The following is a 72,089-nucleotide window of genomic DNA, read 5'->3' as shown; positions in this document are numbered from 1 at the left end:
TTTAGAATATCTGAAACTACTTAACACACAAATCACGGCATCGAATGGTAATAAATGGTAATAAAAATAAATAATTTTAAAGCATAGGAAACATGTATTTCACATATATCACGTAATAAGGAAGGAAAAGTAAAACCATGCAATTTACATGAATAAGTGGGTGAAGGATTAATAAATCTCTTGAATTGAGCACAATATATATCATAAAATATGGGTTTATCAAAACTCTACCGTTGAAAATACATAAGAACAAGGTCTAGGCATGGCCGAATGGCCAGCCTCCCCAAATGGCTTATGAATTCGAAAATAGGGAAAAAGACCCCTAGTACAATAGTAAAAAGTTCTATTTATACTAAACTAGTTACTAGGGTTACAGAATTAAGTAAATGATGCAGAAATTCACTTCCGGGCCCACTTGGTGTGTACTTGGGCTGAGCATTGAGATTTCATGTGTAGAGGTCTTCCTTGGAGTTAAACGCCAGTTTGTAACTTGTTTCTGGCGTTTAACTCTGCTTTGCAACTTGTTTCTGGCGTTTAACGCGAGAATAAGGCAGAAAACTGGCGTTAAACACCAGTTTGCGTCGTCTAAACTCGGGAAAAGTATGGATTATTATATATTGCTGGAAAGTCCTGGATGTCTACTTTCCAACGCAATTAAGAGCGCGCCAATTGGGTTTCTGTAGCTCCAAAAAATCCACTTCGAGTGCAGGGAGGTCAGAATCCAACAGCATCTGCAGTCCTTCTTCAGCCTCTGAATCAGATTTTTGCTCAAGTCCCTCAATTTCAGCCAGAAATTACCTGAAATCACAGAAAAACACACAAACTCATAGTAAAATCTAGAAATATGATTTTTATTTATAAACTAATTAAAATATACTAAAAACTAACTAATCATACTAAAAACTATGTAAGAACAATGCCAAAAAGCGTATAAATTATCCGCTCATCACAACACCAAACTTAAATTGTTGCTTGTCCCCCAAGCAACTGAAAATCAAATAGGATAAAAAGAAGAGAATATACTATAAACTCCAAAATATCAATGAAACTTAGCTCCAATTAAATGAGCGGGACTAGTAGCTTTTTGCCTTTGAACAGTTTTGGCATCTCACTTTATCCCTTGAAGTTCAGAATGATTGGCATCTATAGGAACTCAGAATTTAGATAGTGTTATTGATTCTCCTAGTTCAGTATGTTGATTCTTGAACACAGCTACTTTATGAGTCTTGACCGTGGCCCTAAGCACTTTATTTTCCAGTATTACCACCGGATACATAAATGCCACAGACACATAACTGGGTGAACCTTTTCAGATTGTGACTCAGCTTTGCTAGAGTCCCCAATTAGAGGTGTCCAGGGTTCTTAAGCACACTCCTTTTTCTTGCTTTGGATCACGACTTTAACCGTTCAGTCTCAAGCTTTTAACTTGACACCTTCACGCCACAAGCACATGGTTAGGGACAGCTTGGTTTAGCCGCTTAGGCCAGAATTTTATTCCTTTTGGGCCCTCCTATCCACTGATACTCAAAGCCTTGGATCCTTTTTATTACCCTTGCCTTTTGGTTTTAAGGGCTATTGGTTTTTTCTGCTTGCTTTTTCTTTTTCTTTATTATTATTTTTTTCGCCAATTTTTTTCTTTCTTTTTTTTTCGCATTTTTTTTGCAAGCTTTGTTCTTCACTACTTTTTCTTGCTTCAAGAATCAATTTTATGATTTTTCAGATTATCAAATAACATTTCTCCTTTTTCATTATTCTTCAAGAGCCAACAATTTTAACATTCATAAACAACAAATTCAAAAGACATATGCATTGTTCAAGCATTCATTCAGAAAACAAAAAGTATTGTCACCACATCAAAATAATTAAACTAATTTCAAGGATGAATTCGAAATTCATGTACTTCTTGTTCTTTTGTAATTAAAATATTTTTCATTTAAGAAAGGTGATGGATTCATAGAACATTCATAGCTTTAAGACATAGATACTAGACACTAATGATCATGTAATAAGACACAAACATAGATAAACATAAAGCATAATTTTCGAAAAACAAAAAAATAAGAACAAGAAAATTAAAGAACGGGTCCACCTTAGTGATGGCAGCTAGTTCTTCCTCTTGAAGATCCAATGGTGTTCTTGAGCTCCTTTATGTCTCTTCCTTGTTTTTGTTGCTCCTCCCTCATAGCTCTTTGATCTTCTCTAATCTCATGGAGAATGATGGAGTGCTCTCGGTGTTCCATCCTTAGTTGTCCCATGTTGGAACTTAATTCTCCTAGGGAGGTGTTGATTTTCTCCCAATAGTTTTGTGGAGGGAAGTGCATCCCTTGAGGCATCTCAGGAATTTCATGGTGAGGAATTTTCTCATGCTCTTGTTGAGGTCCATGATCTCTTGTTTGATCCATCCTTCTCTTGGTGATGGGCTTGTCCTCATCAATGAGGATGTCTCCCTCTATGTCAATTCAAGCCGAATTGCAGAGGTGGCAAATAAGGTGAGGAAAGGCTAACCTTGCCAAAGTGGAGGACTTGTCAGCCACCTTGTAGAGTTCTTGAGGTATAATCTCATGAACTTCCACTTCCTCCCTAATCATGATACTATGGATCATGATGGCCCGATATACAGTAACTTCAGACCGGTTTCTAGTAGGAAAATTGAGCGTTGGATGAACTCCAACAATCCTCTAGCTACAGGCTTAAGGTCTGGTCTTCTCAATTGAACCAGCTTGCCTCTTGAGTCAACTTTCCATTGAGCTCCTTCCACACATATGTCCATGAGGACTTGGTCCAACCTTTGATCAAAGTTGACCCTTCTAGTGTAGGGGCGTGCATTTTCTTGCATCATTGGCAAGTTGAATGCTAACCTTATATTTTCCAGACTGAAATCTAAGTATTTCCCCTGAACCATTGTAAGTCAGTTCTTTGGGTTTGGGTTCATACTTTGATCATGGTTCCTAGTGATCCATGCGTTTGCATAGAACTCTTGAACCATTAAGATTCTGACTTGTTGAATAGGATTAGAGAGAACTTCCCATCCTTTTCTTCTAATCTCTTGTCGGATCTCCGGATACTCACTCTTTTTGAGCTTAAAAGGGACCTCAGGGATCACCTTCTTCTTGGCCACAACTTCATAGAAGTGGTCTTGATGGACCTTTGAGATGAATCTCTCCATCTCCCATGACTCAGAGGTGGAAGCAATTGCCTTTCCTTTCATCTTTCTTGAGGTTTCTCTGGCCTTAGGTGCCATTGATGGTTATGGAAAAATAAAAATTAATGCTTTTACCACACCAAATTTAAAAGGTTTGCTCATCCTCGAGCAAAAGAAGAAAGAAAGTAGTAGAAGAAGAAGAAAATAGAGGAGATGGAGTGAGAGAGTGTGTTCGGCCAAGGGGGAGAAGTAGTGGTTGTGATGTGTGAAAATGGAGTAGTGTTGAGGGGTTTATATAGGGGTGGGGGAGGTTAGGTTTCGGCTATTAGGGTTGGGTTTGGGAGGGAAAAGAATTTGAATTTAGAGGTAGGTGGGGTTTATGGGGAAGAGGTAATAAAGTGATTGGTGAAGGGTATTTGGGGAAGAGGTAATAAGGTGATTGGTGAAGGGTATTTGGGGAAGAGTGTTATGAGAAGGTGTGAAGAGGAGAGAAGAAGAGGTGGGGTAGGTGGGAATCCTGCGGGATCCACAGATCCTGAGGAGTCAAGGACTTAGCATCCCTGCTCCAAGTGGGCGTGCAAAACGCCCTTAGAATGCATGTCTGGCGTTAAACGCCAGCTTGCTACTTGTTTCTGGCGTTTAACGCCAGTTTTTCTCCCATTCTTGGCGTTAAACGCCAATTCCATGCTCTGTTCTGGCATTAAACGCCAGTCTGGTGCTTGTTTCTGGCATTTAACGCCATCTTGATGCTTCTTTCTGGCGTTAAACGCCAGTTTGATGCTTCTTACTGGCGTTTAAATGCCAGTAAGCTCTTCCTCCAGGGTGAGCTGTTTTTAATGTTGTTTTTTATTCTGTTTTTGATTTTTCAGTAGTTTTGTGACTTCACATGATCATCAACCTAAAGAAAACATAAAATAGCAATGGAAAATAAATAGATATAATTAAATAACATTGGGTTGCCTCCCAACAAGCGCTTCTTTAATGTCAATAGCTTGACAGTGAGCTCTCATGGAGCCTCACAGAAAATCAGAGAAATGTTGGGGCCTCTTAGCACCAAACTTAGAGTTTGGTTGTGGCTTCCCAACACCAAACTTAGAGTTTGAATGTGGGAGTTTTGTTTGACTCTGTATTGAGAGAAGCTTTTCATGCTTCCTCTCCATGGTTACAGAAGGAGAACCTTGAGTCTTAAATACAAGGTAGCCCTCATTCAACTGAAGGACCAACTCTCCTCTGTCAACATCAATCACAGCTTTTGTTGTGGCTAGGAAGGGTCTATCAAGGATGATGGATTCATCCTCATCCTTCCCAGTGTCTAGGATTATGAAATCAGCAAGGATGTAAAGGCCTTCAACCTTTACTAACACGTCCTCTACTAGTCCATAAGCCTGTTTCATGGATTTGTCTGCCATCTCTAGTGAGATTCTTGCAGCTTATACCTCAAAGATTCCCAGTTTCTCCATTACAGAGAGGGGCATGAGGTTTATCCATGACCCAAGGTCACATAGAGCCTTCTCAAAGGTCATGGTCCTATGGTACAAGGTATGAAGAATTTTTCGGGATCCGGTTTCTTCTGAGGTAATGTTTGCCTCATTAATGAACTCGGTTCATTGGTGAACAAGGGGGGTTCATCCTCCCAAGTCTCAGTACCAAATAACTTGGCATTCAGCTTTATGATTGCTCCTAGATATTTAGCAACATGCTCTTCAATGGTATCTTCATCCTCTTCAGAGGAAGAATATTCATCAGATTCCTTTGGTTCCTCATAGGGGAACTCCTTTATGAATGGCAGAAGGAGGTTCAATGGAATCTCTAGGGTCTCTGTATGAGCCTCAGATTCCTTTGGTTCCTCATAGGGGAACTCCTTTCTATCTAGAGGGCATCCCAAGAGGTCTTCCTCCCTGGGATTCACGTCCTCTTCCTCCTCTGGGCATTCGGCCACACCAAGTAAGGTTATAGCCTTGCACTCTCTCTTGGGATTTTCTTCTATATTGCTTGGGAGAGTACTGGGAGGAGTTTCAGTAATCTTCTTACTCAGCTGACCCACCTGTGCCTCCAAATTTCTAATGGATGACCTTGTTTCATTCATGAAACTTAGTGTGGTCTTGGATAGATCAGAGACTATGTTTGCCAGGCCAGAATGGCTCTGTTCAGAATTCTCTGTCTGTTGCTGAGAAGATGATGGAAAAGGCTTGCTATTGCTAAACCTATTTCTTCCACCATTATTATTGAAACCTTGTTGAGGCTTCTGTTGATCCTTCCATGAGAGATTAGGATGATTTCTCCATGAAGGATTATAGGTGTTTCCATAGGGTTCTCCCATGTAATTCACCTTTGCTATTGCAGGGTTCTTAGGGTCATAAGCTTCTTCTTCAGAAGATGCCTCTTTAGTATTGTTGGATGTAGCTTGCAATCCATTCAGACTCTGAGAAATCATATTGACTTGCTGAGTCAATATTTTGTTCTGAGCCAATATGGCATTCAGAGTATCAATTTCAAGAACTCCCTTCTTCTGAGGCATCCCATTGTTCACAGGATTCCTCTCAGAGGTGTACATGAACTGGTTATTTGCAACCATTTCAATGAGTTCCTGAGCTTCCACAGGGGTTTTCACGTGAAGAGATCCTCCTGCAGAATGGTCCAATGACATTTTTGACAACTCAGACAGACCATCATAGAATATACTTATGATGCTCCATTCTGGAAGCATGTCAGTAGGGCACCTTTTGATCAGTTGCTTATATCTTTCCCAAGCTTCATAGAGAGACTCTCCTTCCTTTTTGTCTGAAGGTTTGGATTTCCACTCTAAGCTTGCTCATCTTTTGAGGAGGAAAGAATTTGGCCAGGAAAGCATTGACCAGCTTATCCCAAGAGTTCAGGCTATCCTTAGGTTGTGAATCCAACCATGTTCTAGCTCTGTCTCTTACAGCAAAAAGGGAAAAGCATAAGCCTGTAGACCTCGGATCAACTCCATTGGTCTTGACAATGTCACAGATTTGCAAGAATTCAGCTAAAAACTGATGAGGATCTTCCATTGGAAGTCCATGAAACTTGCAATTCTACTGCATTAGAGAAACTAATTGAGGCTTAAGCTCAAAATTGTTTGCTCCAATTGCAGGAATTGAGATGCTTCTTCCATAGAAGTTAGAAGAAGGTGCAATAAAGTCACCAAGCATCTTCCTTACATCTCCACCATTGTTATTAGGTTCGGCCATGTCTCCTTCTTTTTCGAAAATTTCTGTCAGATCCTCTCCAGAGGGTTGTGCTTTAGCTTCCCTTAGCTTCCTCTTCAGAGTCCTTTCAGGTTCTGGGTCAGCTTCAACAAGAATGTTCTTATCCTTGTTCCTGCTCATATGAAAAAGAAGAGAACAAAAAAGAAAATATGGAATCCTCTATGTCACAGTATAGAGATTCCTTATGTGAGTATAAGAGGAGAAGAATAGAATGAGGAGAAGAGAAAAACTCGAACACAGAGAAGAGGAGAGGGTTCGAATTTTAAGTGGAAGAGGAGTGTTAGTAAATAAATAAATAAATAGAAAGAGATGAGAGGGGGAAGAATTAGAAAATTAAATAAAATGAAATCAAAATATTTTTGTTTTTATTTTGACTATTAATTAGAATTCGAAATTTAAGAAGGAAAATAAAATTAAATTAAAATTTAAAACAATTAGTTAATGAAAAGAAATTTTTTTTTGAAAAAGAAGTTAGTGATTTTCGAAAATAAGAGAGAGAAAAGTAGTTAGGTGGTTTTAAAAAAAGATATGATTGAAATAGTAAATTTTTAAAATCAAACAAAAAGTTAAGTGGTTAATTGAAAAAGATTTGAAAATCAAATTTGAAAGGGTGAGAAGTTATAAAAGATTTTGAAATTGATTTTGAAAAATATATTATTGAAATTGAAAAAGATATGATTGAAATTTAATTTGAAAAAGATTTAAAAAGAAAATTAAAAAGATTTGATTTTTTGAAAATTAAAGTTGATTACTTGACTAACAAGAAACTAAAAGATAGGATTTTAAAATTGAAAGAATGAACCTTTCTTAATAGGCAAGTAACAACTTGAGATTTTTGAATCAAAATATTAAAAGTTAGCAATGAATTCGAAAATATGAAACAAAAATAAGAAAAAGATTTTTGAAAATCATTTTGAATTTTTGAAAATATGAAAGAAAAATGAAAAAGATTTGATTTTAAAAAATTTTTTGAAAAGATAGAATTTTTAAATTGAAAATTTGACTTGACTCATAAGAAACTACTAAATTTTAAAAAGTTTTGAAAAAGTCAACTCAAATTTTCGAAAATTTATGAGAGAATAAGGGAAAGATTTTTTTTTTTATTTTTGAATTTTTAATGAGGAGAGATAAAAACATAAAAAAAGACACAAGACATAAAAATTATGAATCAAAACAAGAAAAATATGCAAGAATACTTTGAATGTCAAGATGAACACCAAGAACACTTTGAATGTCAAGATGAATATCAAGAACATGTTTTTGAAAATTTTCAAGAAAAGAAAAACATGCAAGACACCAAACTTAAAAATTTTTAATGTTGAGACACTAACAAATTGAAAATGCATATGAGAAACAAGAAAAGATGCACAACAAGAAAATGCAAAGATCAAAACAAAGAAGATCACGAAGAACATATGATGAATTTCCGAAAATTTTAATGAAAAATTAAAAAGATGCAATTGACACCAAACTTAAAAATTGACACTAGACTCAAGCAAGAAACATCAAATTTTGGTTTTTATGATTTTATTAAATTATTTTTTTTGAAAATTAATTGGAAAAAGAAAAATAAGAATTTCAAAATTTCTAATGAGAATTCCAGGAATCATGCAATGTTAGTCTAAAGCTCCAGTCCAGGAATTAGACATGGCTTACTAGCCAGCCAAGCTTTTAGCATACAAATCAGGCATATAACAGCTGATCAGATGGGAGTCCACGGACTCTTGTGATGATAAGTTGAAATCTCAGTCCAAAGGATTAGACATGGCTTCACAGCCAGCCAGACTTCAACAGATCATCGTGAAACTCTAGAATTCATTCTTAAAAATTCTGAAGCCATAGAATAATTTTTTTTTTAAATTTTTCGAAAATAAAAAGAATAAAAATAAAAACTTAAAATTAAAATAAAATTACCTAATCTGAGCAACAAGATGAACCGTCAGTTGTCCAAACTCGAACAATCCCCGACAACGGCGCCAAAAACTTGGTGCACGAAATTGTGATTGTTCATTCCTTGGTAACGGCGCCAAAAACTTAGTGCGCACGTTCATAATCTTAATTCTTTTTCACAACTTCGCACAACTAACCAGCAAGTGCACTGGGTCGTCCAAGTAATAAACCTTACGTGAGTAAGGGTCGATCCCACGGAGATTGTCGGCTTGAAGCAAGCTATGGTCACCTTGTAAATCTCAGTCAGGCGGATTCAAATGGTTATAGAGTTTTAATAGTTAAAAGATATATAAAACGTAAAATAAAGATAGAGATACTTATGTAATTCATTGGTGAGAATTTCAGATAAGCGTATGGAGATGCTTTTGTTCCTTCTGAACCTCTGCTTTCCTACTGTCTTCATCCAATCATTCCTACTCCTTTCCATGGCAAGTTGTATGTTGGGCATCACCGTTGTCAATGGCTACATCCCATCCTCTCAGTGAAAATGGTCCAAATGCGCTGTCACCACACGGCTAATCATCTGTCGGTTCTCGATCATGTTGGAATAGGATCCATTGATCTTTTTGCGTCTGTCACTACGCCCAACACTCGTGAGTTTGAAGCTCGTCACAGTCATTCCTTTCCAGATCCTACTCGGAATACCACAGACAAGGTTTAGACTTTCTGAATCTCAAGAATGGCCGGCAATAATTCTAGCTTATACCACGAAGACTCCGATCTTTCGGAATGGAGGCTAAGAGATACGCATTCAAGCTTGTTTTCATGTAGAACGGAAGTGGTTGTCAGGCATGCGTTCATAAGTAAGAATGGTGATGAGCGTCACATAATCATCACATTCATCATGTTCTTGTGTGCGAATGAATATCTTAAAGAAGAAATAGGCTTGAGTTGAATAGAAAAACAATAGTACTTTGCATTAATTCATGAGAAACAGCAGAGCTCCACACCTTAATCTATGGTGTGTAGAAACTCTACCGTTGAAAATACATAAGAACAAGGTCTAGGCATGGCCGAATGGCCAGCCTCCCCAAATGGCATATGAATTCGAAAATAGGGAAAAAGACCCCTAGTACAATAGTAAAAAGTTCTATTTATACTAAACTAGTTACTAGGGTTACAGAATTAAGTAAATGATGCAGAAATTCACTTCCGGGCCCACTTGGTGTGTGCTTGGGCTGAGCATTGAGCTTTCATGTGTAGAGGTCTTCCTTGGAGTTAAACGCCAGTTTGTAACTTGTTTTTGGCGTTTAACGCCAGAATAGGGCAGAAAACTGGCGTTAAACGCCAGTTTCCGTCATCTAAACTCGGGCAAAGTATGGACTATTATATATTTCTGGAAAGCCCTGGATGTCTACTTTCCAACGCAATTAAGAGCGCGGCAATTAGGTTTCTGTAACTCCAAAAAATCTACTTCGAGTGCAGGGAGGTCAGAATCCAACAGCATCTGCAGTCCTTCTTCAGCCTCTGAATCAGATTTTTGCTTAAGTCCCTCAATTTCAGCCAGAAATTACCTGAAATCACAGAAAAACACAAAAACTCATAGTAAAGTCCAGAAATATGATTTTTATTTAAAAACTAATAAAAATATACCAAAAACTAACTAAATCATACTAAAAACTATGTAAGAACAATGCCAAAAAGCGTATAAATTATCCGCTCATCAGGCGTCAGTGCTCTAGTGACAGAAAATAAAAAAGGACTAATGTGGTGTATTTTTTCGAATCTAAAAAACTAATTTAATACAATTAAGATCTTAAAGACTAAATCAGTGCAACTCGCCGTTAATATTGTGCGAACTTGAAACATGATAATAATAAGGGATAAGTACTTTTTTCGTCCCCAAGGTCTGGGGTCGAAATCAAAATCGTCCCCGACCTTTTTTTCTTATTAAAATCATCCTCAACCTTCAAAAACGCTTTAAAATCATCCTTTTTCGAATTTTTGGAGCAAAATACCCTCATCATCATCATTCTCCTCTTCACCTTCCTCACCCCACCACCTCCACTACCACCAACATTACCACCACAACCACCACCAATGCCAACACCAACACCAATACCACCACCACCACCAACACAAACACCACCACCAACACCAACACCAAGAACACCAAACAACAGCAACAACACCATACCACCATCAACACCACCACCACCACCACCACCACCACCATCAAGCCCCTCACCGTAACCCCCCACCCCTCACCCCACTCTCTCACCCCCTCACTGTAACCCCCCACCCCCTCACCATAACCCCCACCCCCTTCCTCATGCTCGTCTCTTCATGGTTATCATCATCATCATCAACAACAAAAAATTTCATCAAAAATCCAGAAATTCAAATTTCAGCAACAATAAATTTCATCAACAACAACAAATTTTATCAAAAATCCAGTTCACAGAAGAAGAAAAAGAAAAAGAAAAAGAAGAAGCGGTGGTGCGGTGCGGTGCGGTGCGGCAGGGTGGCGGTGCGGTGGTGCAGCGATATGGAGAAGAAGAAGAAGAAGAAGAAGAAGAAGAAGAAGAAGAAGAAGAAGAAGAAGAAGAAGAAGATGGTCGTGCGGTGGTGCAGTGATACGGTGCGGTGCGGCAGGACGGCAAAGTAGCAGGGCAGGGCGGCGGTCCCCCTTCTCTCCCCCCTCCTTCCTCCCCTCCCCCCTTTTTCTCGCGGCCTCCCCCCTCCCCCATTTCTTTCTCTCCCCAGTCCCCACCCCTTTTCTTCTTTTTTTATTTATTTTATTTTATAATTTTTTAATAATGAAGGGTAATTTGGTAAAAAAATAAAATTGAAGTAAAAAAGGACGATTTTATAACGTTTTGTAACGTTGATGATGATTTTAATAAGAAAAAAAGGTTGGGGACGATTTTGATTTCGACCCCAGACCTTGGGAACGAAAAAAGTACTTATCCCTAATAATAATAATAACGTGACAATCTCAACATCTCAATCGTAAGATAACTTTACTAAAATTTTTGTATGATCAAATAAGCATTTTAAAATAGTTAATTAGGCTCATTTTAATATTTACACTAATATAAATTAATTAACTAAAATAAATCTAATTAACCAATTTAAAATATTTATTTGAGCTTACTAAAGTCTTAGTTAAAAATATGTAAAATATGTAAAATGTATAAATATATACAGATAATTAGTTGATGTTGATGGAATATGTTTTACCAATCCGTGAAATGAAGAAATTTGGAAATGGGTCAACCTGATCCGCTTTTTCTAATAAAGAAGACAAGAGGAGAAAATGAAAGGAAATGATTTAGCTTGCTTTGGTTAGTTGAGACTTGAAAAGTCCAAATAAAAAACGAGAAGGCATTGAAGGAATAATATTCAACGATGAATCAAAAGATTAGAATATTCAAAAGCAAGCTAAATCCATATATAATTCTATATTTCTAAAACCATAATCAAAGATCAACCAATTTCTTCTGATTGAAATTAAAATATATCATCTCCCAATTGAGAAATTGTCTTACAATAGAATAAAAAGAATGTGGCCAAAGCACAACTATAAATTTATAATACAAAAATTAACGTAAAAATCGGAACAAATTGTTGAAAAGAAAACCATAGAATAAAATGATGTAAATTAAAAAATTTTCACCTTTCAAATATCCCAAAATCACAATCCACCTTCATAATCTTGGGTAGGGTGGAACTTTTGAGGAACTTTTTATTTCAACAAAATTCTTAATTATTTTTTGTCCTGTATACAGAAAAGTAGCTAGACACAGGGACGGAGGGAGACGAGACCCCCTAAAATTTAAAAAAAAATTATATTTATATATGAGATATATGTTTGAAGAAATAAAAAATATTAAATAATTTAGTAGTTTTATTTATATTTTTTTATTATGTGATGAATTTATGTGTTAATTATTTAACTCATTATATTTTTTGCTTAACCAATTTAATATTATACCTTTAAGTATTTGTATATTTCAAATTAGCTTTTATATAATAATTTATATATCTGTTTAAAAAAATTCATTTGTTTTTTTATATTAACATATTAATATTTATATTATTATATACAATATTAATGATGACTTACGTAGTTATATTTTAGTAATCATATTATATACTTTAGATATTCTTTTCTTATAAAAAATACTCATTTTTTTCTAAATTTATGTTGTTTAAAAAAATATAAAAAAATATCTTATATCTTATATTCTATAAAGATATTATATCTTTCAAATAATTAATAATTTATAATTTATTTTTAAATTTTTTAAAATTTTTAAAAGAATTAATTTTAATTAATAAAATATGTGATAATTTTTAATTAAATACACTATAAATTATTAATATTTTACAATTTTATAATATACTATTGATATTATTATTTTTTTTATGTAATTGTCATATTAAAAATAAAATTATAAAATATATATACATAATTTTTTTGAAAAACCAACTCATAAAAAATAATTATATATTAATTATTTTTATAAAATAAAAATATAATAAAAAATAATAAAAAAGTTCATCTACCCTCCGTATTAAAATTTCTCTATCCGTCCTAACTAAACAGCAAGCACCTTTCATTAAATCCAATAATCCATGACTCCATCTATCTTTTATTCTCGTTTCATGTGGTAAAATCACATTCACAACACCTATGGTATTGAATCTGAATTTTGGCCCATATACCATTGAAATCATTATCAATGTTACCATAAGGCAAAGTAATTAAATAAATACTCCACATATAACATGTAAGCTAAGATTTACACGGATCTACATTAATATATTCAAACATGATTGGCTTAGAATAATACAAAAGAAACATGATTTATTAATTATTGGTCTATTACACTGAACATGACCTTAAATTGACACGTAAACAACCACCACCTTTGGAAAGATGCTATCATTTTTCATACACAAGACCAAAATAAATTACGTGTTATTGTCAGCAAGTTAATATAGTAATTTGCAAAATCTAGCACGTTTTCTTGAGACTCGTTTTTTACTAAATTATTATTATGTGGAAAAATGAGCTATTGCTATATTTCAAATTCTCATGAGACTCTTATTTCGGCCTCATTCGGCCTGTCAATAAATTTATGGTAGTTGATACTCTCTAGCAGTCTCTTTCCTTGAAGTAGATGAACCCCAAAGTCTACAAATTTGCGTGCAAATACTCGAGTTGATGTGCCTAAAATAATCCTAGTTATCTAACTCGGATTGGACCGATGTTTCGAGTAAAAAAATTAGCGAGTCAGATTTCAAGCTAGTCCAATCGAAGTCCAAGACTGTTTCTGCTGTCAAAGCTGTTAAACCCGATAAAAATCAGTTGAACCCGAATAAAATCGATCCTTGCTGAACCTGACAACTGTGCATCTATCATGCACTTGGGATATTATTGTTGGAGTTCGAAACGAGGTCACGGTTTAAAAAGGTCGAGACAGAAGATTTTAACTTTAACAAATGTAGAATTAAATTGAGTAGACAACTTGTAAGATATTTTAATACTAAAATTAGTAGTATGTTAAGTAAAAAGTGAATTTTTCGTGTGTATATTTGTTAAGACTTCTCCTTTTTAACCTTTGTTCTTTAAGATTATCGTTTTTCTGGCATTTAGTGCTCGTTATGAAACATTATTTGTCGGGATTCGGCAGTTACGAAATGCGGTGGCGTATCTGTTGTGGTATCCGGCCGTTATCCCCGTGAGATCGGTTACGACTTTAATCACTTGATCGGTTATGTTCTCTTTTGTCCGGAACAGTACCTCCAACTCGGATTCTTAGACCCGGGTTTTCGAGTCGATGACATTCGAGTTTATAGGGTTAGGGCAACCTTAGATAGAAATTTTAAAGGGTTCATTGAAGGAAACTGTTCAATTTTCTTTAATTTGAAAAATGGTTATAATTTCCTCATTCCACGAACCATCAATTCTACTTTTTCTCTGGTACAATATTAGTTTGAAATTAAATAACATTTTATTTTTTACTTTACCTTTTATTTTCATGTTTTACTAAAACTCTCCCACTCTCTCCAAAAATTCTTCCACTCGCGTGAATAGAGTCTTCTTCTTCTTTTTCTCCTTTATGCGAGCAGTTTCTTCTCTTCTCTCAATGCGTTCATTATCATCGATACTCCTTCTATCAACATTTTTAAGGTTAGTGATTCTGATACACTTTTGTTCTTGCATGTAATTTTCTCTTTTTTGAAGTTTTTCGTTTGTGAATCTTTGTTCATTCTCCCTGTTTTGTGGACGCTGTTTGATGCTTCTTGTAGTTTTCCACGTGTTTTATTTTTCTTTTGATTAGGCTAAATGTAGTTGGGACACCACTTGTTTTGAGTTTTTTCCAAAAGTTTTTGGTGATTTTGCTTGCCCCCATTTTTGTGCTTCCTAGACTTTGTTTTGCTTCTTTAGTCGAAATTTTGTACCATTAGAATTTTACATTTTGGTGGTGATACTGACGTAGTGGTGGTCCCCCTGTAGTGATGGCTAGGAAAAAGGTAATCGTGACTCGTGTGAGTGGTGGTGCGAACTTGCCGAGACCCTGAGCTGCTCCTATCCAGAGGATGAATAACGAACTAGAGGTGGACATACATCTACATCTGGGTATCCGAGGAGATCCAAACCACTCCATCCACTATCACGCAAGAAGAGCTCGATAATCTACGAGAAGCCCAAATCATTTTTTATTTTGATGTTAGTAATTTATACATTTTTTCTGTTTTTTGAGATTCGAAAACCGTTTGTGTCACATAAATAAGCACACCGACACTGTCATGGATTGGTTATGGATGTATGAAACTTTGTTCTCTAGAATTAGGATTCGTTTACCCTTTTTTGATTTTCAGGTGAGTATTTTGACTCACACCGGGTGTGCTCGTTCACAGTTTCACCCCAATACTTAGACGATTATCCGAGGTTTTGAGTTCCTGTGCTTGTTTTTGGATATTGTATCCATACTTAGGGTCTTTTTCTACATTTTTACTTTGACAGTTCCATATAGGTCATAGGTCGCGGGTTCATCTCTTTTCGAGGTGTCCCGGATAGAAGAATTTTTACTTTATTTAAAGAATCCTACCATGGATTCAAAACAAAGTTTTTTAATATTGAGGGGATTGAGGGCACCACTCCTTTCTTCTTGACTTTGGAGGGTGCCAAAAAATGTAATCTTTATTGGAACTAGAATGTCTCTTTGCTGAAAATTCAACTTTCCAGCGTGAACACTGACGAGCTCCTTAGTATCAATTTATTAACAATGCTGTGGAATGAGCGTCCACTAATTCTGAGAGATATTCTCATAAACGAGCAGGCTGTTCAAATTGCCATTAGTAAGCTTTCAACTTTTCATGTCTCTATTTCATTTTCAACTTCTTCATCTTACCAGTTACCCTTTGTTTTTTTTTTTTTCAGTTGACATGGCTAAGGGACTTGCCGCTATCGCCGAGATAATGAGGAGGTTGGCATCCAACCTCCTATCATAGTTAGTGGCAACAGGGTTTCGTCTTCTGCTACCATAAGTCCTCAACCACAGTCTCGGGGAGTGGAAGGGAGTGGGGAGGGGCAATGCCCTGAGGTATACGTTGTGGAGGAAAATTCTTTTACCAACTCTCCTTCTTGAACACGGCCTAGGAATATTGACCAAGATGATGCTATTGTTTCTGCACCTCTGACCTTCAGGCTTGTTTTGGATAAGGGATTCCAGACTCCTGAGTTTGTGGACAAACACTTCATGGATGAAGACACTCGGGCAGCTCTTGCCAAGATGCCACTGGAGGATACCCTTCCTCGGGTCCAAATGATGCTTATGTGTTCTGCGACTTACGTTCAGGATGCAGAGGTGGAGATTATGAGTCTCCACTCAGAATTCCTTGCTAAGGAAAAGATGATTGCTGAGGCCACCAACCAAGTTAAGGATCTCAATAGCTCGGTTATTGCTCTTCAGGCCAAGCAAACTTTCCAGAAGGATGAGGTAAAATCTTTGAAGCCAGCTCAAGCTGCTTCAGATTTGAGGGAGGCAACCTTGAAGAAATAGGTTTCCGAGTTGAAGAAGATTGAAGAACTCAATCTTTCTGTCAGGAAGGACGAGCAAGCTGCTATCGACGACGTTTTTTATGCTAAGAAAAATATTTTGGAACAGATCAAACTGAAGGCTCCCGACTTGGACGTCTCTAAAGTCGATGCTTTCAAAAAAGTCATGGATGGGAAAGTTGTTTCCCTGTTATAATTTACATACAATTTTCTTTACTTATTTTCTAAGTGTTTTGAGGTTGGTACCTCGGTGTTTGTGACACTTTTTACAGTAACTTTTTCGTTTCTTTTTTGGGATTTAACATTTATTATTCCCGTTATGTCTGGGGTTATTGAATTCTTAGCATTTCATTTTATACTACTTCATCGCATGCCTTTTCATTCGTTAAATTGTTTGCTTCGAACTTTACTTTTAGTTCGATTTCGATTTTAAACGAGTAAACTGACGTTTTTTCACACGTAATATCGGATTCATAGTAAGACTCAAAACTCAAAAGACTTTAAACAATTCAAATATGTATGTTGAAGATTACAAAAGAGAGTTTTGAATAGTACAAGTGGGGCCTCATTAAAAACCTAATTTCCTACCAAAAGAGTTCCTTTATTCTATAAAGTAAAAGAGGATTATTTGAAGGTGCTAGTATCTCCTAAGAAAAGTACCTCTTTAAATGGGTTGCATTACAGCTTCTCGATATCTCGGTGCCATCCAAGGTTTCTAGCTTGTATGCACCTTTTTTCAACACTTCCTTCACTTTGAAGGGTCCTTTTCAGGTTGGAGCTAGCTTATCCCGTATTCTTGGTACCCCGGCATCAGCTTGCCTTAGAACCAGGTCCCCTTTTTGAAAACTTCTAGGCCGGACTTTTGTGTTGTATCTCTTGGCCACCCTTTGCTTCAGAGCTTGTTCTGTTAGGTTGGCCATATTTCTGACTTCATCAATTAAATCCAAGCTTTCATGGGTTGTCGATGTCCCTAAAATCATTCTTGGGCTTGGCTCTCTGAGTTCTACTGGGATTATGACTTCTTTACTGCAAGTGAGTCTCAATGGAGTTTCATTGGTGGTGGAGTGCACTGTAGGTTGGTATGACCACAGCACTGACAACACCTCGTCAGCCCAAGAATCGAGATGTTCATCCAGTCTCTTCTTTAATCCATTTAGGATTACCTTGTTTGCGACCTCGACTTGCCCATTTGCCTGAGGATGCTCCATCGAGACAAATATTTGTTGGATTTTAAGTCGGACAGAAATTCTCAGAATCTCACGTCTGTGAACTGGGTCCTATTATCCGTGAATATGGACTTGGGAATTCCAAACCTCGCTATGATGTCTTTCCAGATGAATTTTCAACATTGGGCAGAGCTGATGCTAGACAATGGTGCAGCTTCGATCCATTTGGTAAAATAGTCTAGCAACTAAAAGATATTTTACCTACCCGGGACTTTGTGAAAGAGGTCCCAATAAGTCCAACCTCCATTTAGCGAATGGCCAAGTCGGGATGACGGATACGAGCTCATGCGGTGGCGCTTAGTGGAGGTCGCTAAAGAATCGAAGGTCTTTACCTCATGTTGTACTTTTTTCAAGTACTGTTGTAATATCGGGTCCCTTACTTGGTACTCCTCATTAACTTGAGAGGTCACTAACTGCGAATCACTGAACACAGTTACATCCATTGCTCTGACATCCCGAGCTAATGCCACCCCTATAAGCAAAGCCTCATACTCAGTTTGATTGTTTGAAATAAGAAAGTTAAATTTAATGGAGGCCTCAATCACCACGTCTTTCCCTTTGGTTAAGATGAGGCCTACTTTTCCATACCAGACATTGGAAGCTCTATCCATGTGAATCTCCTATATCGGTATATTGGGATCAGGGTGCATAATCTCAGCTAGGAAGTCGACCATCGCTTGAGTCTTGATGGCTGAGCGTGGTTCATAACACACGTCAAATTGGAATAACTCAATGAACCAGTTTATCATCCACCTATGAGGTCGGGCTTTTGCAAAATCTTCTTGATCGGTTGATCGGTTCGCATAATTATTAGATAGCTTTGAAAATATTGGCGTAAACTGACGTGCCGATGTGAGTAATGCGAAAGCAAGTTTTTCAATTTTTGAGTATCGCAGCTCAGGTCCTTGAAGGACCTTGCTAATGAAATATACTGGTCGTTAGTGTTTGTCCTTATCTTCTAAGACCAAGGCTGAAGCCATGGTCTTTTCAGTCACAGACAAACATAGATACAGAGCATTACCATGCTTGGGTTTTGCCAAAATAGGAGGGGATGAAAGTAAGTTTTTAAAATGTTGAAAAGCAGCCTCACATTCTTTCGTCCAAGCAAAGTCAACATCTTTCCTCATTAAATTAAAAAATAGTTTGGCTTTAGTGGCAGAGGCTCCCAAAAATCTTGATAGGGCAGCCAACCGACCTGTCAGCCTTTGAACCTCTTTGAGATTCCGAGGACTCGACAAGTCTAAGATTACCTGTCACTTCTCGGGATTGGCCTCTATGCCTCTTTGGGTAACCATAAACTCTAAGAATTTATCTCCCTAAACTCCAAAGGCATACTTCGCTGGGTTCAACCTCATCCTGTGAAGTCGGGAGGCAATCAAATACTTCTTTGACGTCTTTGATCAGATTAGAGTCTTCATTGGTTTTGATCAGCATATCATCAATGTATACTTCCATGTTCTTCCCCATATGTTGCTTGAAAACTTTCGCCATTAGCCTTTGGTATGCTGCCCCTGCATTTTTTAAACCAAAAGGAATTATAGTATAACAATAAATCCCCTCCGGGGTAATGAAAGCTGTTTTTTCCTCGTTAGCTTTGTGCATCGGGATTTGCTTATAACTATTATAAGCATCCAAGAAGCTTAAAACCCGATGTCCCGAGGAAGATTCGATCATATTATCTATGTTGGGTAAAGGGAAACAGTCCTTTGGGCATACTTTGTTTAAATTGGTGTAGTCTATACACATTCACCACTTCCCATTAGACTTTTCACCATCACCACATTTGACAACCAAGTGGAATAAGTTAATTCTCAAATAAATCTGGCATCCAATAATCCCTAGACTTGGGTTTTGACCTCGACTGCTCGGTCGGGTGACATCTTTCGATGTTGCTGTGCAACCGGCTTAAAGGTGGAATCAATAGCCAATTGATGAGACATGAATCCAGGATCTATTTCGGGCATATCAGCAGGTTCCCAAGCAAATAAGTCTACATTACCTCTCAAGAAATTTTGAAGTTCTGATTTCAGGGGGTAAGGTAGCTCTTTATTAATCATTGTGTATTTCTTTCACTTGTCCCTGATCTAAAAATTTTCAAGCTTTCTGTTAGGCTCAGGCCTCAGGTTCTCTTGAATTTGGGTGTCTAAGTCAACAAGGAAGACTCTAGTAGACTCTTTGGTCTTATCGCAGAGTGTGAGACTAGCTTTGCTACACTTGACTACAGACACCCGATCTCCTCAAATCGTTGCAAGCCAATTGTCCGCCATCAGGAACTTCATGATCAAGAACTTGGTTGAGATGAACGCGCACAAATCATTAAGTGTCTTCCTCCCCAAAATGACATTGTAGGCTGTAGAATCTTGAAGGACAACGAACTTGGCTTGTATTGCACTTATATTCATGCCTTCTCCTAACGTAAAAAGGAGATCCACGGCTCCATCTGGCTTGATATAATGATCCCCCAGGCCAACAACTCCCGGGAGATGAGGTTTTAGGTGCTGATTCTTTAACCTTAGGGCATCGAATGCATTCCTGAAAAGAAGGTTTGAGTCCGCGCCGATATCGATGAGAATCCTCTTTATAATGCCATTACCCAATCTAGCCATGATAACTAGGGGTTTGTCCTCATCTGATATGGCCATCTGAAAGTCTTCCGTTGTGAACTGGACTACTGGAATGCTTGTTACCTTGAGAACTTCCGAGGTCGAGGCTTTAAAATCTTTTTTTACAATATTGTTGGACCTTGGCAACCCATTTCTTCCAATTACCATATTGACCATGACTTGGGTTGTATCTTCCATACTCTCTGGAGGTCTGGAGCTCCTCGGGTTTTTGGTTTCCCAATCTTCATCCTCGTTACGCTGTCTTGGCAATCGTACGTGTTGAACGAATTCAGGAAGCTTCCCATCTTAGATTGCTTGATCCAAGGCATCTTTCAGATCATACAATCCTCAGTCTTGTGGTAGTCACAATACTGGGATTTATTTAACGAGGCTCTTGGTCGGATCTGCCTTGCTTTCGGTAAGATGCCTCGATGAGAGACTTGCTGATAAACTTCGAAAAGTGAGGTCACTAGGAGAGTGTAGGAAGTGAACTTTCTGACTCGAGGAACTGAAGGTTTTGGAGTTGAGGTTTGTCTCGAGCTCCCACCTTTCTGAGGAGATGGTGCTGGATTCTTTCTTTTGATGGAAACTACCTTTGACACATCCTCGTCTCGCATGTACTCCAATGCGATCTAGTGAATTTCTTCCATGGATTTTATGTCCTTGGAGGTCAGGTGCCTACGGAAATCTCCTTCAAATAATCCAGCAATCAAGCATAAGCACACAACTTCAGGGGTTCATGTGTTCACCTCTAAAAGCGCTTTGTTGAACCAATCCAAGTAGTCTCCAATGCTCTCACCCACCCTTTGATCTACTCCTAACAAGGAAATTGGGTATTTTGTTTGAGTTCTCTTAATAGTAAAGTGAGCTAAAAGTTTGACCTTAATATCGACAAAGGAGGAGATTGACCCAGTAGGTAGCATGTTAAACCATACCATGGCAGGTCTCGACAGCGTTATCAGGAAAGCCTTACACTAGATTGCATCTTCAACTCATTCTAAATTCATCTTGCCCTCAAAGGCATCAATATGCTCTTGAAGATCTATCTTTTCATCATACTTTAAGTCCGTGGGCTTTCAAAATTCTTTGGCAATCGAACTTGAAGAACGTGGGAGGCAAATGGGGTCTGATCCATGATGATGTGTTATCGAGACTCCCTATGCCTTTTAGGAGTCAGACTCCTTTGCGGAGTCAGACTCCTTTGCGGAGTCCGCCTCCTTTTAGAGTGGGTAGATCGTGACTCTTCTCTTGCCCGAGAATCGCCATATCGTCGAGGTGACCTTCTATCGTCTTTACGACGCAGGAGAGAAGGTGAAATTCGCCGGTGTTCCCTTTTGTGTTCACGATTTCCAAGGTGAGGTTCCTCCCGTTCCTTAGCTGGGCGACTTTGGGAACGAGACTGCCTGGATAACAAGCAGTCAGCTAATTGCCGTTGAAGTTCCAATTGGTATCATTCCAATTCTTGCACCCTATGTCGCATTTCTTGCATGGCATGGTGATAGTCATCTCTAAGGCCAGCGAAATGACGGGCTTCTTGGTTGATAGGTTCACGATTTTCATAGCTAAGAGGGACTTCCTCGCGACTTGGTGTGACGTCTGTCTCGTGTCCATCTTCCAGTTGTTGGCTCTTCAATGGAGTTTCTAAATTAATGGTAAATTGAATCCCTCGTTTGGCCATGATTCTTACTAAAGCGGGATCCCCACAGATAGCGCCAAATGTTCGAGCTCGGAGTGAGGTCACAATCTAGAGAGGTGTTGACATGAGATTCTAACTTCGACAAATGCAGAACCAGGCCAGGTGGGCAACCTGCAAGACACTCTGATATTAAAGTCAGTAGTGTGCAAGGTAAAAAATGAGTTTCTCGTGTGTTTACCTGTTGGTTGCTTCTCCCTTTTAGTCTTTGCCCTTTGAAACTGCCATTTTCCCGGCATTTAGTGCTCATTATGGCACATTATATGTCAGGATTCAATGGTTACGGAATGCGGTGACATATCCGTTGTGGTATTCGGCCTTATCCTGTGAGATCAATTACGACTTTAATCCCTTGGTCAGTTATGTTCTTTTTTATCCGAATAATTATAATATTATAATATAAAAAATATTAAAAAGTCATCAGAATTTATTATTTTTAACTATTGATTAATTATTAATATTTAAAAAAAATAAAATAAAATATATTATTTAATTATTAAATTAAAAAAAAACTAAATTAATAAAATTAAATTGATAACTAAATAATAAATTAATAACTAAAGATAATAAATTCCAATGATCTTCTGACATTTCTTTTATTTCACAAGCAACTAGGTAGTCCACCATATACTAGCAGTTAGACTTTTGAATTTAGAGTAAAAAAAGGTACTACAGCTGGAAATTGAACCACTAACCTTGTCATAGTCTTACCTCTACTAATCAGCCAACATTGTTATTAAGTGCCAACAAAACTATATATTATATAAAAATAATGATTACATTATAATTTACATATAATTTAATTATCATTTAACAATAATTTTGTCTTTTAATTTTATAATATTGTATTAAATCATAAATGTATTTATTTATTTTATTATTTAGAATTTTATTTTATTATAATTTTATTTATTTAATTAATTATTATCGAATCAAACAGTTCAATCAGTAATCCAACAGTCAAATCATTAATCTAATGACCCAGTAGTTTAGTCGAGTCAACTGTCGATTTAGTTTTGATACCTATGCTAAAATCACAAGTGTGCTTCCCTTTAATCCTTAGAATTACATTCTATAATCTGTATATCATTTCATGCTTTACTAGAATCTTTAATCCACTATTATGGTTTTATTGATATATCATGATAAATGATATTTTAAAATGCCAAATGATGCTGACAAAAAGAGTATCATATTTTATACCATCACAGGTCAACGTCATGCAATATTGGTTAGTTGATCGGGCAATGGTTAATTTTGAAATTTCAGGAAAGAAAAAACTATGATACACTTGTAATTTTAATTTTATGGTACCAAAATAAACTTTTAATAAAAAGAAGGCAGATATTTCCACCTTGGTTGCTACAAAGTTATGCAATTTTTGAAGATCATCTAGTACTTTCCTCCCAGGAAGAAGAATCCATGTTGGCTGAATGGACCTCTGAATTAGTCATAAAAGCAGCAGTTTCAACTATTAAGGTGCTATGTTCATGAGTGTCTGGAATCTTATGTTTTCCTCTCTGTTGGTAACAGTTTCTCATCATTTCTAACTTCTTCTCATCGAATACCTGGGTTGTGTCCGGCATGGCCTCTTGAACTGCGCTTTTGCCTTCGAGCATTCTTACCACTGAAGACATGGTTGGCCTGTGCAATGAAGAGAAATTTGAGCATAGAAGAGCCACATTGATGATGAGCATTGCTTCATTTTCGTTCAAGTCTGAACCCAACCTCTCATCAACTAGGTCCAATAGATCACCTTTTTCTTTCAAGAGAAGAGCCTGCAAAACACAAAATTCAAGATTTTTGTTAAATCCTGTCAGCAATCTGCAACTGAATCTAAGGCATTAATATTTCTAACCAAATGCAGTGAAAATGAAGTATAGAATCGATATAGGTAGTTGGCCAAGAAGCAATTAGACTTGACAGATTTAGCAAAGAAGATAATATGCATTAGGATCATGAGGTTATGTATTACCCAATCAAGAAGAGAAAAGCATTCTTCCTTTTGCCAGTTCATATTGTTGCTTTTGCCACTAACTACTTCCAAGGCAACAATTCCAAAACTATAAACATCTGCTTTGTCCGTCAAATAACCGCGCATTGCATATTCTGGAGCCATATATCCACTGCAATATAGAAAATTCATACATTAGTAGTGGTAGATATCCATTTTTCAAATTCATAAGTTATAAATAGCCGAAATTGTAGCATAGGCTGAGGTTTAAGATTGATGATTTAGGGACTAGTAGAGTATCTTAGTAACCATCTCTCTCTACATCTTAGCTGCAATATACAAGTGTTAAATAATAAAATTACTAGACTGACTTAAAAATAAATAAAGTATAGAACTCACTAGGTGCCAGCCACTCTAGTGCTTATGTGGGTAAGTCCATCATCATCAAGCTTGGCCAAACCAAAATCAGATATCTTTGGGTTTAGATCTTTATCCAGTAATACATTGGTGGCCTTGATATCTCTATGAACTATCTTTAACCTTGACTCTCCATGGAGGTAAGCCAAGCCTTTAGCAACGCCAAGACAAATCTTGCGCCTTGTTGACCAATCCAATTTCAGTTGACCTTTTTCTTGGGCTACATTTTCAGTTGTCATAGGAATTAGAAGACATAACCAAGTGTTCACTAAAATATATACATGTGTGCAGCATTATATATTATCAACAGAAGAGATACCAAGCATTCATAGACAGGAAAACAAATTACCAAACAAAGCACGAGCAAGGCTATTGTTTTCCATATATTCGTATATCAACAACAATTGATCTCCCTCCATACAACAGCCATAGAGCTTAACTAGACAGGGGTGTTGCAAAGCCGAAATCATGCCAATCTCATTTATGAACTCGCGATTCCCTTGCCTCGATTTAGAAGAAAACTGTTTAACTGCCACTACTGTGCCATCTGAAAGAACACCCTGCATTTTCAGATTGGTATAAATATGAAGTTTTCTTATTTCTAATTTTTTTAGTGAAGCAAAAAGAAAGCAATGCTATTTATACATCTTCAAACACTAAACAAAATGAATATGTTGGATGTCCAGAATACCTTGTAAACAGTACCAAACCCTCCTTGTCCAATCTTATAAGCAATATCGAAATTGTTAGTTGCTGTTTTGATTTGCCTCAAGGTAAATACATCGGTTTTTAGATCCAAACCCTGTAGATCTGTTAATTGAACCCAAACATATTAAGACAAATCATTCTGGAAAAATTATTCTGAAGTCATTGGCAAGAACATTGATCAGCAACAATGAAAACAAATTCGTCATAGCCGAGCTGGAAAGTCGATTTAAAGGACAAGGAGGCAAAGTTCATGTGTTAAATTATGGTATTGGACCTTTATATAATGAACCTTTTTGTCCTGAACATCCTCGCCGCCAGGATATACCAAATACGAAGACGATAACAAGTGCTCCAGCAATTACAATTACAACTATAGCCCCCACAGATATGCCACTTCCACTTTTGTTAGTTTCTTTTTCCACTGGTGGCATAAAGTCTGCTTGATTAAGATATAGGACATTTACATATTAGATCAGATGATGAAGATTACGGCAGAAAAGTAAAAATAGAACTTGAAAGAAAAGTACAACTGACCAGGATTTACAGATATAGCTGATATTAGAGGACCATATACTGATCCAAATGGAATAGCTGTTGTCCCTTTCCCAGCCCATTGTAAGCGAATCTCCAAGGTGCTGCTGGTCACATTAGCGGTAAATTTCTTTATGATTGCCTTACAAACTCCTCCTGCTTCTTTTGCAATATCAAAATCTTTTAGGACCAATTTCTTCTGCAATATTTCAATTCAAATACACATGGTTCATGTTGGCTACAGCTTTCATATTTTTAGTCCAGAAATTGATTTCAAATACTAGTAGTGAGTGAATCTAATGAATCAAATCGAATCAAATCAAACAATTGGCACAACTGAATATGCTTCACACAGTCAAGTCGCTAAGTTCGGGCTCAGGAGACAAGAGAAAAGCCAGTTACGCTCTGCAGTCTTCGAGGAAAAGCGGGTAAAGAAAGAAGAAGAGTCGGGCAACATTCTCCATCTTGGAAAAAAGTACTAATAAAAGAAGATCTCTTGACGGGAAAAGAAATAGAAATAAAGAGGCACCTGTCAAGCCGGTCAAGCTTCAGGATTCCCTAATTCGACAGATAAAGTAGCGGAAATCCATTCATTTGGAAACTTGATATGATCATGTTATGGTTGAGAAATTTTGGTTTACACTTGAAACTCCTAAAAAAGATGGGCCTAAAGAGGATACTAAAGGACAATTCATTAATGTTAAACAAACAACAACAACAATAAGAAAAAGAAATCCTTTTCCCTAAATGAGGTTGTTATTATTAAACATTTAGATGGAAATGGTAATACAATGAAAACACAAACCTGAATATAGATGTCAAATACACGCCTTCCAAGGCTGCTATATGTTTGATCATCTGTAAACATTATCTCAGCAAAATGGAGATTTACTGTGTAGCTTCCATTTCTCATGCAAAAACCATAATATGTCAGAGAAAGTGCAGAAACACGTGCATTCGTGTACAATTCAGCATTGTTCATGGTAAGCTTAGATGTATTAGACCATGTATAATAGTCCCCAAAACTACTATCAAAGAAGTGACCAGTGTTGCTAACTGCCCAGTTTGATCCGGCACGAAGAGATCTTGCCGGTCCAGCTTCTTGTGTATCTTCATCATATGTAATATTCCCACTAGAAGTTATGAGTTTCCCACCGCAATTTATATGGAGAGAATATGAAGCTGGGACAAGAAATGGGTGAAAAAAAATCAAAGGAAGCCAGCACAAAAAGAAGATCTAATCAAATAAAAAAAGAGATCTAACCAAATATTGTTTCTCTATTCTCTTATTTCTGGCATCTATTTTCTTCTCTCATTAACTAAAAAAGAAAAGGGCGATAAACTGAAGTATATATTGATGTATGAATGTTAGAAAATATCAAAATGACAGTTCGTTTGAGCTGGATGGAGTACTAAATATGATATGTTATTTCTTGTCATCTTTTCACTTTAGCAGTTAAGTTCAAGGTCCAACAGTGATCAATTTACAAGCATGAAAACTTTGATAAGATAATTCTATGTTTCCCTTTGTCCCTTGAGCAATAGTAAATCTTAATAGTCTAGGAATTCCAGGAAATCAACTTACGTTTAGAACAATTAATGTTTCCCAAACATGGAACAACTCCCCTGAGAAAAATAAAAAATGCCATAATAAGTGAGCATAATCACATCATATCAGTTCCAGCTTTAGAGGGAAATGATTTAGCAGAGATGTTATAGAACATACAAGTTATGTTCCTTCATAGATGATGCAAACAAGTTCCTGAAGCACACAGTAAATAAACAAGTCTCAGATAAATTCCTAAAATTATCAAAAACAAAAGGTACAGATGAAATGATTCATACACGCTTCCTTGTTGACAAGTCAACAGCTCTGGCTCTTTGATGCTGAAGTTGTTATATGAAAGATCTCTGTATCAATTTATGAACTTATTCAGAATAAAGTAAATGGAGCACTTGGTAGCAAAGAAGAATACAAAGAATAATGGTCTAGTAACGTACCAAGCAAAACATATACTACAATTCAATAAAGTAATATGAAAAAATTGCTCACGTATAGTCTGGGTTAGCTATCCAATTAGGTAGCGGTCCAGTAAAAAGGTTTCCAGTTAAGTACCTACGTAAACACAATGTGAAGAAATCAATTTCTACAACTTAGAATAATCAGAAATTTAGAATGGTAATTTGGATCTTTACCTAAAATCCTTTAATTGATTCATCTGGATTTGCAATATCAATATTTATTTTGATTAAGATGAGATTGATCAATGACATGATAGCATAATCTCGTGTCAGAAATGAGAACATAACTAGCAATAAAGTCAATTAAATTCACTCTTTTAGAATATATTCATGTGTTTATGCCCAACTCACCATATTACATATTTATAAAGGTGCTTGGCGTCTTGTTGCAAACAAGTTAACCTAGTTCTTAATCAATTAAACTAGGTTCTCTTACAATCTTTATGAATCCATTTCAACTTTATCAACTGATTCGAAATTTCGGATACCACTTTTAGTGTCAGAATCATATACATTTGAATCTTACAATTATTGATACATTCTATAGTGTTAAAGTACGCAGGTATACTTAACTCCTTAATGAATCTTAGACACCAGAGGAAAATGAGTAACATAACCAGATTACCGAGAAATATCTGTCCTCATACCAAAAAATAAAAAAGTTAGAGAAGATTTCTTACAGTATGTTCATGTTCAATAGGCGACTGAAGGAGCTTGGAATGGTTCCACTTAATTTGTTAAAACTAAGGTCTCTGAAAAGAAGTTATGTCCAAAGCAAGTATTATTTAAGAGAGAAAAGAAATGGCTTCAAAAAGTCAACTTAAAATATTTTAACCTCCTATATTGTAATCAAAAGACTGAACTGAGAAGCATGTTGATTGTTGATGCATGCACTTCATCAAATAAAAAAAAAGCAAGAATTATGAGTGGCTTCAATTTCTGAATAAAAAATTAATCTTTAGAACAGCCAAAAGAAAAAATTAAAGCATAATGCCAACAAAAAAAGTGTCGAAAAGAGATTATAAAGCATTACTTACAGTGATTTTAGTGTAGTCACATTCTCTAGATAGTCAGGCACTGTTCCTATCAGATTACAACTCCTCAGTACTCTGCAAACAGTTCAACAAAATCTCAATTTGGAACATAAAGGCATTAGTATCTCTTTTTTTCATTGTTAAAATAGATTCCTTACCGAGGCATTATTAACTCACAAAATGAAAATGACAAGGAAAAGAAATGATGCTCCAAGAATAATACTCACAATGTTTCTAGATTTGTCAAGTTACTAAGTGGTGGAAAATAAGATCCTGGTCCTTTCAAGTCAGCGATTCTCCTGCATGACAGGTTTTAAGCATGTCAAGAAACAATCACAGAGAAATTTAATTTTGAAACTTCACTGGCTACAATTCGAACACCATTCTTACAAGTCGGTGAGGTTTTTCAAAAGTGAAATTCCAGAAGGAATTGGTCCACTCATACCACTCCCTTGCACCACCCTGGCACAATTAAGAACAATTCTTTGGTCAACCAATTATAACTAATATGTATTTCAAAAGAAACAGCTAAAGGTTAAATTTCAGGGGAATAAGGTAAAGATTCACACAGCCTCTGAAGAGTAGTCCAGCTCTGAATAAAATTTGGTATAGTTCCAGAAAATTGATTATCGCCTAGTCGACTGCAGTATCAGAAAGAAAGGAACACAGAAACATTACATTATTGTTATCAAACAACAGTGTAGAGAATTGTAAATGGAATATGTAAAACCAATTACTTACACGTGATTCAATTTAGTGAGCTTAGCAAATGTAGCAGGTAGATTCCCAGTAAAATGGTTCGAAGTAAGATGCCTACAGAAAAGTTGAAGTTTAGAATTGATAAATTCAACACTTTAGGTTTCTATAAAAATGCAAGCAACTTAAAGCAATTAGTGAACTTGGAAATGAATTTTGCGTCAAATGATTATCCAAACTGTTGTAAAATAACCAAATCACAGGCAAATAAGTTAAAATTTTGAAAAATCAGTCAATAAACAAATAATTATGCTGCTTGACTCTTGCAAACGTAAACCCTAAATGCTAAATGCTAAACTAGCACTTCCATGATCCGAAAACTCAAAACCATTTCTCAACAATATAAATAACAAACTCAACCACAACAATTACAAAATGGCAACTGTATATAAAGCGCTTACAGTCTTTCAAGCTGGGAAAGATTTCCAAGCTCAGGAGGAAGCTCTCCGGTGAGTTGATTGAACTCCAAAACCCTACACAATTCCGAAATTCCTTCAGAAATTCTCATCACACTTTAAAGCTTAGAAATTTTGTGTACATTATTACCAGTAACTTACAAACTTTTCAGGGTGGTAATGTTTCCCAACTCCTTTGGAATTGAACCTGTTAGTCGATTTCCAAGAAGGGAACTGTCACAATTTAAGAAAATGTGCAGAATTAGTTTCATGGAACTAATATAATGAAACGAAGGGTGAGTGAGAGAGGAGTTACATGTTGACAAGTTTCATGGAGCCCCATTGTGGTGGAATTGTGCCGTTAAGGTAGTTGCGGGTGAGGTCACTGTAACAATAAACAAAGTAAGAAACTAAGAATGATAGATGGTGATGATGAAAACTTGAAAAGTGAATTAAATACTTACATTTCTTGGAGGTATGGCAACTTCACTAGTTCACTTGGGAGTGTGCCCGTAAGATTCTGGTACTTTAGAACACTGTACGTACCAATATCATTGCCCCCGTTCAATAATCCAATCATGAAAATTCATAAATTATTATGGTGTTTGCTTCCATACAATAAAATTATAACTCATTACTTATTGGTACGATAAAATTTTGCACGAATAAAAAAACGATATGTGGATTATATTATGGAAAAGTCTAGGGACCAGTAACTTTGTTAAATTCTTGCCAGCATATAATCAGCAAAGAAGAGTGAGCCATTGGATGAAATTTCACACCAATCTCACACCATTAAAATTATCATTGATGGCTATTTGATGGCTACAAATCACAAAAGTTACTAGCCCCTAGCATTCCTCTTATATTATTTATATTAATATTTAAATTTATTTTAAAAAATATATATTATATTATTATTTATATTAAAATATTTTTATAATTTAATAAAATAAAAAATTATTATTTAATTTTATAAAAATACTTAAATATTTTCTTATGTTAGACAAAAATTATTCTTTTAAATTAATCAAATTTTAAAATATAACTAACTTTAATTTTATATTTTTAAATTTTAAATAATCTAAAAAATAAAACAAAAACATATCTAAAAAAGTTAAAATTATTCTTCTACGCTCCATTTTTAAAGGAGATTATTTCAATTTGGTTGAGGCTACCCTTTTTATTTCAATGTTTGAAATGAGTTTTAATATTTTTTTTAGTTTTTAAATATATTTCAAATATTTTATTTTGTTATACTGTATTTTTATTTAAAATTAATTTTTTTTGGAAATTTTTTTATGTTATTATCTTTTTCTTTTTCTATTCTTGTTATTTTTGAACTCAAATTATTATAAATTATTACTACAACCACTATAATTATGGTTATTATCATTAATTAAAAGAAGATGATAATAAAAGGATATAAAATATGAAGAGATTTAATTTTAATCAAAGAAACCATAAAAATGTGAAAAAAATAAAACGTTTAAAAAAAAAAGGACAGAATTCACTTTATAGAAAAAGACTCTCAGCTCCCTTGCCAATAAATTAAAATGGGATTGTAAAACTAAAAGTAATTAAAATACTGTATATATCATTTAATATATAATTCTAAAAAATAATTTTCATGACTTCATAACAATAAAATAATAATAATAATAATTAAATAAGTAGACAAACTGAACATTGAATACAAAAAGGTAATAATGATTAAATAATGAGTAAATATCTTTTTTAATTCTTAATTTTTTTTGTGAGATATAATGCACCTTAATCATATTTAAACTCCAATCAGACCCTCATTCATTAAGGAAAATAGACAAATCAACTCTTGATAGTTGATAAACGGTTGCAAGAGTAACGTGTCAGATTGAAGCTGATGTGTCAACTCCAAATAATTATAGAGATTAAAAATCTATCTCCAAAAAAAATCCTCTTCTTTTCTTCACCTCTTCTTCCTCTCTTTTTTTTTCTCCTCTTCTTCTCCTTTTTCTTTGGCAAGTCACCATCATCTCCATTCTCCATCACTATCATCATCAAGCTTCACCTTCACCACCATTACCGCGGCACCACCATCATCGAACCAACCTCTCTTTTCTTCTTCCTCTTCCTTTCCTACTCCTATGTCATGCCCTACTTCTTCCCCAGTCCCCCATTGCTGTTGCATTTGCCGATTCGAGGATGAGTCTTCGTTAGTTGTTGCTTTTGCCTTTCTGCACTGTAATCGTCTCTACCATGTGTACTTTTGCCGTCATTCTTCTGCTCCCCATTCTCCTGCACCATAGCTATCTTGCATTTGTTCTGCTTATTCTACTGTGATTGTCGTTCTAATTCCATAGAACTGATGCCGCCGGAGTTGCCGATGCCATTACTGCTGTCGCCGTCTCTGCATCTTGCTTCCCTTGTTTATGTCGTAGTTTCTGAGCTGTCAAATCGTCACTGCCGCCATCTTGTCGCTGCTGTTGTTAGTTGCTGAAAATGCACCAGAGAAACCGCCAGCCACCATTAACCAACCTCACAATCTCTGTCACCTAATTACTTTGAGGTAGCAGATCTTTAGTGAAATTAAGTATTATTCTCTTAAACCCTAGGTTATGCGATTATGATAAAATTGGTGAACTTAATTGTGTTTGTTGTGTTGATTATTGATTGTATGATTATCATAATCGTAAGTGAATATGATTGGAATTTATGTTAATCACAAGGGTATGGTGAGTTTGGCTATATTATAGGTTGGAATTTTAAAAAAGATGAGGATGAGAAACTGGAGAAGGAGAAACCGAAGGAGAAGGAAAAAGAAGAAGAAGGAACAGGGATGGAGCTTTTAGTCCCTGCAATTATTTGGAGGTGATGATACGGGCACTGTTACCTGATACGTGAGTGACAACTTTTTGTCATCCGATAGCAGAAGTTGATCTGTCTATTTTTTTTAATGGATGGAGACTTAGTTGAAGTTTAAGTATGATTAAGGTGCGCATCGTTTTTCGGATAAAAGATCAGAGGTCAAAAAAGGTATTTATCCTAATAATAATAGTAGTATATATATATATATATATATAACCTATTATAATTAATATACTACTTTGTATAAAAGAAATGCAAAAGATGAGACAAAAGCACACAGAATAATCAAGTTGAGAGGCATACATGCTAACAACATGGCAAACAGTAACATTGGCATTGGCAAAGGAGCAGTCACATGTCACTGCATTTATTAGCATTCCTTTGACTGCGTTTGATGAGTTCCAGTTCTCTAATCCACTGCATGGATCCACGCTGAAGTTCCAGTCATTCTTCCCAACCTTCTTTGCTATCTCTTTCATCACTTCCACTACATATACATAAATATTCAAATAAAAATTCAAATTAAAAGTAAATTAGAGATTCATACTATATTTTTTTTCCTCCTAATTTCAATTTGTATCTTTTAACTATATATTATATGAGACTATATTACGTTGATATTATTAACTTAGAGATATCACTGTTATGTTCCTCATTTTATTAATTTAAAATTTTAAAAGAATTAATTTCATGGTATATTATTAAAATTTTTAAATCTAAAAATTTAAAGTTTGATTCTTAGTGAACCTAAAAAATAAATTTTAACATAAGACAAATAAAAAAAACTTATAAAAATTCATACAAATTCTAAAAAAACTCTTATGTAAAAAGATGTATTAAAAATATAATCTTTTATGTGTTATTTTTTATCAACTTAAATTTAAAAAAAAATGACATTATAAAAACCATATATAACACAACAAAAAGTTGAAGCAGTGTCTTAATTAAACATCAAGAAAGTGTTGTCTTCAATCAAAGACAATACTTTCATACCCCAAACTCCGAAAACAATGGGGTGACTTATAGTGGCAGTGTTAAGTTTTCTCTACTATAAACTAACTATACTTTAAAAATAAATAAATAAATAAAAGAAAAACTAAACTATATAAAACAACAATTAAGCTTGCAGAATCAAGCAGTTCTACTAATATTAAATTGGATTAAAAAAAAAAACTATATTCATCTACATATGTACGTACCTTCATCTTCTACGAGAGTAGCTCCATTAGCCAAAAAAGCGAAGCAACAAAAAGCAAGAAGCCAAAAGTAGAAAAGAGGAGAAAAATTCATGTTACTTATTATAGTCTTAGTGACTCTTTTTATGCCAAAGCAAGAAGAATATAATCTTAAGTTTAGGAAATGAATCTTCTCAATTGAAAAGTTTAATTATTGAACCTTACTATAACACTAACTATGAATTATCCTAAAACAAAATAAAAATTGATGATGGTGGCAGCTTGGTGAAAGATAAGAGGCCAGTGAAAGAGATAACGAAGGAAAGAAAAATAGAAGATAACACTAATGATAGAAACTAAAAAGTACTAGTATATAGAAGATCGAGTATAAAGATATAAAGATGAAGCCAAAAAGATCCTTAGCTTGCCAGTTGCCAGCTTATATTCTTCTTCATGGAAAAGTTGTTAGAAATAAAATATAATTGATGATGCTGCTTTTCTACGGACTACGTACTTGAGTCTTAACAACAAATTGTAGACAAATTTTTGGTATGTCTACCCTGCTAGTAGTCATATTTTATGTAAATTATTATGGAAAAATAAACATTTATTATTCAAATAAATAAATAAATATGCATGCAAGACTAATAAAAATAAATTAATTTAAAATGTTTTTGTAAAGTAGATATAAATTCATAAAAAGTAAAATAATAGCAGGGTCTAAAACTCTAAATTATATGTGTTTTGATGAATAGTAGTATACGTTTTCAAACCTTGAAATACGTGTTCTTCTTGCGTTTGATTGTAAATTGGATTTACTAGTTTTCTTCCACAAATTGAAAATTGTCAATTTGGTATTAATATAAATTAATTATTGAATCTGAGTTAGTATATAGAAAGACTGTTGACTTTATTTATTAAGGTTTATTTGATTTGAATAAATTACAGTAGTATTTTAAAAGTATGAATAGCTTAACATGTAGGTAAGTTGAAGTCAATTAGGCATGAAATTAAGTAAAAGAAAAACAGTGTTTCCAAGTTGGATACATGTGAACGAGAGAGAGAGAGAATCGAGTTGATTTGCTGAGATGATACAGCAACAAAGCAATAGTAGTAATTTAATTAATTCAGGAATTAATTAATATGTCTAATTATTTCTCTAAAAACGGGTTAAATATGGGAAGCCAAAAGTGAGAAAGTTGAGGACAGTGACTCTGCAGATATTTTTAATAATAATTAGCTGTTCAAATAATAATTGTTGAGTTTGGAAACTTATAGTTAATTAAATGATGATTAAATATTATTAAAATATAAATTAAGAAATTATTAAAATTAAGTGTCTTATTTAATGTTTTCAATGGTTTGTTTAATTTATTAGTGTGCAAGAGAAAGAAATTAATTTTTTATTGGATCAAAAAGATAGAGTAGCACACTTTGGTCAAAGAATTATTTTAGCTGTGTGCAAAGTCAATTCAAACATAAAGTGACTGAAATTTGAAATGAAGATAAGTCCAAATCATAAGCCCATATTGATAAAACACATAAAGAAGGAAATGACCCAAGGATGTCATACGTTGATCACAAAAATAAAGGGGCCCAATTTTGTTGAAGCATGTTTTGGTTACCAATTCACTTTGGTGAAATCCAAATTTTAATTAAATTGATTGCATGCTTTCCACGGTTACCATTCCTATCTTCAATGGGTTATGGAATTCAAAATTTAATTAACTTGGATTTATTGCATGCCTTGGAAACAGGAAAGAGAAAGTTCAAATTGATTTGATGGCCTTTAATGTTTTACACGTTACTAGGCAAAGAATATGGGAAGTTGGTTTTAATTGATTTTAATTGATTTCACTCATTACTTCCAAAGCTTTTCTCTCTTCTCTCTCCTTTCTCTTTCGATCATGTCTACCAGGAAAAGAAGATTGAAGCAAGTTATCAGAGAAAATCACAGAGAAGCTATGAACAAGCAAGAGGCTAAGGTGATGATGGCCTTAGCAAAAAGAAGATCCATGGTATGGTGTGGCTGAGATCTTTACCACTAATGGTAAGATGTGATGAAGAACCCTCAAGATCACCATGCCTAAAGATGGAAGCAATCCATTTCGGTCAGAGAAGAAGATCCCTTGGGTATGGCTCGTCTCTACTTTGTGGTCATCCATCACAGAAGGTAGCTACTGTAGCTACGTGAAGGAGGAAGCAGAAGTGGAGCAGGAGGAGCTGTCAAGGATCAAGTGTTCATCAAGGGTCAGGAATCCTTCTTGGGGACTAAGTCAAGATGGAAGGCTCAGATTGATGAAGCTTGATGAGATGGAATGAGAGTGAGGTAATTGCATGTTGGATTTTGCATTCGGTTTCCTCTTCTCTCTCTGGCCGAACCGGTCTTGATGTTGAAGAAGAAGAAGTTGGTTCGGTTAAACCGTTTTAACCTTGGAGGCTTCCCCTTCTATAATAAGGGCGAACAGCCAAGGCTTGAAGCAAGGAGAGTAAGCACAGAGTTCTCATAGCTACCCAAGCTAACAGAAGTTCTTCTCTTTCAAAGTGTTTCATTTTGTATTTTCTTTAGTTTTGTCTATCTGAGTCTCATGGTGAAAAAGGCAAACAGTATGAGGTTTGTAAGAAAAAGCCAGTAAGCGGAAAAAGGCAGAGTATACAAAATTAAAGAAAAAGCCATAGGTGTCTTAGAGGTCCTTTGTACATCTATGTGTTGTGTATCATGATTCTGTGGGAATCCCCTTGCAAGTTGGTTAGCACTTAGCAGTTGAAAGCTTGGTAGGTGACCAAGTCAAGTTCAGGATTGGGAATAGATTTTGGACTTATCCTGGATAGGAATGGTAGTTTCTAGGGAGAATTGGTGTCTGTAATCTGTTTGATTATAGTGAAATTCCATCATAGTTGTGATGGAGACTGGATGTAGGCTGCATTGCACTTAGCAGCTGAACCAGGATACTTCTGGGTGTGATTCTCTCTCTCTCTCTCTCTCTCTCTTCTACTCAGTATCTGATTCTGTTCGTAATAGACAAAATTGAAAAATATCTCCTCGTTGGTTACGAGACAAAAAAAATGTCTCTTGACTAGTGATGAGACAAAAAACAGAAATATCTCCTAAAGCATTTTAAAAAGGCAGCAAGTGTTACTCAGCAAAAAGGGGCTAAGATTCAACCCTCTTCTCTTAGCCACTGATAACCATCAATTGGTATCAGAGCTTGGTCTCAAAAAGATCAAGCTTTGCAGCTTAGAGAAAAGATCCTAATGGTAGAAAATAGTAGCTCAAACCTGGTGGCCTACACTCTAACAGAAGGACAGTCAAGCAACTGACCTCATCTCTATAATGGAAAGAACTACACTTATTGGAAGGAAAGGATAAAGATTTTTGTCCAATCAGTAGATTACAGACTCTGGAAGATAATCCTAGAAGGTCCTCAATTCCCAACTACCACAGGAGCTAATGGTGCGGTCTCTCTCAAAGGTGAAGCTAGCTGGACCGAAGAGGACAGAAAAAATGTGGAGCTCAACACCAAAGCTATCAACTTGCTTAACTGTGCAATCAGCTTCGAGAAATACCGACGGGTATCAAGATGCACAACAGCAAAGGAAATCTGAGACAAATTACAAATCACTCATGAAGGCACAACCCTAGTGAAGAAGACTAGAATTGACATGCTAAACAGAGAGTATGAAATGTTCTCAATGAAGGAAGGAGAATCAATTGATGAACTGTTCGAAAGATTCAATATCATCATCAATGGTTTGGATGCTATGGGGATCACGTATCCTGAATCTGTGCTTGTGAGGAGAATTTTGAGAAGTCTCACAAAAGAATGGGAAACTAAGGCAATAGTAATCTCTGAGAGTAGTGGTCTTGATTCCATGACTTATGATGATTTGAGAGGAAACTTACTTGCTTTTGAAAACACTTATTTGAAAAAGGATACAAAAAGGAAAGGAATAGCTCTTAAATCGGTTACTGACCCCCTGGATGATGAATACAGTGATTATTCTTCTGAAAATAAATTTGTTTTGTTTGCTAAAAAATTCAGGAAAATTGTGAAGCTAAAGGAAAGGAGCAAAGGAAGTGGTTCAAGGAAACCAAGGAAAGATTCTAGTAAAGTGATCTGCTACAACTGCAAAGAGGTGGGGCACTTCAAATTTGATTGCCCCAAACTGAAGAAGGAGGACCAGCCAAAGAAGGGAAACAAGAAAGGACTAATGGCCTCTTAGGAAGACCTGAAAAATGATTCTGATGAAGATGAAGAATCAGAAACCAAATCTCAAACTTGCCTCATGGCAGATTACGTAGAACAGGTAGTTTTTCATAACCCTGACACTGAAGACCTTCATCTCATGATAGATCACCTTTCTGAAAAAATTAGATACTTCTTAAATGAAAACCAAAATATTGAGTCTCAAATTGAAATTCTTAAAGCTGAAAATAGTTTTCTTAAAGAAAAATTGAGAGAGGCTGAAACCGCTGTTAATCTTGTCGAAGAAAACAAGCGGTTGAAAGCTGAAATAAAAGGTTGTGAAAAATAGCATTCTGTGTTGCATATCTAAATTGTTTTAAAAAAATGAGAAGCTGCTCAAAGAGGTAAAAAGACTAAAAGAAGACTTAGCCACTTTTGCTCAAAGTTCAGAAAATTTAAATCAACTCTTGGCTAGTCAAAAACCTCTTTATGACAATGTTGCGTTGGATTTTCATAAAACTGCAAAATCTGTTGAAAAATCTTCTTTTACAAACATGGCATCATCATCAAATGATGTAAGGTTTCAAAACCCAACAAGCTTTGTGAAAATAGCTACTCACAGATTTTGTAGATTATGCAACCAGAATGGTCACTTTCCTATTCAGTGCTTCTTTGATAAAAGAATGATTGGAAACAAAGTTTGTATAATTGTTTGTGACTACAATAGCTTGGGACAAAGAAGATGGTTTGACGTGAAAGGATCTAAAAAGATTTGGATACCTAAGGTCACTTGAGCTTATTTTGTAGGTTTGCCTAGCATCTAAGTGAACGGACAATATGTGGTATATGGATAGTGGATGCTCAAGGCACATGACTAGAAAGACAACCTTCCTCATTAAGCTTGATGAATATGATGGAGGGTTTGTCACTTTCGGCGATAATGGAAAAGGAAAAATAGTGGCCATTGGAAAAGTTGGTAAAAGTTTCTCTTCTTTCATAAATGATGTTCTTCTTATTGATGGTTTGAAACACAACTTGCTAAGAATTAGCCAATATGTGATCTTGGGTATGAAGTTATCTTTAGAAAATTGGATTGCTTAGTTATTTGTGAAAAATCTGGTGAAATCTTGTTTGAAGCCAAAAGATGTAATAATGTGTATGGATTAACTCTTGAGGATTTAAAAGATCAAAAAGTGGCATGCTTTACTTCTCTTGAATCTGAAAAATGGCTATGGCATAAGAAATTGGGTCATGCAAGCATGTACCAAATTTCTAAACTTGTTGAGAAAAACTTAGTAAGAGGAATTCCGAACATTAAATTTGATAAGGATATTACTTGTGATGCTTGTCAATTAGGCAAACAAGTAAAATCCTCTTTTAAACCAAAAGATGGAATTTCTACCAAAAGGCCGTTGGAAATATTGCATATTGATCTTTTTGGTCCAACAAAAACTCAAAGTTTAGGAGAAAAATATTATGGTTTGGTGGTGGTGGATGACTACTCTAAATTCGGTTGGGTGCTTTTCTTAGCTTATAAGAATGATGCTTTCCATGATTTTTCAACTCTTTGCAAAAGAATTCAAAATGAAAAAGATTTGAAAATTGCCCACTTGAGAAGTGATCACAAAAAAGAGTTTGAAAATCAAGATTTTGATAAATTCTGTGATGATTTTGGAATTGCTCATAATTTTTCATGTCCTAGAACACCTCAACAAAATGGGATGATTGAATGAAGGAATAGAAGCCTTCAAGAAATGCTATGCTATGTGAAAATGAGGTTCCAAAATTTCTATGGGCTGAAGCTGTAAATACAGCTTGTTATATTTTGAATAGGACTATCATTAGAAAAAGGTTAAAGAAAACTCCTTATGAGCTATGAAAAGGAACCCCTCCTAATCTTAAGTATTTCCATATTTTTGGATGCAAATGTTTTGTGCTTAATAATAAAGAAAATCTTGGAAAATTTGATCCAAAATCCTATGAGGGAATGTTTGTTGGATACTCCACCACTAGCAAAGCATATAGAATTTACCTCAAAGAACATAGAACCATAGAGGAATCTATACACGTGTCTTTTTGTGATACTAATTCTATTCCTAGTGTTGTGGTAGAGGATGATGTAGGTTGTGAAGATATGGTCAACCAGGAAGTCAGTGAAGAAAACCCCAAAACTGTCCCAAGTGAAGAATCTGTCTGTCCAGAATTGTCTCATCAGAATAGAGAAGACATTTCAGTTTTGTCTTCTGAACCAGTAAGAGAATCCGGAACAGATCAGATTGCTGAAGCTCATCAAGGCAGACCCTTACCTCCAAGGCCAAGAGAATGGAAGTTTATGAAGGGTTACCTCCATGATTTTATCATTGGTGATCCATCCCAAGGCGTGACCACTAGATCCTCAAGCAAGAAGCAAGTTGAGCCAAGCAATGTTGCTTTCTTATCCCAATTAGAGCCTCTCAACATAAAGCAAGCACTTGAAGATCCCTCGTGGGTTAAAGCCATGGAAGAGGAGCTTGCTCAATTTGAAAAGAATGAAGTTTGGACACTTGTACCCAATCTTAATGGTAAGAAGGTAACCGGTACTAAGTGGATCTTCAAAAATAAATTGGGTGAGGATGGTAGTGTTGTTTGTAACAAGGCTAGATTAGTGGCCCAAGGTTACGATCAAGAAGAAGGTATTGATTTTGATGAGTCTTTTGTCCCGGTAGCAAGAATGGAAGCAATTAGGTTGCTTCTTGCCTATGCTGCTCACAAGGGGTTTAAAATGTTCTAAATAGATGTCAAATGTGCTTTCCTTTATGGATTTATAGATAGAGAAGTATTTGTGGCACAACCCCCCAATTTTGAAATAAAGAATTTCCAAATCATGTTTTCAAACTTTCAAAAGCTCTTTATGGGCTTAGACAAGCTCCAAGAGCTTGGTATGAAAGGCTTAGTGCATTCTTGTTGGAAAATAGGTTTCAAAGGGGTACCACCAATACTAATTTATTTATCAAAGAATCTAATGATGATATTCTTCTTGTTCAAGTTTATGTGGATGATATAGTGTTTGGATCAGCCAATGAATCCTTGTGTGAAGATTTTGGAAAACTCATAACTAGTGAGTTTGAAATGAGTTTAATGGGAGAACTAACATTCTTTCTTGGTCTCCAAATTAAACAAACTCCTAGTGGCATTTTTTTTCACCAAGAAAAATATGCTAAAGATTTAATCAAGAAATTTGGCCTTGAAAACTCTAAACCAATGGAACACCTATGCATCCGAATACTAAACTTGAAATGGATGAAAGTGGAAAAGATGTAGATGAAACACGGTATAGAGGAATGATTGGCTCACTTATGTATCTTACATCCTCTAAGCCGGATATTGTTCAAAGTGTGGGTGTATGTTCAAGGTTTCAATCTCACCCAAAAGAATCCCATCTTTCAGCCGTCAAAAGAATCATTAGATACATTAAGGGAACATGTAACTTTGGTTTATGGTATCTTAGATCTAATGATTTCTGTGCAGTAGAGTTTTGTGGTGCAGATTATGTGGAAGATCGGGTGGATAGAAGGAGCAGATCCGGAATGTGTTGCTTCCTTAGAAGCTCACTAAACATGTGGTTAAGCAAGAAACAAGTCATAGTTTCTCTATCCATAGCTGAAGCTGAATACATATTTGTCTTTGCTTGTTGTTCTCAATTAATTTGGTTAAAAACACAATTAGAGGATTATAAATTAAAAATCAATAGTATACCTTTATTTTGTGATAATATGAGTGCAATAAACATTTCTAAAAATCCTGTTCTACACTCTAGAACTAAGCACATTGAGGTAGATATTATTTTATAAGAGAAGATGTGCAAAAAGGTACTATTGATATTTAATTTGTGAAATCCGAAGAACAACTTGCTGATATATTCACTAAACCTTTGTGTGAAGATAGGTTCTGTTCATTAAGGAACAGTTTGGGTATGCTGGATTTAAGTTCTGTTGAAAAATTGTGATTTTATTGATTTTGTTTATTTTTGTCTCGTAGGCAGCAAGGAGACAAATCTGGGCAAGTGATGAAATCTTCAAAGGAAGACTTATATAAAGCCCAGAAAATTTGTGGATTAAACTTGGAGAACTGTGCCCTATTGCCCATCCAGCATGCTGTAACCATCTTTTGGGCCTATGTAAGACAAACTTTGTTAACATAATATGGACTCATTATCTTTAAATCATAAAACTCTTTTAATTTTTGAAATTAATTTTTCAACATGCCATCACTTTACTCCATTTCAATTCATGTCAGTTTTAATCTTTTGTCATTCCTCATGATTTGTATTTTCAATTTTCATGTTTTTTTTTTTAAAATAATAACAAATTAATTTTTGAAACTGTTTTCATTAATGATTTTGTTTTAAAAGAGAAGGTTTGTTCCTAGCATTAATGACAGTTCTTTTACTCCTAAAAAGCGAATCATATAAGAGGATAGCTATTTGTGACAACCCTTGTTCTTTATGCTGTTTTGAACTCCATTCCCATATCTTTAGCTTACTTTATGATTCGTCATTTATGAGACTGTGTGAAAAGTGATAAAAGGAGTAACTTGCCATATGGTATGTTTTTGACTTGCTTGAGCAATTTAATGTTGATTTGAGTAATGAGCCTGTTGAGAATAAAGTGTCCACGATCAAAGGTGGTGGTGTACCAACATGATAAAGGTAAAGATGTTCTCTTGGAGTTTGCTACCATGACCAAGCAAATTGTAAAATCCAGCAAAGAAGCTAGAAAGCTTGCATTGCAAAATAAAAAGGCTTGGCTAAAATCTCATGAAAGGGTAAACTTGCTCTTAAAGTATTTGTATTCAGTTGATGAGGACATAGCTCCTTTCGAGAAAGAAGATGATGTTCTGGAATCTAATGAAGAAAATTCTGATGCCTAAGTTTGCTCCCTGTTGCTGCTGCTACTGAATGCTCTGTTATTTTGCTCTCTGTGTATTTGACTCAGTAGAACTATTTTCATTTGTCTTGAATTATTATGGACTGCATTGCTTTTTCTCTATTTTTTTGTAGGGTCCCTCCTTGATGACAAAAGGGGGAGAAGAGAAAAAGGGCTTAATTAAAACTGTTATATTTCATTGACTTGTTGTCCTATTTTGCTCTGTTTTATGTTCTGATCTGGTTCTGTTTTGAGCACTTTGTGTTAGTGGATTAATTTCGACTTGAGCTTTGATTGTCATTGATAAATTTATTTGCTCAAATGCATATGTGCTGACTAGACTATGGAATTTTATTAAGGTGTTTGAAAAATATTTTTTTGTGAAAATATGGCTCGGTCTTAAAGGATCTAAATTCTTGAAATTTTTATATTTTAGGAATCCTTTGGAGCTTGTACACAATTTTTGCTTTTTTGAATATTGTGTTAATCAAGCACACATTAAGGGGGAGTATTTTGAACAATTGAAAGGGGAGGATTCGGCCAAATCATCAAGGGAGTTTTCTAATCCAAATCCCTTTCAATTCAGCTTTAATAATGTTTGTCATCAAGGGGGAGATTGTTGAGTTTAGAAAACTTATAATTAATTAAATGATGATCAAACATTATTAAAATATAAATTAAGAAATTAGTAAAATTAAGTGTCTTATTTAATGCTTCCAATGGTTTGTTTGATATGTTTATTAGTATGCAGAAGGAAGAAATTAATTTCCTATTGGGTCAAAAAGATAGAGCAGCCCACTTTAGTCAAAGAATTATTTTAGCTGTGTGCAAAGTCAATTCAAACATAAAGTGGCTGAAATTTGAAATGAAGATAAGCCTAAATCATAAGCCCATATTGATAAAACACATAAAGAAGGAAATGGCCCAAGGATGCCATACGTTGATCACAAAAACAAAGGGGCCCAATTTTGTTGAAGCATATTTTGGTTACTAATTCACTTTGGTGGAATCCAAATTTTAATTAAATTGATTGCATGCTTTCCACGGTTACCATTCCCATCTCCAATGGGTTATGGAATTCAAAATTTATTAACTTGAATTTATTGCATGCCTTGGAAATAGGAAAGAGAAAGTTCAAATTGATTTGATGGCCTTTAATGTTTTACACGTTACTAAGCAAAGAATAGGGGAAGTTAGTTTTAATTGATTTTAATTGATTTCACTCATTACTTCCAAAGCTTTTCTCTCTTCTCTCTCTTCTCTCTTTCGGTCATGTCTACTAGGAAAAGAAGATTGAAGCAAACTATCAGAGAAAATCACAGAGAAACTATGAACAAGCAAGAGGCTAAGGTGATGATGGCCTTAACAAAAAGAAGATCCAAGGTATGGTGTGGCTGAGATCTTTACCACTAATGGTAAGATGTGATGAAAAAGCCTCAAGATCACCATGCCTAAAGATGGAAGCGATCCATTCGGTCAGAGAAAAAGATCCCTTGGATATGGCTCGTCTCTACTTTGTGGTCATCCATCACAAAAGGTAGCTACTGTAGCTATGTGAAGGAGGAAGCAGAAGTGGAGCATGAGGAGCTGTCAAGGATCAAGTGTTCATCAAGGGTCAGGAATCCTTCTTGGGGACCAAGTCAAAATGGAAGGCTCAGATTGATGAAGCTTGATGAGATGGGATGAGAGTGAGGTAATTTCATGTTGGATTTTGCATTCGGTTTCCTCTTCTCTCTCTGGCCGAACCGGTCTTGATGTTGAAGAAGAAAAAGTTGGCTCGGTTGAACCGTTTCAACCTTGGAGGCTTCCCCTTCTATAATAAGGGTGAACAGCCAAGGTTTGAAGCAAGGAGAGTAAGCACAGAGTTCTCATAGCTACCCAAGCTAACAGAAGTTCTTCTCTTTCAATGTATTTTATTTTGTATTTTCTTTAGTTTTCTCTGTCTGAGTCTCATGGTGAAAAAGAAAAACAGTGTGAGGTTTGTATGAAAAAGCTAGTGAGCGGAAAAAGGAAGAGTGTACAAAATTAAAGAAAAAGCCATAGGTATCTTAGAGGTCCTTTGTACATCTATATGTTATGTATCATGATTCTGCGGGAATCCCCTTACAAGTTGGGTTAGCACTTAGCAGTTGAAAGCTTGGTAGGTGACCAAGTCAAGTTCAGGATTGGGGATAAATTCTGGACTTGTCCCGGATAGGAAGGGTAGTTCCTAGGGAGAATTGGTGTCTGTAATCTGTTTGATTATAGTGAAATTCCATCATAGTTGTGATGGAGACTGGATGTAGGCTGCATTGCACTTAGCAGCTGAACTAGGATACTTTTGGGTGTGATTCTTTCTCTCTCTTCTACTCAGTATCTGATTTTGTTCGTAGGAGAAAAAATTGAAAAATATCTCCTCATTGGTTACGAGACAAAAAGAAAATGTCTCTTGACTAGTGACGAGACAAAAAACAGAAATATCTCCTAAATCATTTTAAAAAGGCAGCAAGTGTTACTCAGCAAAAAGGGGCTAAGATTCAACTCCCCCTTCTCTTAGCCACTGATAACCATCACTAATAATTATAAAGAAGTCTCCAAATTGTTTATCTATATTCTTACTCTTTAATTTTATAATTATTACTAAGAGGATAATTGAAATTTTTTCCATTGCTATTAGTTATTGTTTGATACATTTGTTAAGATATTAAAGCTTTTACTTATTAAGAAAACTTTTTAAGTTTTTAAAATATTTCTTAGGTAAAAAATGTGTAAAAATAAAGGTACATTTTAACGAAAATTTTCATAAATAAATGGAAAACAAAACTAAATTTCTTAAAAGAGATATTTGAGAAAAGTTACAAAAATGTGATGTATTTGACCTTAGCAGAAATACTTTGGATTTAAGATAAATGTAAAGGGAATTGTGAAAATTGAGTGTAGAAATTAATGGGAATATGATATCTGAACTCAAGGGGTCTCCAAACTTCTTTTCATTGTTATATAAAGACAAAATAGATTTAGAAACTGATCCATACATCTTACAAACTTATCTAATTACTATTAATTTAGTCTCTAGTTACTGTTGACTACTGAACTAAATTCAAATTATATGCATTATAATGCATTTTGCATGTGTGTATACGTAACTGTAAATAGTTGTTTGTGGCAAAGACTCAACTCAAGTGAACTTTATAATTTAAGCAAAAATTTTCTGCTATCTGAATTTATGCAATTGAGGAGTTTTATTTATTTGTTTATTTGGGTAACTATGCCTTGTCTCAAGTCCCTATAATTCTTAAGAATTTCAGCTGAGGTATTTTTTTTTAAATTTTATTGTGTATAAATTTATTTAATAATTAAACGCTTTTTTGAGACAACGTTGTCTCAAGTCTCAAAACGTTGCTATAGATCAAAGATAATATTTTATTAACTTTTAGGCAATACTTTTTAAATATTATCTCAACTCTAAAGTGTTGTAGTGGCATTTATATGCATCAGACCAACAAGTTCTCTTAAATCCTCCTCATTATAATTGGCTTGGAGTTAGGAGTAAAAAATTTCTCATCTCAAGATATTTGAATGTGTAGTATATATCCCAATTGCTTCATCACAACGCACAAAGATAGGACCCCAAAGAAGATTGGGGATATATATTGGTTATGAATCCCCGTCAATTATAAAATATCTTGAACCTATGACGGGTGATTTATATAAGTCAAGATTTTTTTATTGTCACTTTGACGAAACAATTTTTTCGAAATTAGGAGTAAAAAATAAGTAGTTGAAAAAAGAAATTACTTGAAATATATTGTCGTTATCACATTTAGATCCTCGTACTTAGACAATATGAACTAGAAGTATAAAAGTTAAGTCATATACAAAATATTTCAAATCAATTGTCAGACGCATTTATTGACCTAAAGAAAGTAACAAAATCTCACATTCCAGCTGCAAATGCACTAATAAGAATAAGTATCTCATAAGGACAAGTTGTTAGTGCAAATGAAAGAAAATCACATCTAAAGAGTGGAAGGCCAATCGGTTCTAAGAATAAACATCCCCAGAAAAAAAAAAGATAATTAATATAGAGGCAAGTACTCAAAGAGGACTAGGAAACATAAATATTGATAAAAACTTGGAAGAAGTTCAGATATCTGAAAATGAAGAGATCTTGATAAGTTATGTCACTATCAGAAAAATATGAGACTGAAAGTATAGTGGTTTGACAATATTTTTGCTTATAATATTATTATTGAACTAGTAAAGCAAGACGAAGACCATGAATCAAAATCTGTCAAAGAATATAGATAGAGAGATGATTGGCTAAAATAAAAAGACGTAATTCAAGTTGAATTAACTTCTCTTAGAAAATATGAAATTTTTGGTCCTATAGTCAAAAACACTTAAAGGTATAGAACCAATGGAATACAAGTGAGTCTTTGTGTGCAAACGAAATGAGAAAAATAAAATATAAAGATATAAAGCACGACTAGTAACACAAGAATTCTCACAAAAGTCTCGTATTTACTATATGAAAATATATTATTTTGTGGTGGATTTAATTACATTAAGATATCTTATTAGTCTAAATGTGTATGAAAAGCTTAACATGCGTCTAATGGATGTTGTTACAACCTATTTATGTGGCTCAATTGATAAAGAAATTTATATGAAAATCTTTGAGAGATTCAAATTGCCTGAAGCATATAATAGTTATTCGGATATTTGTTCAGTAATACTTAAAAAATGCTTGTATGGATAACCAATGAAATACAAGTGAGTCTTTGTGTGCAAACGAAATGAGAAAAATAAAATAGAAAGATATAAAGCACGATTAGTAGCACAAGAATTCTCACAAAAGTCTCGTATTGACTATATGGAAACATATTATTTTGTGGTGGATTTAATTACATTAAGATATCTTATTAGTCTAGATGTGTATGAAAAGCTTAACATGCGTCTAATGGATGTTGTTACAGCCTATTTATGCGGCTCAATTGATAAAGAAATTTATATGAAAATCTTTGAGAGATTCAAATTGCCTGAAGCATATAATATTTCTTCGGATATTTGTTCAGTAATACTTAAAAAATGCTTGTATGGATTAAAAAAATATGGACTTATGTTGTATAAATGTCTCGGTGAATACTTAATGAAAGATGGATACCAAAATTGTGGATTATTTAAAAAGAGAATTTAAAATGAAAGATCTTTGCAAGACAAAATTTTGCCTTGGTTTACAAATTGAACATTTAAAAGATGGTATATTCATCCATCAGTCAACTTATATTGAGAAAATTAAAAAAAAATTATTTAGACAAGACATACCCATTGAGTACTCCAATGATAGTGATATTACTAGATGTGGATAAAGATCTATTTTGACCTTGTGAAAAGTAATGAAGAGCTCAATGGTCCTGAAATACCTTATTTTAATGCTATTGGTGCATTCACTACAAGAATTTCTCTCTTTTGTGGTAGTTTTTTCTTAATTCTAGTGGTTTAAAATTTCCACAAAAAAAGTTGTGGCAGTTTCAAAAGCCTCCAAAATTTGAGGTGCCATAGGCTCTTTGTGGCATTTTTATGAAACCGTCACAACTCTAATTAGTGGTATTTTTTGTCCTTTTTGTGGGAGTTTTTATTGGCATTGAGTGGCCATTTTCGTCAACTTTTGTGGAGGTTTAAACCCCCTCCCCCAAATAGAATTTTCAAATTAAAAAAAATTTGGTTATTCCCTACAAGATCTGAACCTCCAAAAACCTTTTAATATTTATTTTTAAAAAATTATTCTGTAAAAATTAAAATTATATTATTAGACTTTAAATAAACTAGATTAACTACATATACCTTTTATAATTAATAGACACTACTAGTCATTATCGTTTAAAGAAACTATTGAAGCAAGACAAATTAAATATTCAAAAGAAAATTAATATATTACATGTTTAAATAAAAAATACTTTAAAACAAAATAAATATAGTAACACTACCATCTTTTTTCAATTTCATATTCATTATATCAGCAAAACATTAAACATAATATGTAAATATGCGTTGTGATTACCCATATATAAATTTCTAATATTTTAAATATATTTGTAAAACAATCTTTAGTTGCCTGCAATATAGAAAATAAATTCCCTAGAGTTAAAAAAGTTAAATAAAATGATTGCTTAAGGTATAAAACATACATGCATATACTAATTTAGAAGAAGGATAAAAAAATAACTATAATGGTATAAACCAATTACATTATAACATTTTTAACATGAATGAAGGTAGAAAGAGAAGAACTATTATTATCTCAATTTCTCTAAAATATTAGCTGGCTTTATTGGAAATGTGTAGAAACTAGAAGTAGAAACATTTAGGTAAAAACCAAAAGATGAGGATACTTCTCATTTCTTTGTCATTGAGTGACTTCGGTAATTTTTAATAGTATTGTTAGCACTGATACAACCAAGATAAAATGAATTAGCATGTTTGTTAAAAATGAGGAAGATATCTATCTAGTTGGTTCAGAAAATGCATATGCGTTATTCATCATTTGTCTTTAATCTCTTATCATTCTTCAACTTTTCTTTGGAATGACTAGTGATATATTAGTAACAAAAAATAACATGTTAACAACTCATATACAAATCATGATGATTGAAGAAAGAAAATTAACAAAATTCAACAAAGACTCAACCTTCATTATATAATTGCAACTGCCACGGATCACAAGCACATCAATATAATAAAAAAAACCACATAAAAATCATGGTGCGAAAGAAATTAGATTATATTGTTTTATACTTGATGTCTTTCAAGGTGTCGAACAACTCAAGCGAGTTCACATTATCTCTGCAAAGTAAACAATTCCGTCAAGCATATAGTGTTCAATGTGCTCCAACGCCTTGTTCCTCTGATGAACTCATGCTTCATAATCAAAATCAATAATGCTACTGAGATATCCCCAGTAAAAGTAAATACAAATAATTGAGTGATACAAGATTGAATACTGAATAGCTAAAGGGTATGATCAGGAAATGGCTAAAATAAAGAAAAGATCTATCACAAATGCAAAACTAGGTCTTTATATTGAATGAGTGACTAGATAGCACCTTTCTAAGGTCATTGTTAGAAATGTTTAAAGTTGCTTTTAGATTCATAGCTATAGCAAAAGAAATAGCAAGAGAGTGACACTAGTTAATATTTTCTCAAGATGGTTTTATGACTCCATGTGTGATGCTGGCATTTTCTGCTGCTGTAAAATTAAACAAAAAAACTTGAGAAAGTTTGAAATTAAATATAAAAATTTCCCAACAATTTCAAAGAGTTATGCACCAATTGAACCCAGTCTTTCCCTTGATGAACATAAATTTAAACCTACAGTGCATAAAAAAAATCTCAAAATAATTCCCTAAACTTACAGCAAGATTACTGTTATGAGTAGAAGAAGTAAGCATAGAGAATATACACAGAACCAGAACCTTATACTCTATATTGAATTTTTTTTTGCCAACCTTGATAAGCAAAAAAAGGTACATCTTTAAGATATATAAAAGATAATTATTTCACATTCTGAAATCTGAATCGACAAAGTACTAAACACTTAATTTATAGATATATCTCAACAACTCTGCATCAATAAAGGAGAATAGCCTCTAATGGGAAGAGTTAAACCTAATGATCACCTAAACTGTGAATCCTAACATCATTTTTACTTCATAAAAAAATCAAAATTTTTAATAGAGAATAATAATTTTCCATTTAATTCTATTTACCATTATAATATATCAAATCAACTTATGTACTACTTCAATTTTCCTTCTCTAACTTGCATGGAAATGGAACTACAAATTACAGAACCAAAAATTTAAGTGCAAATTTAGAGACAGAAGCTCATAAAAAAGTGAACTTTATACTAATTCTAACTGTAAAAATAAGAAAGCAAATAATTTTCGAATAGAAAGTTTCGAAAGTTGTTAAGTACAAGGAAAAAGACATGAAGCAAATGCAGAGAGAAACAGAGTAAGGGTTTACCAATGAAGCATTAGACTTGAAGGTCACTCTTGCATTACTTACATTACTGCCATGGTAACATAGATATGATCTATATGAAAGGGATTTCAAATTTCAAATTTAAATTTCAACCAAAACAACAACCACGAATCAACAGTAATGTCAGATCATGCAGGATTTTAGTATCTAATTTTAGAACTACAATCAAATTTAACTCTAAATCCAGAAAATCACTTACTCTCAGAAACAATTACGAAGAAAGTAGCAGATTGCAACAATAATAGAGAAATCAGAACATCTTTTGATGAGTCCAGCAAACTCGCTTTTCTCGTGGGGTCATCAGTAGTGACGTTCGCGTTTGTCGTGACAGAGACGATGCCTGACCGAGATCGGAGGCGGTTCTGCGATGACTACAAAGCAAGGAGCAACGGAGGGCCTACCTACACATCGACGGTGACAATGACGATAGCTAACTCGGCAAGCATTGGCAGCAACAACGAGCAGTTTTTTTATTTTATATACGTGTGAAAACAGTGGTTCAAAACTGCCATAATCACCAGAACCACCACCAAACACAAAGGTAATTATGGCAGCAACCAAAAATGTCATAATGTTCGGATATTAGAACCGCCGTAATATCAATGACATTTTAAACCCTTTTTTTGTAGTGAAGCCAGAAGCAACGGAGGGCCTACCTACACATCGATGGTGACAATAACGATAGTTAACTAGACAAGCATTGGCAGCAACAATGAGTAGCAATAATTCAGATCTGGATCGCTCGAAATCAACAACAATTGAGAAATTGAACAACTCCATGAATAGAAAAAAAAATTAAAGAAGAGAGAAAATGCTTACCGCAGTGGAGAGTGAAATCGAGAATTTGAATCTGAAGGCAGAGCAAGAGATGATTGAGGTCTCAAGAGGAACGAGATAGGATTTACAACGTTTTACCCAACGTGAGGAGGAGTGAGAATGATTGTAAGTGGTTTCTATTTACCCTTCAGATTTGTTTATTTGGGAATTGGGAGTGACTTTTAATTGACAATAAGTAACATTTTTAGGAAGTTTTTTAAAAACTAAATATATTTGCTAACATTTATAAATAAATGTTACTTAATATTGAATTTTATGACCATTACTAACACTTTAACAAATGTTAAAAGAGAAATGTTACTAAATCTTCAAAATGTAGTAGTGACGTGTCGCATATTCTAAACAATAGGCAACATTTTAAAGTATTGCATACTCAAGAGAATAGGTAACGCTTTTTACTAGTAGTTGAAGCGTAACAGCTAAAAGAACAGGTGTAAAGTGTTGCCTAAAAGACAGTTTAAAAGCGTTGTTTATTTTAAAGAATAAGCAACGCTTCTAAAGAGTTGTCTTCAAAAGCGTTGCTTTTGAAGCAAAAAAGCATTGCCTTGACCTAAGGCAACGGTCGCATCTGCAAGGCCCCTAAAAACGTTGCCTCAAGTCCCAAAACATTGCTATTGATCAAAGGCAACCTTTTATTAATTTTTAGGCAACACTTTTTAAATGTTGTCTCAACTCCAAAATATTGTAGCGGGCCACTTGGAACTTTTTTTGTAAGATTTTTAACGAGGCAACTACTTAACGTATTATAAAATAGTATACCACTAGTCTACTACTATCACTATGGACATCCAAAGGATCGGAGAATGTTATAAATATATTTGCTATGGATACCATAGATTATAACCTATTTTAAAATTCAAATAGATAGAGTCATTAGTTATAAATATAACATAACTGAATGAGCTAAGAGTTGGATCCTTAATTATAAATAACACTTTTTTAATATTTTTTATACACTACAACAAATTCGGGCTGAGGCAACCCTTTAAAAACGTTGCCTATAATAAGAAAAAGTGTTGCCTTTTATCAAAGGCAACACTTTCCGACAAAACGCAATGCTTTTTGGAGGGTTGGCTATACGGCCGTTACCTTTGGTCTAAGGCAACGCTTTTGTGTATCAAAGGGAATCCTTTTTATGGCAACCTTTAAAAAACGTTGCCTTTTGTACAAAAAAAAGCAACTCCACGAAAGGGTTGCCTTAGAGGATCCAAACACAACGCTTTAGATAAAACTTTATGGCAACACTTTTTACGAGTTGTATTTTCTAATACATAAAGCAATACTTGTCCAGTTTTTTAAGTTGCCTTTTGATGTATCTAAAGCAACACTTGTTCAAATTTTTTTTAAGTTACCTTTTTTTATAAACCTAAAGCAACACTTATCTAAGTTTTTCTGTATTGCCTTTTCAGGTATCTAAAGTAACATTTATCTAAATTTATTTGAAATTGACTTTTTAAAAAGATATATAGCATACTTTAATAAAATTTAATTATTTAAACTAAATTTAATAAATAGAAAGAAAATATAAGCTAATAAGCTAATATATTGCATATATATTAAATTAAAAAGTTATTTCAAATTCAACTAAATAAATTTTTAAGACATATACTTTCAGTTGCCAATTCAAATCAAAATACACATAACTAAACCAAAAAAAAATACATGTTTTCTCATGAACTTCAACAAAAAAAAAACCAAATAAATGCCTAATTTCATCAGCTTCCATTCTCTTCGTCAGTTCTTCCCTAATGCCAATGTATGTCAGGGTTGATTTCCATAGTCTTGTTATTAGATATATAGCCAATCATGCCGTTATCTCTCAAGGCTTGAGTCTTCATAATCCTCTCCATTTTGTAGTCCAACCATACTCACTAGTGACCAAACAAAGAATAAAATCATATTCAATACTAAAGAAAACAACGATATAGTGTAAATTAACATAATATAAGGACCAAATGAACATCATGACTTTTATCATGCTCAATTTGAATAGGATAATAATATTCATCAACAACCAAATTATCATAAAACATAAAGGCAATAAAAGGATGAATAAAAAATGAAAATATACCAGAGAAAGATCAGAAATAGCATCTTCCAATATAAGTTGTTTTTTTTCAATATAATATGGTGACCCTCATCATGTGCAACTGTATTTATCTGCAAGTAAATAAATTTTTTTAACGGTTTCAATATAATATATTTCGAGATTTTACAATATTTTTTTAAATTAAAAAATAGAAAAAATGATACTTAATCATCCATTTAGCATTCAAATTATAAAATAGATTTTCTAAATCCAAAAAATTTAATAGTAAATAACTAACAACAAACCTATGACTAGAAATCAATGAACATGCCAATTAATTACCATGCCATGACTAATAAATTCCTCTAAAAAATTAGCTTACAATTCAAAACACAGTTACACAAGTCTTATGAAAAATTTGCACATACCTCGAATTCTAAAAGAATAACACCCCTGACAATAACATCATGAGTTGGAAGAGAAAATTGAGACAGCTTCCATACCATGTAGACAGAACAATAATAATTTAACACTAAAACAAAAGAATGAAAATAATATTTCTTTTTTTTATGTAAATAACCATGATCAGTATTTTGAAGGATACTACAACAAAAACATTAGAATACATCAGAAGATTTAGCACCCCATAAAAACACTCACAGTCGAAATTGAGGCAAGCCATAAGCTCTAGCGGCCAGAATTTCCAAACTCCACCACATATTACATAAGCATCTCCCTACAAGACAACAATAATGATATATATGACATCAAATAGCACTCAAAAGAAAACTAAAGAAAAAAAAATAGACACCTTGAAAACTAAAATTTTAATAGTGTCACAAACTGCTCTTTTTGTTCCTTCTTTCTTATTCTTTTTCCTTTAACTTGAATCCTACTGAGGAAAGTAGAAAAAAGAAAAAAAAAAAAAAGAAAAGCCACTACCTAAAAAAATGAAGATGCTTATTACCATATATTGATAAATGATAATTCAACCATATGAATATATGATCTATGAGGTGCCTAATACTATTCTCATATACATTATCATATAATTACTAGTCACATTATTTAACTTAGGTACATAAATTCTAGCATCAATTTCTCTGAATGCTCTAACTTTACCTATAGTAATCCATATCTGACCAGCTTTTGAACTGGATCACCATGTTAGTGGCATGAACTAGTGTTTTAAGTAGCTTGTTAATCATTTTTACATGATTAGCTAAAGAATTAATGAACTACTCTTCATCAAAGATATCAGAGAAATTGTTACAAAGCAAACTAGGGAATATAAAATCTAACTATAACCAGTTAATCAGTTAATCATTTACCTATTGTCTTGAAAAAAAATGGAGACATAAAGCTTAACATACATAAACCTAGGATTCAAGCCTTCTTCTCAAAGGATTGGGGCTTGGATTTGAGTTCGATTTTGAATTGGGCCATGGACAGCAACTTCTTGCCACCCTGCTACCTTCAAAATTGTTTCAAATATAAGAGTGTAGTTAAACTCAGCACAGTTGGAATTGTTGTCCAAATAGCCATTAAGAGTGTATTTTTGGGTTGAATTTATAATTACAGTTTAAACCATTTATGCAAGTCTAAATTGCCAACAATATTATGCAAATTGTCATTGAAATTCATCACATGAATAAAAAAAGTCAACAGAACAACAAATTGCCACCGAGTTGAGCAGCAACAACAAAAAAGGAGTGAAAAGCTTAAGTAAAACGTAAAATTTTAGTTATAAAGCTGAAAATTAAAGAAGAAAGAACACAAAAAAGAAGATTTTTCAAATGTATACTTATCAAAAATGACGCAAAATCATAATCAAAATTCAAAATAAAAAAGAAAACCCTAAAAAGCAACAATCAGAACCATAAATATTCAAAAAAATTGAAATAAAACCCCCAAAATCAGATTTATCAAAAAGCCCCAAAAATTCAGAATCAATGCATTCAGAAATTCCATTCCCATAGTAAAATTTAGAATCAATGCATTCAGAAATTTCATTTCCATACTAAAATTTAGAACATTTCCATACTAAAATTCAGAATCAAAGCATTCAAAAATTCCATTTCCATATTAAAATTCAGAATATTCCCATTCTAAAATTCAAAATCAATGCATTCAGAAATTCCATTACTATAATAAAGTTCAGACATGTCTTACCAATACGCAGAGGAGGAGGAGGATGGTTACAGCAGCGTGTAGCGTTGTCAGAGCTCGCGAAGAGGAGGAGGCGAGACAAGGGAAGGAGAGGAAGAATGAGAAGAGAAGGGAGAGGGATTTCTCGACGGTGGTGGTTCGGCACAAAACAAGGAGCGCACCGCGCCGTCGCCATGGAGCAGCGTCCATGGAAAAGATGACCGCACCGACGCCCGTGGAGGAGAGTATTGCGCCAACGCCCGTGGAAGGAAGCACGCGCCGTCGCCCGTGGAGGAGAGCACTGCGATCGAGAGCTGCAATCGTGGAGGGTGTGTTGCCGTTTGGGATTGCTTTCGAAGTGTTAGGGCTAGCTTACGATAGTGAATGAATGGAATCACATTCTTTCTTGTCTTTTCTTTTTTTTTCTAAGTTATTTCATTGAAAAATAACTGGTGGAAATATAATTAAAATTTCACTCCAAAATTTTTAGTTATGAATAATTTTAGGCAACTTTTTATAAATGTTATTTATCTAGTTTTTGTTGAGAACTCTTATAAAATGTTGTATTTTTATTTAAAAATATTGTCTTAAATTTTGTATAATGCAACCTTTTTTAAGTGTTGTTTTAGATATCAAAGACAACTATTTTAGTGGGTGGCCAAAAATTTTGTTATCTTTACCTTACTTAAAGACAACTCGTTAAAAATATTGTCTTTTAATTTTCTATCTAAGACAACATTTGTTAAATGTTGCTTCGAATAAAGGTTTTTGAACCGCTGGTAATTCGTTTTGCGGCGGTTAACCGCCGCTAATCCTCCTGAAAATCGCTGCTAAGAGGCGAATCTGTTGTAGTATACCTTAAGTCAAAAATATTGTAGTGATAACATAATTATTAATAAATCATCTATTATTTTTCGTATTCTCTTTCTTCTTTCCTCTTTTCTCAAACCTTAATCCTTATTTTCATAATAAATACAATATTTTTGCAATATTTTGCACGCCTTAAGACCTAGTGCAGACAATATGATTATTCGAGTAGAATAACGAATACAATTTCACAACAAGCAACATAGTTTAGAATAATAACATATTGTTTCTTCAAATATATCAGAAGCAAGGAGCTATATTATTGAAATTTGTTTTAGGAGATATGCTGATCAATTTATGGATTGAAGCAAGGATGATTAATCTTCAATGGCCTAAACCCATATTGAAGACTTGCTTCCCATATTTTGTGAATGCTAAACATCATGTCTCCACATTCATTAACGTCCCAACCTTCCAACGCATGCATTATTCCCGCGATACGCCATGCACTTAGCACTCTTCTTGGCAGCCAATTCTGTCGCATATATTATGAATCACAGACTTTTTAGATTTGCAATCACAAGAAGTCAGAACAACGATACAATACTAATTTAAAAATGTTACGTGTCCACTAAAAATTAAATAACATCAATCAATCTATCTATATATATTCATATATTTTTTTATTAAATAAATAACAATTAAAATAATTAAATTTGTTTTCACAAAAAAAAAATCTGTGATAGTAAAATAACTAAATTTAAAAAATACTAAAATAAAATTTGTTTATTATAATAAAATAAAAAATTTGTCAAATATATATTTTTTAGGCAGTGATTAATTTTTGTATATACTTAACATAAATAATTTTTCGACTATACTACGTATGTACCAAAATTAATCACCAAAGTCAACTACAAGTATAAAATACATGTTAAAATATAAATATATATTAAAAATAAGTTAAACCCACACATGTAAGCGACTAATTTTGATGTACGAAAACATTTTTCATAATCTTTAGTTATTCGATCTGAATGGAAGTACATTGAGGTTGCAATATACTACATTAGCCGCAATGAACATAAAATCAAATTTAGAATCAAATTTAAAAAATGTACACTACAATGACCACAATTCCTAAAATCATAACAACCAGGATCGTTGCAATGTGTGATCTCAACTTTAATTTAAATCCCTGACCGGTATCCAAATGCAGTCTACTAACCTCACAAGAGTGGACATTCAATAAAGAAGAGGGAATTTCCATGGATGGTGTGATGTGGTAGAAGCAATCTTTACGCAGTTTCTTTGGAGAGAATTGAGAGAAAGGTATGAACAATGTTCCTTTTGGGGCCATCTTTTGTTCAGCCTCGTTAAATTGGTCCCCCACTAACCATATCTGAAAAATTATATATCAAAACCGGGTGCATGATTTTGATGATTTCTTTTTTATTAAATCGCAAGGTAGCATTGTACTGTAACGTTGAAATTTGTCAAATAGAAATAAAATGGCGAACGAATTTGATTTAGATGTACCTTTGCAGCACAGGATCCAGGAAAAACCAAGTTCTTTTTGAAGTTGGTGGAGATTCTTGATTGAAGTCTTTCATAATCATCGTTGTATATGGTTGTAATCTGAGAGTATATTATACAGTTATATAATGTAATATCAGATCTCAATATATATATATTGAAAGTGTTATAAATTAATATAATATATCTAAATATATATAGTTCAATTCGTAAAAATTTTATGTTTATTTAATTTGATATTAGGTTAATTTAGTCATTATGATTAGATTGAATTATTGACCAATAAATAGATTCTTTTTATTGTATTTTTAAATGCCACAATGATATCTGAATATTAAATTTAATTTATTTTTAAATTATTATCATGAATTTTAATAAGAAGGAATTATAGTAAAAAATTTGTACATTTTTGCCTAATAAATATATATAAAGTTTAATTTTAATCTATTAATATATAAAAAATTTAACAAATTGATGTGTTCATTTTTTGAGATGATTATTCAAGCTTTAGATACAAAATTTAACCTTATCTATAATCTAACAAATATTGTTATATTGTTTAATTTGAATGCTCTAGTTACTAGTCTATGCTAATTAATATTAAGACTAGTAGTGTCCAATTTTGTATGGTTTAATTTTTGAGGAGTGTTAGGGACTTAGTAAGTTTTGTGATTTGTAACTATTAATTAATTATTATTGGTGTTTTTAATGGTGTGAAATTTTATCTAATAGTATAAAATTATTCACTTTTTTTTATTGATTAAGTGCTGACAGATTTTAATAAAAGTGTTGGCATTTAGACTTTTCCTTTACTCTTATTCTAAGATGATAATAACAAAAAAAAAAATATATTACTTTAGTTTGTTATTAGCAAATTGTGCTTGACTAATTATGTGTACTATTTTCACAAATTATTCTTCTAATTGCTTTTTTTTCTTAGTTGAATCCTTGAAAATTCAACATCTAGGTTCTATAACCAATTATTCGACTAATCCAAGCTATGATAATTGACTAAAGTTCCATGAAAGATGTAGATGTTTTTGAAATCAAGCTAAGATAGATGTCTTGTGTGACGAAGAATATATAACATATTTCTAAGGATTATTATTGAACAATTAAACATACCTTGATTCCCCTTTCACATAAAGCATTGGCAATGGCATAGGAAACCTTATTAAATTTACCACAAATTAAAATTTGGGTTGCTTCTTTGGGAATGCTGTTAACAACAATGGCCACCACTAAGCTGCTTCCATCCACAATCTTTATTTTAAGGTTGGTATTGCTCTTTATGTAAAGCTCACCATATTTATTCAGTTTATCTCCCTTCATCCACAAATTCAATGATTTTAATTTGGAGCAATGCTATATAATCAAAAAAATTGATGAGTTGTATTATCATTTGGTCACTCTAAATATTAAGTACTAAATTTTAAACCATAATTTTTAAATCCTGAATTTTAATACTATAAAAATAAAATATTGGCTAAAACGTTGACTGATATTAATAGTATTGCAACCAGCATTTTTTTTTTTAATTTATCACAAATTACAACTTATATTATAATGCAACTTTGGTGAGTCATGATCCAAACATACAAATCAAAATATATAGGGACTAAATAATTACCTGGTTTAAAAGGCCCAAACTTAAGACCTTAACTCCGTTTTTCTCTGCCTCAAGTATTGCATCTTCTATCAGCCTGTTTAATGTTTTCCTTTGATATTTATTCAGATACTGCAAAAATTTTAAAAAGAGATTTTATTCTTATCAATGTATTAATAACAGGCAATTAGACATGAATGTATTTATTAATTTATATGTTGTTTATTAAATATGCATGATAATAATAAATATAAAATTAATCAAGATGATAAATACCTTATATTTAATTAGGAATTAAATTTAAGTCTTAAAAGTAACAAAATATAAGTTTTATGTATTATATATTATAATGAATTTTTTAAAAAAAAAATGTACATCATCAAACTTCTCTTATATTTCTATTATATATGTGTGTGAAGAAATCTTTCACCTTTGAGGTACGATGCAAAAATAATATACTCTCGCTTGAAAATCATATATATAGTAATAGAGATACTATAACACACGTATGTGGGTGAATATTTTTTTAGGTTGAAAAATTCTTTTAACAATTAATTTATGGTAAATACTATCTAATTCTCTTTAAATTAGAGGATAAATTATCTCTTGTGATATATTTTTTTATTATTAACTGAAATAAAATTAATTGACTTATCATGATTAACTTTAACTTTAATCGTCTAACCTAAATTTTATTAATTTAATTAATTAATCATGATGTAACTTTTTTTACAAATTATATATTTATTAATCAATTTCAATTGCAAAATAAAAAAATTCTCAAAAGACAAAGAATAAATAAAAAAATTTAAGAGGCACAAAATTTAAAATTTTCAAAATTTTCTCTCTCTTGTTTTTTTAAATTTTTTAAAAATATAGTAAAATATAAAGTAGAACTTCTCTAATCATTTTTATAATTTGTAAAAAAGTTACCATAGTTAATTGACTAGGTTAATAAAATTTAGGTTAGATTAAAAAAAGTTATACTATAATTAAAAATTATTAGAGAAGTTTTATTTTATATTTTATTATTTATTTCAAAAAAATTAGAAAAACAAAAGAAAAAAAATTTTGAAAATTTTAAATTTTCTGTGCCTCTTAAAATTTTTTTTATTTATTCTTTGTCTTTTGAGATTTTTAATATTTTATGATTGAAATTGATTAATAAATGTATAATTTGAAAAAAATTATAATTTGTAAAAAAAGGTTACATCACGATGAATTAATTAAATTAACAAAATTAAAATTAGATTAAAAATTAAAATTAATCATAATAAAAATTAAATAGACATATCACAAAAAATAATTTATTCTCTAATTTAAAAAGAATTGGATAGAATTCACCTTTAAAATTGTTTGGTTACAGTTCTTTTTAATTTGACCGACTGAATTTTTAGTAGAACCTGGAACTGCTTCTAGTTGTGTTAGATTATGAAGCTTATATATCTTGTCTCTGTGAAAATTAATTCCTAACAAGGCAAGTATGCAAAAAATTATTCATCGATTTAGATTTAATTATTTTATTGGCCTTTATAATTTTATTAAATTTTTAATTAAATTTTTATATTTTTTTAATTATATTTTATATTATTTTTAATTTTATAATTAGATCTTTTTTATATTAAAAATATTAAAATTAACAGAATATTTTTTTAAAAATATATGCAAATAAAAATCTAGTTAGATTTTTAATTATGAATACTTTTAATTTATAAAAAAATATTTAGTTAATTTTAATATTTTTTACACTAGTATAAAATTAAAAGCTGTGTAAAGATTCATTTGAAAGAAAAAAAAAGTATATGGACCTAATTGAAAATTAAATAAAATATTATTTTTATCTTTAACATTTAGAATAAGTCTCAAAATTGTCCCTAACGTTTAAATCGTCCTATTTAAATCTCTAACGTTTTAAAATTGGCTCAATGTTATCCTGCCATTAAGGATTTGTTAACTGAATTGACGAACAAAATTGAGACGATTTTGAAATATTAGGGATTTAAATAGGACGAAAACGTTGGAAACAAAAAAAGATTCATAGAAATAATAAATTTTAATTTTATCCTTCAATAATATCATTTTTTTATGGTATATAATTATTCAATTATTTTTTAATCATATCTAAGTAAATTACACTTAATCACATTACTTTCATTTTAATAAAAATTTTTTTTATAATTTTACTCTTAAAGATTTTTACTTATCATGAAAAATGAAGTTTAACTAAATTAAGCATTAAAGAATTTCGACATATCAGAGATAACAGGTAAAATTTATACTTTATTGTATATGTATATTTTTTTTAAATTTTTGCAAGTTTATGTACTAGTTATTTTACAAACATTTCATAATAAGTAAAAATCTTTAAAAGTAATTATAAAAAAATAAATTTATTTCGAATGAAAATAATGTGATTAAGTGTAATTTACTTAGATGTGATTAAAAAAAGTATATGTATCTAATTGAAAGGGAGAAAAAATATATGGACCTAATTGAAAATTGAGTAAAATATCATTTTTGTCCTTAAAGGGATAAGTTCTAAAGTTGTCCCTAATGTTTAAATCGTCCTATTTAAGTCCCTAACATTTCAAAATTGGCTTAATGTTATCATGACATTAGGGATTTGTTAACAGAATTGATGGCGAGACAAAATTGAGCGATTTTAAAACGTTAGAGACTTAAATAGGACAAAAATATTGGAAACAAAAATGATACATAGAAATAAATTTTAATTTTATCCTTCAATAATATCATTTTTTATGGTACATAATTATTATTCAATTATTTTTTAATCACATCTAAGTAAATTACACTTAATCACATTACTTTTATTTTAATAAATTTATTTTTTTTATAATTTTATTCTTAAAAATTTTTACTTATCATAAAAAATGAAGTTTAACTAAACTAAACATTAAAGAATTTTGACACATTAGAGATAAAAGGTAAAATTTATACTTTATTGTATATGTATTAATTTTTTTATTTTTCGCAAGTTTATATACTAGTCATTCTACAAATATTTCATGATGAGTAAAAATATTTAAGAGTAATTATAAAAAAATAAATTTATTTAGAATGAAAGTAAGGTGATTAAGTACTAGTGTAATTTACTTAGATGTGATTAAAAAATAATTGAATAACTATATAATGTAAAAATTGATATTATTAAAGGATAAAATTAAAATTTATTTTTATGTATCATTTTTGTTCCCAACGTTTTTGTCCTATTTAAGTCCTTAATATTTTAAAATCGTCTTAATTTTGTCCTGACGTTAATTCTGTTAACCGATCTCTAATATCAGGATAACATTGAGCTAATTTTAAAATATTATAGACTTAAATAGAATGATTTAAACGTTAGGAACAACTTTAAAATTTATCTGTTAAAAGACAAAACAATACTTTATTCTTAAAAATTTAGTAAAACTATATATACTAATAGAATGATTAAACCACCAATTTATTATGATATAAAAAATACATATTTCATCAGGATTGTGAAATAGACTAGCTCAATCTGTTTTGGTTTGGTCTATCTAAACCTGCGTGTAATATGGATTGACCATTATTTTTTCTTTATTCCCAAACCTTATTTTGACGGATTATATAGACAACTGTTTATTTTTTTATATTTTATTTAAAAAAAAAAAGTTTAGATAAAAATCTAGGCTTAGGCTAAAAATTTGGGAAAAAAGGCCATTGGGCCAAAACCATTAAACAAACATAGTTTTTTTAGTGGGTGGTTCGACTCTTGAGTTGAATCAAGAAAAATATTGAGAAGTGTTGATTTTTTTTTAAAAAGAATACAAAAAACAAAATTAAACAGGTTGTTCGTTTAATTTAGGGTCGATTTGCTTAACTTACTATTTTTTCGAATTATTTAGACTTAGTAGTCCAAAGTTTAAACAAGTCTGATTTTAGAGTAAAAGCCTATCCCTTTAATTAAGTAGATAAACGAATTGGTTCGACGAATTTAATCTATTTTGATGATTTTGTATTTAGTATTTCATAAATTTTTTTTATTATACTGCTTTAAATAAGTTTAATTATTGATATACTGTAGATTTAATTTTTTTATTGTAATATATTTAATTATTCTAGTGATTAATTATTCAATTGAAAAATTGTATAAATTAATATGTATAAATATATAATAACTAACTTAGTACATAATTTTGAAGGAAAATATATAGCATATTTTTAATAAGAATATCTTACTTGTGAATGGAATCTTGGTATAACCCAAGTTTGCATATTGAGCATTTTGAAAACACTCGTCTCGGCAACAAATGTTTGACCAAAAAAGCAAGCCAACATAGCAAAGGAAAGAGTGATTGGGCACATGAAATAGAGGTACCAGTTTGATGAAGATTGGGGTCTGGATGCTAAGGAAGAGAACCCCAACCTCAGATGATATATGGAATTAAGGGTTGTAAAGTGTGTTAGGTGTACCACATCAACTCTTTCTTTTTCTTTTTTCATTAATAATGACATTTCATATCTTGTGTCCGTACTTTTATCCATGGTTCCATAAATGTAATCATATATGGGCATGAACAGTGAGTAGTTAGTTCGAAATTGAGTGTGGTGCAGTGAGTGGAACCTGCAATGTAATATAAAAAAAACGTTGCTAAATAATATAAAAAAAAAAAAAACATAGCTAAAAAAACGTTTTGTGTCTGTACTTTTGTTTAGTAATACTTTTTAAAAAACATTGCTAAATAATAAAAAAATATTTTTAGCAATACTTTTTAAAATATAGCTACCATAACATAAGAATACTAGAATATTCACCCTATATATATATATATATATTCTAGAGTTAGGATTTTATGAAAACAAAAAGCAAAACCAATAAAATTATGGATAACTTCCTACGTTTCCTTCTTCTTTAATAAATATTAAAATAAAAATACTTAACAAACAACATAAGTCCATTTAATATTCAAAAAGGATAAAAAGAAAGAAACTTACGTTGGTGAATAGATGAGATATTTGAAGAAGGGGAAGATGGAAAAGAAGGGCTTGGGAATGAACTCAAAATTGCAGTGACCCATATTGTTCATGAAGTCGATATATGTAATATAACCAAAGAGAGTTGTTATGGATAATGTCCTCGTTATAACTGCTGTGTATAGAGGAATTGCGAATAGTAGACTATACGCCATATTTTCGGCAAAAGGATGGACCACAGCTACAAATTCATCAACAACCACACCCAATTATTAACTATATAATAATAATATCTTAATATTCCTTCTCTTAAATTAAGTTTCCAGTAAACCGGAAAAAAATAGAAATGCAAGTTACCAGTAATAGGTTCTGTAACAATGGAAGAATGGTGGTGAGAATGATATCGAGAGTAAAGGAAGTGGTGATGAAGTGCTCTGTGAAACCAGTAATAAAGAAACTCTACTGGTCCCACATGAAGCACTAACACCAAAACTGCACCATCCATTCTCCATAAGGGTAAGTGTGAAGCTTCTGGAGATACCATGTAAACTATGTAACTCATAATCCCATTTAGCAAGATTAGGTCATCCCTGCAAATGTATCACAACCACAACTCATCACCTTCATATTATATTAATTATTGCATTCTTTTTTATTTTGGAATAAAAAAATTGAAGCAGCACTAACCAAGTGCTTTCTCGATCAACTTGTTCAAAGTCAATGCTCCGGTCAACAATTCTGTTTTTGCCTTTGGCAGTAAGATAGCGAGAAAGTGTGATCCAAATTTGGTGGTGTAGAATTCTGATCATCACCAACGGGAACAGAAGAAAGTAAAGAAGGTCCCTCTCCTTTGGATCTTTCACGAGAAAAGAGTAGGTGCTGTGTGCAATCCATGGTGCCAAAATTACCCACTTCATATACATATTCATGAGTCATGACCATACACATATAAAGCGTAACTGTCAGCTGAATCATCATAATGTTAAGTGTTCATTTTATTCTTAGTTATGATACCAAAAAAATATCTAAGGGGATGATAGGAGCATAAAAAATATTCATTTAGTTAAATAACATTTTTTGCATTAATATAAGTATATAGTGAACGATAATGCTAACAACAATGAAACCTTAAAAGTTCCAAGAGGCTTCCATGGCCAGTGAGTGAGTATGCCAGGTTTGGACGCCATTTGTAGCTGAGTTTGGGTGCTATATGAGCTTCTAAGATTTTGTGACTTTATTTGGAAGCAGTTAGCTATATTTATATACGGTAGGATCTGTTAATCAGGTTGATTTTTCTTTCTTTGGCTTTGTCACTGCGGGTTATACTGTGTGACTTTAGGCCATGTTTGATGTTTGGTTATCTTTAATGTCAACTAAAGAAGTGTGCATGTTTACCATTTATTCATTGGGATACAAAATATAGAAAAAAAAAATTTGAGTACTAGTAATTTTTAGGATAAATTATATAAATAGATAAAGTGTAGTCAAAATTATTCAATTGTAACCTTTTAAAAATAGTTATTGAGGAGTGCTAGCCCAGTAGATTTTGTGAGTTGTAGACATCAATTAACCATTAATAGTGTATTTAATGGTGTGAGATTTCATCTAATGGTGGAGAATCACCCATTTTCTTTTTGCTGGCTAAGTGCTGACTAAATTTTAATAAATCTACTGGCCCCTAGACTTTCTCATAGTTATTTTAGTCCTATACTTATTTTATATAATCACTATAGATATAGTAGTTTCAAAATTTATATATAAATTGCAGCAGAATGTAGCAATTTATAAAATATTTAAATTTTACATTTAGATCTACTAAATCCATATATGAATTAGATAAATATTTTTAAATATTAAAATTTAAATATTATAAAAATTTATTTAAATGTTAAAAATATTATGTTTTAAATTAAAGTGTAAATAATATCTATTTTTATCTCATTTTATTTAATTGATTGATATTAGCTTAAAAAAATCGTAACCTTTCTTATTTTATCTTAAGCTAATTGAATTTTAATTAATTATATTTTAATTTAAAACCTTATATTTTTAAATATTTTTTAATTTTTTTAATATTGAGATATTATTTAAATTATTTTGTATAAAACTAGGGATATATAATATAATATAATATAACTCTTTGCAAACCTATAAACTCTTAAAATGTATCAAAAAATAGTTCTTTAAGTTCATTAGAATGATAAGGAGTTAGAGTTACATTGTTATCAAATTTGTGTTCCAAAAAATATGTTTATAATTAATGTTATACAAACACATCATGCTATATATATGATCTATCCAATTATTATATACATACAAATTTATTCACCTAATCATCTTATCATGCATATTAATTAATTTGCACAAAACATAATCTAAAATTTATCCATACATCTTAATCTTAATTTTTTCAAAATTAATATAATTTTAAATAAAAGTAAATTTTAATATTAATTTTCAACTTTATAAAAACTGCATATATATAATTTTTTTATTTTTTAAACCACATAATAATATTTATTTCTTAAATTTTTGTACATAAACCACATATATAACTTTTTTAAGCCAATATCAATAAATTAAACAAAGCAGGATAAAAAAATTAGGTATCATTTACACTTTAATTTAAAATATTATATTTTTAAAATTTAAATAGATTTTTCTAATAACAAAATTTTAATATTTAAAATTATTTATCTAATTTATTTATGCATTTAGTAAATCTGGATATAAAATTTAAATATTTTCGTAAACTACTACAGCTTGTCGTAGTTTATGTGTTGAAATTTTTTTTTATCAACAGCTACAATCTCTAACGTTTTATAATCTTAGTCAATTTTTTTACATAAATTTTTACACCCTATAACAATTTATGTATAAATTTTAAAACTTTTATACCTATAGTGTGGTTTATATAGAATAAATACATGGTTGAAATATAATCATTTTAGAAATATTGTAATTGAGTAACTTTGATATGCATTTTATTTATTTATATAATTTGTCCTAATTTTTATTTATATTGACCAACAATTTTAGTTAACATATATATTTTATTAGTATATTTGAATTTTGTTTTAACATCAGTTTAAAAAAATACAATAATAATTAAATGTTAATGAAAAAGAGTAATTATACTAACTCTGTAATAATATATATAGGAGATATATTTTATGAGAATGAGATTTTATACGAGAATGTGAGAATATCTTTATAGTTATTGAATTAATTTAAATGGTTAAGATTAAATATACTTAATTAATGGTATACAAGTAATGTATTTATTATAGTCATTGAATTCATGTGTGAACAATGATGGACCAGAAAATTTATGTTAGAGGGCAAAAATAATATATATTACTATCAAAAGATATATCAATCTAAATTTAAAAAAATAAAAATGTACATTAATTATTCGAATAAAAAAATAAAAAATTACATATAATAAAATAGAACAAAAGATATTTTTTAAAATATTTTTTTATTATTATTTCTATAAATAAAAAATATATATTCTAAATTAGTAAATTGATCAATTAAATTTAGAAATTTATATGCAACATAATTACATATAATAAAATAGAACAAAAGATAAAGAAATAAATAATAAGGATCACTAAATTGAGAATAAAATAAAATATATAAATTTATAAAGAGAATAAAAAATTAGATTAATACCTAAACTATAATTGCTTGAGTTATAATTTGTAATTGAAAATATCAAAAAGAAAAACAATGAAATTGAAAGATACATAGAGTTATAAAGAGTTATATTAAAAAAAATAGAGAATTTAAAATTTATCTTTTGATGAAGAAAAGATGACCACTAGAAAAGGAATAGAAAAAGAAGGTTGAAACTAAAAAGATGATTTAAGAGAATAAATGAGTGATGACGGCTGAGATTTGAAAATGAGAGAAGACTAAATTTGATTAGGTTAATTAATAGTCAAAATGATAGAAAGATAAAATGAATTTAAAACTTTAAATAATTGGATTAAATTTATTTGTAATGGGGTTATTTAAAATTTAAAATAAGAGTATATTATATACGTATATATTTTAAAAAAAAATATAAGAGTGGGGCAAATGCCCCCTATTACACTACCTGGATCCATTCCTCTGTGTGAATGTATTTATAATCATTACATCTATAGTCATTGTTTTCATTTCTATTAAAATATACTTAATAAATAAATTAAAATTAGATTTTTTAATCCAAATAAATTAAAAGTATTTTTGATAACTGAATGTATTTATTAAAAATTATACAAATATGAAATAGAATTTTTTTTTTGAAACAAAGAATTTCTTAAAAAATATTTCTTTTAAAAATGAAAAAATAAATATTTTTTTAAAACTAATCCAAAGTAACTGTATATTACATTGTTGATAATTCTTAAAACAATTTAGTGATTTAAGATTTATTGAAAGGAATAAAGTTTTTTTTAATAATTATTTTAAAGAATCTTTTAATATAAAAAGAAATTACAGAACTATATGAGAGAAGGAAGAAGTTAGAAAAAAAATAAAAATAAAGGAGTAGTAGATGAAGAAGAAAGAGGAGAGTGCGTGAAATAAAGGAAAATAGTCCAAGATCGAAAGAAGAGAAGAAAGAACAAAGGTAGGGAAAGGAAAGAGAAGACAGAATAATCATTGCATTTGTGTTTACACATATTTTATGTATTTATTTAGAGTTAAATCACAGTGAGTCAAAATTGTTTACCTATATATACACATTTTGCATTAGGTTACTAAAACTTCATTCATAAATCACAGTTATTTAATTTGCTGCATTTTACTATGGGTTATAAACAAAAGAAAAGAATACAAACCGTTGAGTTGCGCATTCAAACATCCATTGATGGATTATTTTATATAATCTTTTTACAGTATAAAAAAATTTTAATTTTTTAATCAATTATTTTTTAAAAAATAAAAAATTTATAAAATAGATATACAGAGACGTAATGGACATGTTCCTGTTGTATGTATTCCATAGGTGAAGTTGTAATGGTCTGGTATTCTAGTAGTAGAAAATATATGAGCTTCAAAATTTGATTACCATTTGTTTTAAGAATTATCAATAACGTAATACAAGGTTACTTTAGATTAGTTTTAAAAAATATTTATTTTTCATTTTTTAAATATATTTATTAAGAAATTCTATTTTATATTTGTATAAATTTTTAAAAAATACATTCAGTTATTAAAAATATTTTAAATTTTATTTAGATAAAGAAATTTAATTATTTTAATTTATTTATTAAGTATATTTTAATAAAAATTTAAAACAATAGCTATAGATGTAATGGTTATAAATGCATTCACACATAAATTTAATGACTATAATAAATACATTACATGAACATTTATTAGGTATATTTAATCTTAACCATTTAAATTAATTCAATACTGGCTAAAAATGTATTTTCACATTTTCATATAAAAATCTCAATACAACTTGTGTAGTCAAAGTCGTTGGACCGCGAGACCACATTGACGGAAACCTTCAAGTAGATGCACACACTGAAGGAGAACAAAGCGAGATTTGTTAATCCGCGATCTCAGAACCATTATGTGAGTAGACATACGTCTGATTATCTTCTGCTATCACTACAAGAAATAGTGTAATTATCGACGCCAAAAATCGACGGTTATGTTTTCCGTCGATATTTTTTGACGATTTTTCGTCAATAAAATGAAAAAGATAATTAAGAAAAAATATTAAAATCGACGACAATGTCGTCTATTTTTTTTACAATTTTTAATACCTTACTCCTATAGTCACATTACCGACGAAAAAGGGGTTGAAAATTTTTTTCTTTAAAATCGACTGGCTGATCGTCTATTTTAATAATTAAAATATCGACAGTCTCTATCGTCGATAAATTTAGACGATAGAGATCTCTTTTTAAAATTGAACAGACGGTATAGATTTATTATATAAAATAGACGGATAGGATGTTGATTTTTATTTTAACTAAAATCGACCAAATAACCGTCGATTTTTATCAACAAAAAACTACTCCCGCGTTTGCTTCCCGCGTCCCTGCTCGTTTCATCCATTCTCCCAAAATTTAATCCCAAATCTTCAGAGAATCAGAGTCTAGAGTGACACTTCTTCTTCTCCTCCAAGGCTCGAGAGTAGAGACCAAAACGAAGTCACGGTCACGGAGAGAGGTAGAGAACAGAGCTTCTTCTTCTCCCACTCCTAAGAAAACCCGCGGTCCTCCGCCTGAGAGTAGAGCTTCTCCTCCTCCTCTGTCGAGCCTGCCATTGGTCTTACGAGTTACACCAACACTGCAGTTAACGGAGCTGCGGCACTGAGCGGTGGTGCGAGTTCAGCTCAAGATTTTTCAATTCTGCATTTGGGATTCACATTTCAATCTCAATTTGAATTCAGATCCAAAATCCATAAACAAGAAGAAGACGACAACGAAAAACAATGGAGGTGGAGCTGAAACAGTTGATGGCGGATCTTCAATCTCTCAACCAATCCCTTCCAGATCCATCTCTCCATGCTTCCCTCCTTAAAGTATTATTATAATCCCCAATCTCTACGGCATTTTTTGTTCTTTTAATTATTCAATATTATTTAAGTCTGAACCTGTTCGGCGCTCCAAAATTAAGGGGATTTCTCTGTGGTATCTTAGCACATATTATTTAAATAAATTAAATTTATCATCTCATATAAATGTACAATAGAATTTGAATCTGTTTTAAAAGACCTTAAGTTCATCTCTGCATCGGATGACAATGATAGCAGACTGAGCAAGTTTGCTGATGATGTTGAGGTTCACTTTGCACACAAGAAAAAGACCGAGATCATGTCAAAGGCTAGAAATCTGCTCCTAGAGTGTGACTTTTAGTGTAAGATTACTTAAATTGCATTCATATAAATATTTTCAGTTAGTTGACCGACAATTAGTTTCACATTAATAAATGAATTATTAATTTTCAGGATGTTTGTCTGTCATCTACAAGAGTTGCATTGGAATTTTATCGTGTAGCTAGAGATGCTATACTCCTCTATGAGGTTGTTGTCCCTGTCAAGGTCAGTCCATGCTAGTTTTCTTCAATCAGTTACTTCATAGGGTGAATTTTATGAAAGACGAACAACTAGAGATGCTATACTCCTCTATGAGGTTGTTGTCCCTGTCAAGGTCAGTCCATGCTAGTTTTCTTCAACCAGTTCTGTGATTGGTGATCTAGTTCATCAACAAGGGGTTGAAATTGATGTATTGATTGTGTTATAACTAGCTGGTTTTGTTATCTTTCTATTCCCTAGTTTATGAATGCATTGTTTTCAAATATAAAAAGGGATTCATAAATTTGGTTTTGTAACCATTCTACAGCT

General features: G+C 32.4%; 2 protein-coding genes across 2 annotated transcripts; both read right to left on the bottom strand.

The window, feature by feature from the left end:
• Positions 1-22,985: 22,985 nt before the first annotated feature.
• LOC107613755 (putative leucine-rich repeat receptor-like serine/threonine-protein kinase At3g14840) lies at positions 22,986-33,812 on the bottom strand. The gene is made up of 24 exons (XM_016315880.3): positions 33,722-33,812; positions 32,826-33,009; positions 30,140-30,211; positions 29,992-30,060; positions 29,838-29,909; positions 29,682-29,753; positions 29,266-29,337; positions 29,094-29,165; positions 28,915-28,986; positions 28,752-28,823; positions 28,528-28,599; positions 28,171-28,242; positions 27,522-27,584; positions 27,314-27,379; positions 27,195-27,230; positions 27,054-27,094; positions 26,274-26,650; positions 25,472-25,667; positions 25,212-25,373; positions 24,921-25,039; positions 24,579-24,789; positions 24,212-24,449; positions 23,834-23,984; positions 22,986-23,636 (listed from the first exon to the last, which is right to left on the bottom strand). The coding sequence occupies exons 1-24, from the start codon at positions 33,810-33,812 to the stop codon at positions 23,247-23,249; spliced, it is 3,042 nt and encodes a 1,013-aa protein (XP_016171366.1). The 3' UTR covers positions 22,986-23,246.
• Positions 33,813-56,953: 23,141 nt separating this feature from the next.
• LOC107610850 (very-long-chain aldehyde decarbonylase CER1-like) lies at positions 56,954-65,944 on the bottom strand. The gene is made up of 10 exons (XM_088497097.1): positions 65,860-65,944; positions 65,420-65,643; positions 65,090-65,322; positions 64,754-64,973; positions 63,998-64,382; positions 59,801-59,908; positions 59,296-59,496; positions 58,174-58,272; positions 57,863-58,036; positions 56,954-57,169 (listed from the first exon to the last, which is right to left on the bottom strand). Exons 1-10 carry the CDS (start codon positions 65,917-65,919, stop codon positions 56,990-56,992), a joined length of 1,884 nt encoding a protein of 627 aa, XP_088353223.1. The 5' UTR covers positions 65,920-65,944; the 3' UTR covers positions 56,954-56,989.
• Positions 65,945-72,089: the final 6,145 nt, after the last annotated feature.

This window comes from Arachis ipaensis, chromosome B8, assembly GCF_059453495.1.
Source record: "Arachis ipaensis isolate K30076 ecotype BB chromosome B8, ASM5945349v1, whole genome shotgun sequence".
In the NCBI taxonomy this organism is placed as follows: domain Eukaryota; kingdom Viridiplantae; phylum Streptophyta; class Magnoliopsida; order Fabales; family Fabaceae; genus Arachis; species Arachis ipaensis.
Note: the sequence above shows the minus strand (reverse complement) of the source record. Positions and strands in the feature narration are given on the sequence as shown.

Bases quoted from the DNA above. Each gene is read 5' to 3' on its own strand.
- LOC107610850 (XM_088497097.1), bottom strand. From the start codon at position 65,919: ATGGCGTCCAAACCTGGCATACTCACTCACTGGCCATGGAAGCCTCTT. The intron at 64,974-65,089 runs GTAACTTGCATT...ATGAATTTGTAG, and splicing joins TGTTACAGAACCTATTACTG to CTGTGGTCCATCCTTTTGCC. The intron at 59,497-59,800 runs GTAATTATTTAG...TTGTGGATGAAG, and splicing joins GTTTGGGCCTTTTAAACCAG to GGAGATAAACTGAATAAATA.
- LOC107613755 (XM_016315880.3), bottom strand. From the start codon at position 33,812: ATGAATTTTTCTCCTCTTTTCTACTTTTGGCTTCTTGCTTTTTGTTGC. The intron at 27,231-27,313 runs GTATGAATCATT...TGTGTGCTTCAG, and splicing joins ACTTGTCAACAAGGAAGCGT to GAACTTGTTTGCATCATCTA. The intron at 27,095-27,194 runs GTATGTTCTATA...TATTTTTCTCAG, and splicing joins TCTATGAAGGAACATAACTT to GGGAGTTGTTCCATGTTTGG.